Here is a 72,089-nt window from a genome sequence, read left to right as displayed (position 1 = left end):
GTTCTATGTCCTTGGGGCTGTTTTCACCCCAAAGGGAAGCCTTTTTCAGCTTTGGCTCTGTTAACAATTTGTTGCTCTGCTTCAGCTTAACACAAGCCTTGCTTCAGCAGTTTCCACCCCACCCCCAGCCGCAGTTTTCATGGTTTCAGTACCTGCAGTCGACCTCAGTCCAATAATATGAAGTGGAAAATTACAGAAATAAACAACTCATAAATTCTAAATCCTGCACCATTGTGAGTATTGTGATGAAATCTTGCGCCTTCCGTTCTGCTCTGTCCTGCTGGGGATGTGAATCATCTCTTGTTCAGGGCATCCCAGCCGTCACTCACTCGGTAGCCTTCTAAGTCGTTGTCAAGGTATCACAGGGTTTGTGTTCAAGTGGCTGTTATTTGACTTAATAATAGCCCCCAAGCATGAGAGTAGCAATGCTGGCAATTCAGATATGCCCAAGAGAAGCTGTACAGAGCTTCCTATAAGTGAAAAGGGGAAAGTTATGTTTTCATAAGGAAAGAAAAAATAATCATATGCTGAGGTTGCTAAGACCTGAAGTAAGAAATTATGATGAAGGAAAAAGAAATTTGTGCTAGTTTTGCTGGCACACCTCAAACTGCAAAAGTGCTGCCACAGTGCATGGTAAGCACTTAGTTCTGATGGAAAAGGCATTAAATTTGTACAATAGATATTTGGAGAGAAGAGAGAGAGGCCATATTCACATAACTTTTATTACAGTGTATTTTTATAATCATAATTCTATGTTATTAGTTATTGTGAAGCTTATTGTGCCTAATTTATAAATTAAACTTTATAATTATAGATACATATGTAGAAAAAACATTATATATATAGAGAGAGAGAGGGGAGAGGGTATATATATATATATATATATATATATATATACACTCACACACATACATACACACTCCACACACACACACACACACACACACATATATAGGGTTTAGTACTATCTGCAGTTTCAAGTATCCACTGGGGGTCTTGGACTATATCCCCATGGATAAGGGGGAGTTATTGTCTAAGAAATATGGGATAATGAAGAGACAAAAATGACTGAGTTGTTCTTCTCTCTCTCTCTCTTTTTTTTTTTTTTTTTGTCTTTTTAGGGCCACATCCATGGCATATGGAGGTTCCCAGGCTAGGGGCTGAATCAGAGATACAGCTGCCAGCCTACACCATATGTCATGGCAATGCCTGATCCTTAATCCACTGAGCAAGGCCAGGGATCGAACCCAAGTCCTGATGGATACTAGTTGGGTTTGTTAACCACTAAGCCATTAAGGGAACTCCAAAAAATTTATGTTTACCCAGAATCTCAGAATGTGACCTGATTTGGAAAAAGGATAATGAGATGAGGTGGGCCCTAAATCCAAAGACAGGGGTCCTCAGAAGAAGAGGGGACGACACACACAGATTCGAGGAGAAGGCCATGTGAAGGTGGCCGTGGAGGGCTGAGTGCGGCGGCTACAAGCCAAGGACAGGCAAGGACTACAGGCAACAACGAGAAGCAAGGACAGAGGGACACAGAGATTCTCCCTCAGAACCTTCAGGAAGAACCACCTCTGACAGCACCTTGATTTCAGACTTCGGGCTGCCAGGACTGTGAGAGAACACATTTCTATTGTTTTAAGCCATTAAGTTTCCAGTAATTTATGGCTACTGTCATAAATTAGGAAACTAATACAGACCACAATAACCTGTAGTTTATTTAGAGCTTACTGTGCCAGGTAAGGTTGAACCACAGGAAACTGTCAATATCTGACGTTCAACCAAATTTCTTTACATATCTCATTTATGAAATTTTCTCTGTCACACACATGCAAATACTTTTCGTGGCGATGTTTGCAACAGTCATTTGAAGCATCATTATCTTTATTTTGCAGATGAGGAAATCGAGGTTCTGAGTGGCTAAGGAATTTGCTCATGGTCTCATAGCCAATAAATTAGAGAAGTGGAAACAAACTCAAAATTGTCGGGCCCTAAAATCCACATAGTCTAATTCAGTGCTTCTCAAACTTCAACATATAGAAAAATTACCTAAGGATCTTGTTAAGATGTAGGTCAAGGAATTCCCGTCGTGGTGCAGTGGAAACGAATCTGACTAGGAACCATGAGATTGCGGGTTTGATCCCTGGCCTTGCTCAGTGGGTTAAGGATCTGGCGTTGCCGTGAGCTGTGGTGTAGGTTGCAGACGCAGCTCAGATCTGGAGTTGCTGTGGCTGTGGTGTAGGCCGGCAGCTGTGGCTTCAATTTGACCCCTAGCCTGGGAACCTCCACATGCTGCAGGTGCAGCCCTAAAAAGACAAAAGACAAAAAATAAAATAAAATAAAATGTAGGTCATGATTTGGTGGGTTTGGAGTGGGGCCTAAGATTCTGCATTTCTCAGAAACTCCAACACTGCTGATGATCAGATAACACTGAGTATTGAGTGCAAGCATCCTTCCTTCTTGATACGAGACACTTGATAATGTGATTTCTTTTGGAGTCATGATTATGAGTCCCTGACATATCCAGGTACAGCCCATATATGGTTGAAAATATAGGGCTGAACTATTGTGGAGAAATGAGTGTAGGGGCATAGCTTTGGAGTCATCGGCAAAGGTAGATGTGGTGGAGAACATGTGAATGGATGAGCTAAATTTCTTTCACAGTTCATTCCTTTTTGATGAAACTGATAAAAACAGGAAGGAAAAGCCAAGGTATTCTTTGCATAAAAAATTTAAATTATTTTCTATTCATAATGTATATTCTCAGAGTGGTACTTTAAAATATCTTAACTGGATAGGTTAAGTGCTATAAATTAATGTTGCCTCATGGTGAATTCATGATGACCCACATGTCTAATTAATGAAATTCTTATGACCAGAGTTTAAGTGGATGCTTTAGGAGGAGTTCTTTCACAATCGAGTTTTGGTTTAATGGAGCAACTAAAGGAACTGGGAAAAGGTTAAGGATACTCACATTTTCTATGGCCAAGAAGGAATCTGAGGAATTCCCTTTGCGGCTCAGTGGTAACGAACCCAACTAGTATCCATGAGGACTTGGGTTTGATCCCTGGCCTCACTCAGTAGGAGAAGGATCTGGTGTTGCTGTGAGCTGTGGTATAGGATGCAGATGAGGCTTAGATCCCGAGTTGCTGTGGCTGTGGTATAGGCCAACAGCTGTAGCTCCAATTCGACCTCTAGCCTGAGAACTTCCATATGCCACTGGTGCAGCTCTAAAAAGCAAAAAAAAAAAAAAAAGGGAATCTGAGCTCAAAAGTTCCCAAATATCTGGGATACCCCTAAGGTGCAGCAGCGATGCCACATACCAAGAAACAAGAAAGTGGAGGAGGAAATATCTTTAAATTTTTAAAGAAATATTTCCTTGGAGTTAACATCGTGGCATAGCAGAAACAAATCCAACTAGGCACCATAAGGTTGCGGGTTTGATTCCTGGCCTTGCTTGGTGGGTTAAGGATCTGGCGTCGCTGTGGGTGTGGTGTAGGCCAGCAGCTACATCTCCTATTGGACCCCTAACCTGGGAACCTCCATATGCCGTGGGTGCAGCCCTAAAAAGCAAAAAAAAAAAAAAAAAAAAAAGAGAGAAAGAAAGAAAAGAAAAAAAAAGAAATATTTTCTTAAAGACTTGCATAGAATTCTGGAATTGGTCCGTCTTTGTGAATCAGTAATGAAATTCACATCAGACTCAGATCTACTATAAAGGGTTTCTTTACTTCATTTGCAATATTTTAAGAGCTAATTTGCAACATCTGCCAAGTAAACAGAACTTACTTGAAAAGTAGAGAAGCAAAACCATGTGTCTGAAAAATTGCACACAAGTACTTGATAAACTAAATCAAACCCAGATGGACATGTGGCCCTGCAGAATCTCAGGAGTTTTCTTGCACCTCATTTGACAAAGGCCACACTATTAAATTCAAGTAGAATCTTCAAGGCTAAGGAATCCCCAGCATTGAATAGATGATTAAGAAAATAATAGATGGATTCCACTGCACTGGCTAAGACCTACTGTAGAGACATTTTCTCTGAGTCCCATGGCTCAGAGGTTCCCTGGAAGGAACTAGCTAGAGCAGCCTGTCTTCTGGCTGACTTAGAATATTGTTGCTGTAGAAAGGCTTGCAGCGTTCATTTGTGAGTAGTTTTTCTCAGTGATCTCATGCAAGTATCACACATCTGAGACCTTTTCAGATCCTGAGAAATATTACTACCCATTATGACTTGATAGAATTATTTATCTTTAAGTAATATGTAATTATAACTATAGATATTTTTATAGAATATGTATGTATATTCTGTTCAGTCAGAAGAGGAAACAAACCTGGGGAATCAAGATGAGAGTAATTTCTTCATTACGAATTCTGGGGGAAATCCTTCAAGGTGATTTAATTGCTCAGTCCAAAGGGATCTTGACAGTGGCTATATAAGACTGATCAAAGTAAGAGTTCCCATCATGGCTCGGTGGTAATGAACCCGACTAACATCCATGACGACGGTTTGATCCCTGGCCTTGCTCAGTGGGTTAAATGATCCAGTGTTGCCGTGAGCTGTGGTGTAGGTCATAGATGTGGCTCAGATCTGGCATTGCTGTGACTGTCGTAGGCCGGCAGCTACAGCCCTGATTGGCCCTTAGCCTGGGAACTTCCATATGCCACAAGTGTGGCCCTAGAAAAACCAAAAAAAAAAAAAAAAAAAGCTGATCAAAGAGTGGAATTCACTTATCTCCGTCTTGGTGTGCTATATTGTAATTATTCAATGATAAAACAAGTTATTGCAAGGGATTGTGATCTATTCAGTAAGTGGATTTGAATGCTTAGGCCTGGTGATTATTCTACACATGCAAGGTGAAGCAAGTCACCCAGCTGAAGATATTCAGAAAAGCACATGGAAAGTCACAAAACTGATATTCTTCCTCTAAAGGAGACACGATGTTACTGTTTCTATATTATCTTCTTTTTTCTTTAATATATGTTCTTCTTTAATTTAGAAATTCCAATGAAGGAAAAAAGATGAAGTAGCTTATAATGATTTGAGCAGTTGCATTTCGAAGGAATAGATCAAGAGTTTTTCACATGAGGGTTTATCTAGAAGTTACAATGATTTATTGACTATCCCAAACTCAAAATACATTCCAGAATAAAGTTTTTTTCTGTTACGAGGACCATGCTGAGCACAGCCTCTTGATAAAAACTTTTTGATGATTGTTAGAAAATCTATTACACTCTTAAAATTGAGTAACCATAAAGCATTCCACACTAAGACATTTTCTTGGCTTTCTTTTATAACTCCATGAAAAATCAAATTAGTTTCCACTTTGGCTAAAGACTTCGCCATTTGTGGTTGGAAGACGCCAAACATCGTTTTCGTTCTTTTCATTTAGGGATTAAAAGATAAATTGACCTTCTGTGAATGCACTTATTCTACACAGTATGGTTTTATTTCAATATTTCAGGTTTGCATGCTAACTAAGGGGGACAAGAAGACGACCAAGACCCTGGGGAGTGGTCTTGATTTGAGTCTTCACTCCCACTTTATCCTGCCCAGTGGCTCCGCCAACTTAGCTATGCTGAGCTGACCCTGTGTGTTTTGCATACCATGCTGAATAGAAATCATATGCTATGTGTCTGTTTCCCATACGAGAATATAAACTCAGGTTAAGAACTGTGTAGTGGCAGATACAGAAATGCATGGCTCAGTTTCTTCAAAAAAAGCCTCACTGCATTTAGCTCCTTCAGGATCTAGCTCAGCTCTTAAGGTCACCCTTTTCTTTTTCTTTCTTTCTTTCTTTCTCTTTCTTTCTTTCTTTCTCTTTTTCTTTTTTTTTTGGTCATTTTGTCTTTTTAGGGCCATACCTGCAGCATATGGAGGTGCCCAGGCTAGGGGTCTAATCAGAGCTGTAGCCACCAGCCTATGCCACAGCAATGCCAGATCCAAGTCGCATCTGCAAACTACACCACAGCTCATGGCAACGCGGGATCCTTAACCCACTGAACAAGGCCAGGGATCGAACCTGCAACCTCATGGTTCCTAGTCGGATTTTCGTTTCCACTGTGCCACGATGGGAACTCCCAAAGTCACCTGTTTCTTGAGGTAGCTTCAGCCACTGACTGAGCAAAGCAGAGTGGCTGACCTCTCTCCTGAGGTAGCCCCTAGCTTATAACCATATTAAGAGGTGGTAAATCCGTCTGGCCACTCTCAGGACTCAGGGTAATCTTAGCTCTAGAGCTCAGACCTCCCATTGGGCTGGCAGATTTGTCACATCTTCATTGACTGTCTGATGCTCATTCTGCCTAATCTTGTTTCCATCCCTTATCTTTCACAGTTGTTCCCTTTTATAAGTTTTTTTGCTTCCCAGTCTAGCTCACATCTGTTTTCTGGAGCATCCAACCTATGCCCATTGGTGCCAGAAGTGGCCCAGGAAAGCATGCAGTGAGGTGGGATGTAGGAGACAGGTCACTCATTCCTTTGCTGGCAATGATGAACAAATTCCTGGTGGCAATTGGTGTATAGACAACGCTTAGAGCAAGATGGCAAGTCAATTGACAAGACTTTCCAAGGGACATCTGGGAGGTGCCTGCCTATGGAGGGAAATGCAATAGTCTAGGAGATGATTCAGGCATTTGAAATGGGGGGGGGGGAGTAGGGATGAGAAATGACCATGAAATTGGGTGATGGTTTTTAAATCGCACTGAAGCTCTATAGGTTGATATAGAAAATCTGAGAACAATTAACGAACTGAAAACTAAGTGTTAAAGCCAGAGGATCTTTTTGGTAGCTTTCAGAAGTCCTCATTTTATGCAGTGGACTCACAGAAAAAACTGAAGATCATTCCCAGGATTTGGTTTTCAGATTGGCTAAACTTCAACAGTGGTTGAGAGCTCAATCAAGGTATTCATGACTCTGGCTGGGAAAATGTGAGTCCCTGACATATGAGATGAGGACATCTAGAAGGATGCTTCAATAGAGTTTGACTCCCCAGGCTATTCTGAACCTTATGAATATACAGAAGTGGCCGTCCTTCCTTGTTATGAGGTGGCACACAAGTGTTGGAACCGTTTCCTGAAGGGGCAGCTGAAGTGCCAACTCCTGGCCACACTCTGGCCCTACTTCTCCTGCCTCCCCCTCCCACTATCATTACATCACTTTCTTTGGCTAAAATGATGAGATTTTGTTTTACATGGTTTATATTGTTTTCTAGAGAGCCAAATCATATGCTTATATATTTTCTTTTATAATCTAATCTCATTTTTTCCTGGAGTTGCTACCTAGCTCTTTACAGACGTACACACACACACACACACACACACACACTCACCATGGTGAGTATACACTATAAAGATTACCCCAATCTTTCTCTAGAAACCTACAACTATTTACTTGAGAAATGTATAGGGAAAAGGGATTAACCAGACATTATGGGGTCTTGTTGGACATAAGCTCAAAGCCAGTGTTGGTGTCCAGAGATGCAAAGCATCATCAGAGCCCCTTCCCAAAAGTTAGAGAGGTACATGGGAGAAAGTTAGGTTACAGAAGAAGGTCTGGCCAAAGTGTGGCTTACACTGAGGGTCCAGAGACCCACCAAGTGGTCATTTCTTTGGTCCCAAAGTGTATAACTGGGACCAAGTGCACTTCTTGGATTCCTTATGCATGACACACTTTCATTAAAACAATTCTATAAATCTAGTTCACTAATTTTGATCCAGCATAAGAATACCCTTAGAAGGGACACTTCTTTTAAAAGAGTTTGTGTTTCTTAGCAGCTGCAATGATGGTGGTGAGGTATTGGAAATTCTGAGATCAAGAAGAACACTTTCCTTTCGCTAATAATAGTTTCTTGAATTCATCTGTTGCCCCTGAATACCTATTTGAAATAAGAGAAGAGTTGACAACTCTACTTAGGTTTTTCTCTTCTGCCAGGATAGGCTCTGTATTTCTCTCTTTTTAGCATAAGACCAATGGTTTTTAATTTTATTTATATCACTTCATCAATAAGATGGTCATGTCAAAGAAAGGAGCTTCAGTCAAGATAATATAATACTCTTGCAAAGTATACATGCTCTATGTGTAATTTTGAGTTCAATGGCAGAGTCACAGTGCAGTTTCCTCCTCAGTAACTTTGGAGATTAAGGCTCTGGGACATTACTTCTAATATGGACAGCTATTAAGAAATACATAACAAAAAATGTTCCTATGTGTATCAGAGAGTATTGAATAGATTTTCGCCTGAGCTATATAGTAGTTCCTTGTTAATGATCGGTTTTGCATACTGCAGTGCATATATGCTAATCCCAATCTCCAATCCATCCCTCCCCCTCAACATGTCCCCTTTGGTAACCATAAGTTTAGTTTTGAAATCTTTGAGTTTCTGTTTCTTATCCTGTTTGCTTTGTGGATAAGTTCTTCTATATCATTTTTAATTGGATTCCACATATTAGTGATCTCATATGATATTTTTCTTTCACTGTCTGACTTACTTCACTTAGGCTGATAATCTCTAGAGCCATCCATGTTGCTGCAAATGGCATTATTTTATTCTCTATTATGGCTGAGTAATATTCCCTTGTATATATGTACCACATCTTCTTTATCCATTCTGTTGTTGATGGATATTTAGGTTGCTTCCATGTCTTGGCTATTGTAAATAGTGCTGCAATGAACATTGGGTGCATGTATCCTCATGAATTATGGTTTTCTCTGGGTATATACCCAGGTGTAGGATCATTTCTATGTTTAGTTTTTTAAGGAACCTCCACACTGCTCTCCAGAGGGGTTGCACCAATCTACATACCCACCAGCAGTGCAGGAGGGGTCCCTTTTCTCCACACCCTCTCCAGCATTGTTTGTAGACTTTTTGATGATGGCCATTCTGACTGGTGTGAGGTGATACCTCACTGCAGTTTGATTTGCATTTCTCTAATAATTAGTGATTATGAACATCTTTTTATGTGTTTTTTAGAGGCCAGCGATCTTGATTATCATACAGTGCTGCATTCTGGGGGTAACTCTGATGTCCCAGAGTTTGGGACACTCTGTTATATTCCATCATATGTGGCACTGGATGGTAATTATTTGTATTTTAGTCTTCCTCCTCCACTAGACTTGTGAGCTCCTTATACACATATAGGTCTCATGCTTTTTTTGTTCATTTTAATGTAATACCTACCACAGAATAATGCATACTAAATGAATATTGCCTCCTATTTTCAAACATTAGGAAGAAGAGCTATCTGAAACAATATAGTTTTGTGGGAATGGGAAATAAAAGGACTTCTTGACTTTATTTTAGGACTTATGGGAAAGGGAACAGGAGAATTTTACTCTGAGCTTGTGAAGAAATTTATTCTTAACTTAGGGTATTCTTAACTGGTACCTTAAAAAAAAAATCTTCAAAGTCTGGCTGAGTATCAAGAGAGTCTTGCTATAACTAGCCATGAACCATGACCAAAAAGGACAGCTCTATATTTAAAAATTGTGGGATGGGTAAAGGAGGAGGAGATGGAGGAAATGAACTTTACAGTTTTGTAAATTACAGCCTGTGAAAGGACCAGGATGCCTTACCAATGGTAGCCGGAGGGCAAGTCAGCCAAAGGATGGTTGCGCACACTTGTATAATTAAGGTTGCCTTTTGGTGTGATAAAAAGGCTTACATTTTTTTCTTCTTAAACAGTTTAACCTATGTAGCCCTCATTTTCAAATATTTTAAATGCTCTAAAAATGCCTTTGAAAGGCATTCTTTTTTTTTTTTTTTTTTACCCCTGCAATCCTTTTTTTTTTTTTTTTTAACTGAAGTATAGCTGATTCACAATGTTGGGTTAGTTTTTGGTGTACAGCAAAGTGATTCGGTTATGCATATATTCATATATATATATATATATATATATATATATATATATTTCAGGGCTGCACCTGCACCATATGAAAGGCTGGGGGTCAAATCAGAGTAGGAGCTGCTGGCCTTTGCCATAGCCACAGCAACACCAGGTCTGAGCCATGTCTGTGACCTACACTGCAGCTCATGGTAATGCCAGATCCTTAACCCACTGAGCAGGGCCAGGGGTTGAACCTGCAACCTCATTGATACTAGTAGGGTTCGTTACCGCTGAGCCACAATGGGAACTCCTGATATATTCCTTAGATTTATTATATACATTCTTTTATTCAGTTTATATGTATATATTATATATATTCTTTTTCAGATTCCTTTTCATTATAATTTGTTATAAGATATTGAGCACAGTTCCCTGTGCTAAACAGTAGGACCTTATTGTTTATCTATTTTATATATAGTAGTTTATACGTTAATTCCAAACTCAAATTTATCTCTCCCCTAAAAAGGCTTTGGTCCAAATTTCCTTTATTAACAGTTATGCTAATAAGCAATTTATTGCAGAGGGCAACTGCCCAGACAGCCCCTGTCATGAGACGACCATGACCCAACTCTAAAGATGGGGGGTAAAAAAGCAAAAATTACAGTGGAAGATCAAAAGCTTCTGAGAAGAGAGAAATCCAGAGCTAAACACTGAGGTACAAGACCTTGTACCTTTACCTTCGCCATTCAGAATTATTTACCTGTCAACAGCAAAATTCAGGGGAGATGTCAAGAAATCTCTGATATTTTGAACACAGGGCCAAAATAAACTGTAAGACTGCCTGCTCCAGAAACTTTTAAAGAAGACTTAGTTGTCAGGTAGGGAGCAGAAAACACATGGATTTTTTTCTAAGATGTGTTCCTATGAAAAAGCTGATATATATATATTATATATATATAATATTTTTTATATATTTCTTGATATAAATCTGCTGGTATATATCTATATATAAGCTAATATCTCTTTCATCAAGGAACATGGTTTAGTGGATATATATATATCCACTACGTGTGTGTGTATACACACACACACACACATACATATATATCTACACCTTTATATAACTTTCATTTGGGACCATGGTTATTGATTGATTGGTCAGTGGTAGCCTCTGGTGAGCAGCAATTAGACCTACAGAAATTTCTCTGCAAATTCCTTGATGGTAGGGCCCGTATTGCCACTGATCTAAGTCCATTTAGTCTTACACATTTCTTAGGCTCTTTGTGGAAGGTAACAGAGGCCACTGAAGAAACTGAGGGGGAGGAGGGCTAGTTACTCCTTATTCTTGCAGTAGCAAGATTGACCTACTAAGGTCACAATGAAAGCAGGTCTCAAACCAAATTCTGCCACACTTACATTTATTAGCCAAACGTTGATCAGCAAGCAGCTTTAAAACTGTTTGTGCTGTTCTGTAAGTTTAAAAAAGTTCCAGCTTGCTGTCATCTTAGGTGCTCTGAAAACTACCTTGCTTACTTAGAGGCTGACACAGCTCCAGAGTCAGGAATCTTTTCGTCTTGGGCCACAGAAGTCCTCAAAACCAACAGCTAGACACAAGACTACTTAGACCTCAAACATTGAGCTTGACCTCTAGGGGGAAAGACTGTCTTCATTTGCTTCTCACACCCTAGTCAGGCAAGAGTGGAGAAAGTCTCTAATATGTGTTACCAATTCACGTGCTGCGAATACTTTTAATTTCACCAGGGATATCTGATATCTAACACTGAATATTCATCATGCCAATCAACACTTAAAAGCCAGAGACGAATTTCTGACATTTAGTATGCTGATTAGCAGGGTGTGGACTGTTGATCTCCAGATACAGAAAACAGAATGAACTGTAGTTGCCCCCTCTGCTAAACATCCCTGGGCTGACTCATTATCAAGATGCTGCAGCTAAACCTAAGAATATTTAACCTAAGTATATGACAGACCATTTGAACACTGTCTTGTCCATCAAGCAAGCGCCTGGCCTAGAGGAACCATTCAAAGTTGGCTGTATCGAATAGGATAGTTTGAAGGGCTTATAAGTTGGAAGACAAGTAGTTACTTATTCACAAGGAGTTAGGGTAAGATGATTACAACTCAGGGTTTATTTTTATTTTCCAGTTCTTTTGGGGGCATTCTGGCGAAAACCCTTGGTTGGCTTCAGGCCCCTGAGGGGAACTTGATAAAATGTTGTCGTGATTCCAATGGGGAGGTCTCAGCCTCAGAAGACCATTTATTGTAGAGTTTGTGAAAAATTGCTTTGAAGTGAGGGTTTAAATTGTATGTTAGCAAGAATTGCTCATGTATTTGTAGATACTATGATTTTTTTTTTTTTTTGTCTTTTTAGGGCCACATCCACAACATGTGGAAGTTCCCAGACTAGAGGTTGAATCAGAGTTACAGCTGCTGGCCTTCACCACAGCCATAGCCACAAAGGATCCAAGCCACGTCTGTGACCTACACCACAGCTCAGGACAACGCCAGATCCTTAACCCCCCAAGCAAGGCCAGGGATCAAACCTGTGTCCTCAAGGAGGCTAGTCAAATTTGTTTCTGCTGAACCATGATGGGAATTGCTTTATTTATTTTTAAAATTTTTGTTTCCTTTTAGGGCTGCACTTGAAACATATGTAGGTTCCCAGGCTAGGGGTCAAGTCGGAGATACAGCTGCCGGCCTGCACCACAGCCACGGCAACACCAGATTCTTAATCCACTGAATGAGGCCAGGGATCAAACCCGCATGCTCATGGATACTAGTTGGTTCTTAACCTGCTGAGTCGCCACAGAAACTCCGGTAATATGTTTAGTTGTTTATAAAACAGTGAGACTCTTTTTTTGGCTAGGGGCAATATCCACCTACCCCTGAGACGTAGGCCAAACCACCCCTACTCCATTGTCTTCCTCTGAGTTGCTTTGGGAATCCAGAGGCAGGAGCTGTAAAGCTAATAAATGGTCCTAGTGCCTTGTGGTCACCTGCACATGCCCTTTTCTGGACAGTATTAGGTGAAAGAGTTGCAAGAGAGGCATCTCTCACCTCCCACCACAGCCCGAAGCTGATCCATAGACCTTACACAGGGAACTCTCAACCACAATGAAGTGAAGCCCCTCACTTCTCATTTCTGGCTCTCAAGCTGCAGTTTGGAGTAATGGAAAAGGATAAAGCCATCTAGTTCTTCTTTTCAAACTATCTTCATGTTAAATTGCTTTCAAAATTGCACAAATTCACAGCTTATCTGCCAGCCATCTCTGCTTTCCGAATGTGCTTTAGGTTGAAAACCTCCCTCTCCGGATGGACGGTAATGTCTCTTTAATTAAACAGGCTGTTTCTGATAAATATCAACTCCATTTGCCTCCTCCTCACACTGGAACACATATTTTTCTTCCCACACCCCTGTCCCTGGAGAAAAAAATCTGTGACTGCACCTGTACTGATATGTATCAGGTGTTCCCAAACCGAATGGATGTTTGGTTTACCAGTTTGGAAAGTCCCCTTGCTTTTTTGCCCCCTCGTTGAAGAGAAAACATGCACTTCTGTGGCTGTGCTTTGATTTCATGCTGTCTGTGGTTTACTGGAATATCATATGTGCTTGCTCAATGTCTTTATTTTGCCAGCAAGACACCCACAGTCTCAATGATATTTTCAACCCCTTGTATCGTGTCCTGATGTCTATTTATATTGACAGCCAGACATTTTAGTTTCACCACTGGCACAGAAATGACATTTTTGTGCCTAATTATTACTGTGATAATGTAATGCAATCTCTCTCCAGACAAAAGCCCTTACTGCCAGCCACGGCTCAAAATTTTCCCTTATGAAAGATTTTTCTGATAATTGTCTTTGGCTTCAAAGAAACCATCCACTTAATATTGGGTGATTTCGGGAGCATTGGAAGAGCAGGAACCAACCATTCCTCTCTATCGCTCGGTGTTTACACCAGCTACCAGAAGATGTGAGTTATTAATCACAGGATAAACACACTTGACATATATTCCTGGCCCTACTATTATTCGTTTATCATGGGATCATATATATTACTGTAGAATATGGAAGGAGAGAAATTCTACAATGACTTTTAAACTATTTGCCTCTGCTCTTAGTTGGGAGCTTAGGATATGGGGGGGGGAACCCCTTCCCCCAAGCATATGCAGGGCTATTAGTACAACCCCATGATAACACACCCTAGGATAACACAAAGTTACCTATAATCCAATTAGCTCCCGTCCTCTGTCCGGTGCCAATTTCCAAATGCAAGTGGGTTCCATTTCTCAGGTTCCAGGAAGCAGGCTGAAACCATCTTGGACCGGGACAAGAAGTTTGATGGGGAAACAGCAGATAATCCCAGGTGGGTAGCAGGATATTTGAACATAGGTCTACAGGATTCTATCGATTCAGTCTTTCCGGTTAGGTTGACAGAACCCTTCTCCACAGAGCAGCTGATTGCCAGAGTTGCTCTTACTGTCCTCGAAGTCCCAGCCAACAGGAGATCCAGAATTATCCCCATGGACACATGGCTAGTGAGGGGATGGGGGCAGGAAGTCCTCCCACCAAGTGGCTCTAAAATGCCACAGGGATCTGGAGGATTTGGGTTGCACAAGATCTCCTGAGGACAGCTCCTGGCTGGCATATTTTAGCCTCTGGCAGTGGGGTCTATGTCAATAGCTTGTGCTTTTTGATATATATATATATAGCAACAACATGTGTGTTGTAAAAAAGCTATCCTTTTTACTGACTGAAGCAAAGGCATAGGTGCATTTAGTTTTGTACTTAATACGCAGAATTAAGAATCTAACACACAGGATGCAAGTGAGAAGTAAACAACAAAGCATCTGTTATGGGTACCCTATCAAACTGATGACCCACTTATAATTAAATTGGGGCGTTTCAATTTTTTTCTGCCATTTTCAAAGGCAGAAGTTGGCAGCTGGTTCGGTGTAAAATGAATGTAGGGCAGAAAATGCAGTGAAGCAGGTCATTGTTCTCTGGGCAAGAATCCCCTACGTGGTTTCCTCACTCACATAAGTATGGTGTGAATAGGCTCCATTGTCCTGGTGGGCAGTTTCACTTTGAGAAGATTGTCCTTGTTCTGGGAAGAGTCACTTAAGTGGCCTTACTGAGTCACTTAAGTGTAGGGTGAGCTGGCTGTTATTCTGGGAGAGGAATCTAGCCAGAACTTTGATGTTTTAAGTGTCTTTTAAAAGTTGTGAGGTCATCACTGCAGAAAAAGGTGGGAACTTCCATGGCTAAGCTCTCCTGGGGCCGTGTTACATTCTGAGAAATGACTCTGAGGATGCATGGAAAGAGATCTTTGGAATCGGGAATCAAATGGCACAGGACAAGATGCTGGGGGTGGCTTTTTTCCATAAAGAACTTCTGGGGAAACCCTTGACTTTGAACGAGCACTAGTGGCAGGAATAGAGAATAGCGCCTTCTCCAGTGAGCACTAGCATCAGCCCTGGAAATAAGGCTGTGAGTATCTCTTCATCTCTGTGTGTCCCAGAGGACGCAGCACAAGTGCTCTAAGACACCTCTCCCCAGATCTGTCTTTAATGCACTGCTTCTCTGGAGCCAGAATCTGTGAAGCCTCAACTCCAGCAAGCAACGGAGCAGTACCAAGGGTTTGAGCAGGCAGGTCCTGGCTAGCTTGATAGAAAGCCCCTCTATCATGAACAACACTAACCCACAGGGCTAGAGCTTCCAGGCTCCTTGGCTACTGCAAGAATCAGATGCTTCTCCCAGCTCTGCCTTTTGGCCGTGACTCTCAAAGACGAGCTTCCACTCAGCAGTCAAGATCCCTGTGCTCCAGACCTTGGTGCCACTTCAACTTGACCCTCCTCCTCAAGTCACTTCGGTGCACTGTGGGGCCTCTAAAAGCCTAAAGAGGAGGTGTGTTTGAAGAGAAAGGATAGATCTCTGGACTTGCAATCATGAGAAGGCTCAGGGGCTACACTTAGAGACTAAACTAGAATAAGTTCATGGTACCGGACTGAGGTCACCCCAATTGCACATAAGGGGCAGATGTGACATGCAGAGAAAAGTCATTATTCCCTGCTTTTGAATGGAAAGAGCAGGCACCTAAAACACACTAAGGTGCGTGCACGCACGCATGCATGCACGCACACCCACAGAATATATGCTATTTATGTATATATGCTATTCCTGGTTACATAGATCTAGGAAAGTAAGCAATGCAGACCCAGTGAAATTACGACCGGAATAAAGAAAAGGCCGAAGAATAATTTTGTTGGGGAAGCAGACCCAGAGCAGAGTAAAGCAGCTGGAAGTCCAAGCCTGTACACGAGATCTCTGTTGATGGCAGAAAGAGACACTTTCACATTGGCCAAGCCATTGGGGTTTCCCTGAGTCATACTTGACTTTGTCATTAGAAGAGGTCAGTTTAAGTTAAGGTAATGGAAAATCTACGACCTTGTTTTAACATTAGAGAATCAGCCTCTAGTCAGAAAATGGTCGACTCATTTCTCCGTGATTCATTACCTAGGAGCCTCGGGTTTCCTGGAATTCTTTAAAAATTCCATTTTTTTTTTTTCAGAAATAACTATTAAACACCGCAATTTTGGATAACACATTTCTCTTGCAGAGGATGGAATTAATCCTCTCCATATTAAAATAAAGCTATTTGTCTTTTGTGTCCCCTGCCCCAAATAGAAATGATCCAGGTTATTTCTGAATTGCATAAAAATGTAATAATTATGTTATTCTTTTTCTTTTCGCAGTTTGGGGTGTTTTTTTGTTTGTTCGTTCATTTGTGTTTGTTTTGTTTTGTTTTTGTCTTTTTGCCTTTTATAGGGCCACTCCTGCGACATACAGAGGTTCCCAGGCTAGGGGTCTAATCAGAGCTGTAGCCGCCGGCCTACACCAGAGCCACAGCAATGAGGGATCTGAGCTGCGTCTGCGACCTACACCACAGTTCACGGCAATGCGGGATCCTTAACCCCCTGAGCAAGGCCAGGGATTGAACTCACGACCTCATGGTTCCTAGTCGGATTCGTTAACCACTGCGCCACGACGGGAACTCCCTGCAAAGTTTTATATATTACTATTGTTGATATAGCTACCATTCACTCATAGGTATTTATTAAATATTTACTATATGCTGAACATTATTCTAGGGACTAACCCCGATTGTCACAAAACAAGAAGCCCTATAGATATATCTAATCCTTACAACGATATGGAAAAGTGGGGATTATTCTTCCCATCTAATAGAAGGGAAAACACTGGAGATTACAGAGCTTAAGCAGTTTGCCTAAAGTCACACAGCTAATAAAAGGCAAGGCACTTTCTGATTATCTGATTGTACAGCACTTTTTGCTAAACCGTAACAAATCTTAAAAACTTGTTTTCATTTTTCCTGTTAATCTATCGAAAATTTTTATTGTTACTCTTGGTTCTCACTGCTGGTATCAGCTGTTTAGCTGGTCAGTATTTAATTTCCTTCTATTTATTTCGTAAGCAGGGAAACTCTGATACCCAAGTGCTTCAACATCTCCCTTACGCTAGGAAAGTTCCAGGGAAAGTAAACTCAAACTTTGGTGGGAGAACATAAGAGAGGCCTGGGAAGCCTTGATCAAGGGCATTTGAGAAACTAAGAAGTTCTGGAATCTGCTCTTAATAAATATTCACTAGTATCTTTGAAATAAATTCAAATAGAATTTGTTACTAGAGTATCAGCTAGTTCTATCACCAAGTGCCATTCCAGAATGTATTTTGAAGTCAAATATAAGTAATTCTGAACTTGCTATTTACGGCTGCCCATAGATCTATTCTGTTTAGCACAATAACCAAGACTTGGCTATAACTAGGTCAATGTGCTTAGCTCCTTGCAACTCACTGGTGTGCTGGAAAGATAGACAAGGTGGTATTTTTGCTTTATGTTGGTTTTCACTAGTGGAGACTCAAAACTCAGCAACTATAGTTCAAGTGGGTTCAATTCTTTGTGGTCATAACTGTAGGCATGTGTCATGGTATGGAAGGTAGCAGAATATGCCATTCCAAAATGTGCCCCTTGGGCACAAGGATTATTTTAAGCCAAAGGCAAATGAGAAAAAGCATTCGAGAAAAGTTCTCTGCCCTCCATTTGCCTAAAAGCAGGACATAAATTTGCGCAGAGTCCCCCCTTTCCTCTCTATCAGAAAGACGGACGTTAATCACCAGAGATAAGTGTAGACCCCTATCAGCCCAGCACCAGAGGCATCTACATAACAATCTTTACTCACTAGACTTTATCTTCCTTAGTTCTCACAAATATTTACATTCCCGCAATTTCCCACCTAAATACATTTTCCTTTGTCTCGCCACTTCTCTAAAAATGTACTGTTCATTTGTTGAGATGGTGTATAAGCCCAAGTTCTAACCACCCCTTTGAGGTACTCGTTGCTAAGTATTCCTACGTGTATGTCAGATGCACGTGTTAATAAACCTGTTTGGTTTCCCTTGTTAATCTGCTTTTTTGTCCATCTAACTTATAGGACCCCAGGCAGAGAGCCTAGGAGGTGATAGAGAAAAAGTGTTTTCCTCCCCAAGGCCATGAATGTCACCTGGCATGTGTGCAAAAGTAGAAAAAAGGCTTCTGACCTCCTCTGGCTGTGTTTTGGTTGTGAGACTTGAGCCTGACTCTTGCTGGGAAACGGATGCTCCAAAGTAAAAGTAGTTTCAAGAAATGATGGTTAGTTGTTGGGTCCAGAAGGATATTCTTCCCAGAGGACATGGTTATCAGTCCCCTTCCAGATTCAAGGTGGATGACTTGGCAGGACATTCACATATTAACTTAAAATATTTATCAAGATATTCATGTTTACGCCAAGCAAAAACATAAAAAAAACTTTCTTGCCCTGTCTTATTTAAGAAACAAGCAGACCTTCAGGATGTAAGGTTCCACTTATTCTGGCTTTCATCTTCCATTCAGGTTATGGTATGGGTGGTATTTCACATATATCTGACACGGACATTGTACCATTATATTATTATCCTGATTTGCCACTAGATCTGAGAGGACTAAACCAAAGAATAGCTAGTGGCCTTCAGTGCAGTTTGTTTGGGAACCATAAAAACTCATGGTGGGTGAGCTCATCCAAGCCTGACAAGAATGAGGTGTTATTTATGCTTGCATTTCTAGCATACATCACAGGATCTAGAATACAGAAGCCATTCACTAATGCCGTTAAATATGAAAATACTGATAGCAGCCGTGGTATGGATGCCTTCCCTCTCTTAGAGGGGCTCATCTGCAGGATTATCCTGAGAGTTTCCCCTGGTTGCCGATGGAGAAATCTGGATTTGCTCAGCAAAACCTAGGTTCACCTCTGTAGATTCCACTCAAAGGTTTTTTTCCCTCTCTACCGTTTTCTTTGGTGGGCTGACGTTTTGAGAAGTTGTTTAGACACTCTGCCTGGGGCCAAATAAGACTATTTTTCCCTGTGAAAGAGCTTAGCTTCACCCTTGAGTTTTATCTGGCCCTGTGAGGGGGGAGGGCCATTCAGACTCTGGGTCCACTGACCACAGGGTCATCTCACCTCATTGTCTAGCAGATTCTCTTTCCGCGGAGGGTCAGAGCATACAGTCATCACCACTGTCTTTGAAGATTAAGTTGGGGGAGGTCGGGGAGATTCAGATGTCAACTTCTTGTCTTTCTGCTAAAGATAAGTCACCATAGAACTCCCAAGAAAAGAGGGGCTGCCATTTGTCCCCAGGGGCCGTTCACTTTTGGCTTTTGATAGAAGGACTCTGCTTTGGGGACTGCTGCTCCCTTACCTTCTTCAGGTCTTTGCTTGAATGTTGTCTACTCAGAGAGGCCTTACAGGGAACACAATATTTAATGTCACCACCTCCCCTCCCAGGAATCCCTGTCCCCCTCTTCTTTATTTAGCTCCATAGCAGCAGCATCTGATCTGCTATAAATGTCATTTCCTTACCTTCTTTCTTGTTTCTCTTTCCATGAGACAATACACATCCGATGAAGGCAGGAATTATTCACCCTGTCGTCACAGTCACTAAAACCGTCTCTGGTCCAACACGACTTGTGGACAGAGGGAAGGAAGGAAGGGAGGAGGGCGGAGGGGGAGAAGGGGGGAGAGAAAATGGGGAGAGAAAGAGAAAGGAGGGAGGGAAGGGCTGGGAATTAGGGAAGGAGAGTTTAGAGCAAGGAGCTGAGCGCCTCAAGAGAAGCACTAAGGGGGAAAGGCTTATTGTTTTGACCTTCCCTAAAGGTGTGAGTCTACGTTTAGATAGACACTAATTGACATGTGGAGAAGAACCTAGGAGTTTCTAGGACAAATCAGATTATCAGAACTTCAAAAGAGCCACAGAAACTGTTGTTATACATACATGCTCATGCACACACTTAATCTTTGTATAACACACATATTTGTGCTTGTGTCCTTTCATATATGTTTCCTCATGGAAAGGTTTGGCAATGTATTTATGCAAAGAGATTTGTTAGAATATGATATTGATGAGGTCATGACCGCAGGTTCAAGCCTCAGATGGACCAATTATATTGATCTCGTCTAACTGCCCAGCATGTACCTCCAAGTCCAACCATTGTTTCAAAAATGCGTTGAAATTACTTGTTTAGCGCAATGGTGATGAGGCAAATGTATGGGACTATTGAAGGATGGAAGCAAATCCATTACTGCGCCTGGAGAAGCAGCTCAAAATTCCAGACCCACTGCATTTGGGTCAAGAGATCTGTAGGTGTTTACTCGCAGAGGCTGGCACACAATTCCCAGCTTTCTTTCCAGATTCAGAAATGCAACTTGGTTTTTGAAACAGCTTCCCGAGTACAGAAGTCAATTCAGGAATAAATGATAAAAATCTTTGCTTCTTTCGCATAAGGACGAAACTTCTGATTATCAGATCATTTTCTTCTAATATTGAGAGGCAAAGAGGCAAAAAAAAAAAAAAGCTCAGTGTGGATAGCTCCCATTGCTTGTACACCACTGGCTAAAAACCAACAACCTTGAGATACCAAGGGCTTAGTTTTTCTTATTAATATTATTCACTTAATTCATAAAATTTTTGATAACTTGCTACTTGTAAGGTATGGAACTAGTCTTGCAAGATGTCGAAAACGAGTCAGGTATTTCCTTAAGAACTTATGACCAATAGGAGAAATAAGACAGTAAAGTCTTGTTGGCATCCTGTGGTTTTGCCATAGTTATGATGTGATCAAAAGCAATAAGACCAGTTATGAATGATTCAGTCTTTGCTTTCTCACTCAACATGCACAAATATGAAAATATGCATTTTGAACAAAGAAAAACTGGGAGCATGCCCACCCAAACTACTGTGAGTTTCCCCAATCAAATTCATACACCTCTATGCAACAGGCTCAAAAATCTAAAATCTTGCAGCAGTTGCACTGCGGTCAAAACTGCGAGGTTCACAGAGATCATCCAAGAAGCCAGGATGAGGCCTTGCAAGGAGGAATCCCAGCACTTAATCTCAATCCAAGTTTTTGAAATTTAAGATAAACTTTAGCATACCTGATGCGCAAAGGAGTGGAAAGCCACGCTGAATGGAGTGAGCTGAGTCTCCTGCAGAATTTCTATCCAATTATCAGCTGGGAGAGTCAGTGGTAGGAGACATAAAAGGTGGGGTTGCTTTTTTTTGTAAAAGTCTCAGAAGTTACTGTTATAAAGTAACAACCCTTGGAGTTCCCTGGCGTGGTACATCGGAAACGAATCTGACTAGGAACCTCAAGGTTGTGGGTTCGATCCCTGGCCTTGCTCAGTGGGTTAAGGATCCAGCACTGCCATGACCTGTGGTGTAGGTCACAGACATGGCTTGGATCTGGCATTGCTATGGCTGTGTTTTAGGCCAGCAGCTATAGCTCCAATTAGACCCCTAGCTGGGAACCTCCGTATGCTGTTCAGGCGGCCCTAAAAAGACAAAAGACAAAAAAAAAAAAAAGTAGCAACACTTACTGCAGTAATGGACATGGCTACTCAGGCAAAAATAGATCCCCTGGTGGAGCTTCTCCTGAGGGCTCCTGCAAGCATGGTGGAGATACCTAGCCCCCTTGTTTTACATTTTTTATACAATTTTTTAGAAGTTGCTTTCCATTTACAGTTATTACAAAAATACTGGCTATATTCCTCATGTTGTCCACGGGGAATCAACATCCTTGAGCCTGCCTTACACCCGATAGTTCGTACCTCCCACTCTCCTACCCTATGTTACCTTGCTCACTGGTAACCACTAGTTTGCTCTCTCTGAGTCTCTTTTTTTGTTATAGTCATTAGCTGTAATTTTTTAGATTCCTCATAAAAGTGATATCATATAGTATTGGACTTTCTCTGACTTGTGTCACTTAGCATCATGTCCTCCAGGTCTAACCATGTTGTTACAAATGGCAGGATTTCCTGCTTTCTTATGACCGAATAATATTCCAGATGGGGTTATATACACGGTGGCTTGAGCATCTGCTTTACATATATATTGTTTATCCATTCATCTATTGAATAGTCTTTATTCTTTATATACATGTTCTCTATCCATTCATCTATTGAGGGACTTGGGTTGCTTCCATACCTTGGCAATTATAAATAGTGCTGCTATGACCACTGAGTCCCCCTTATTTTAGACCAATGCTCCCTCCTGAAGTGTGGAGTTGGGTGTTACAAGTGCTTCCAAACACTAATTGGCAATTGGAGAAATGGTGAGTGGCAAAGATTCTGGGAGTCAGGAGAGCATCTGCTCTGCTATCTCTGCCACCAACACACACACACACACACACACACGATGTAGAAAAAGTGCCTCAAGGTCTGTAAAATTCATCAGGAGTCTCAGGCGCCCTTGACCCTGGTAGTCCTGGTTGCAGAGCCCCTGGAAGGCAGGAGCCAGTGGCTTTCAGATTAGAGAGGGAGCGTCAGGAGGGGCAGTAGCAAGGGCAGCCCCCGGCCCCATGGGAGGCAGCGGCCTCCTACCCACCTTTCCGTCTGGCTTTCACTTTCAGCTCTCCTGACCTTTTCCCGGCATCCTGGGTCCAAATGATCAGGGCACAAAGACAATTATTTTGCTCAGCATTTCTGGAAAGAAAATTCCCTTCCCATCAGAACCCCTAAGGTTTGTTCTCGATGTTTCCACTGTAACTGAATATGGTAGGAGCTTTTTGGCATTGCTGTGGTGTCTTTTGCTTAATTGAAATACTCAAGTGTTTGGTTTTTTGAATGACCTGAAGTTGCTATCAGAAAAATTGATAATGGTGTCTTGGAAGCCATGAATAAGGTGACTATCAATATGACTGAGGAAAGTAATTACTGACAGACAACTTGTCAGATGAGTCAGCTTAGCAGATTACAGTGTTCAGATTCTTCTGAAGATAATAACCTTTCTTTTGTATGCACATGTATGTGTAAATGTAAACTCTCTCTGGTCTTTCCTCTTCAACCCAAGACACAGACATCTGTTTTTCAAGTTCTTCTTCTTCTTCTTTTTTTTCTTTTTTCTTTTTTTAAGAGTCTACTGTGTCACTCCCAAGCTTTTGTTTTGTTTCATTTTCCTTTTCAGGGCCACACTCATGGCATATGGGGGTTCTCAGGCTAGGGGTCGAATCAGAGCTATAGCTGCCGGCCTACACCACAGCCACAGCAACGGCAGATCCGAGCAGCATCTGCGACCTACACCACTGCTCATGGCAACGCCGGATCCTTAACCTGCTGAGTGAGGCAGGGATTGAACCCGCATCCTGATGGATCCTAGTCAGGTTTGTTAACCGCTGCACCATGAAGGGAACTCCTTGTTTTTCAAGTTCTTAAAACTAGTCAATTCAACAGAATTTATTGTCAAAAACTGGGGATCAAGAAGACCAAGGCAGGAGTTCCTGTCGTGGCTCAGCAGTAATGAATCCAACTATTATCCATGAGGATGTGGGTTTGATCCCCAGCCTCGCTCAGTGGATTAAGGATCCGGTGTGGCTGTGAGCTGTAGTGGACGTTGCAGACATGGCTCGGATCTGGCATTGCTGTGGCTGTGGTGTAGGCTGGCAGCTGCAGCTCCGATTCGACTCCTGGCCTGGAAACTTCCCTATGCCGTGGGTGCGGCCCTAAAAAGATAACGACAGAAAAAAGAAGACTAAGGCATATTTACTCCCAAACCTCATGCCTTGATATTCACGCCTGGTCCTCCGAAGTTTGCGAAATACCATCCAGTGTTTCACATTTCCACACGTCTTTTCTTGTGGTTTCCCTGAAAGAATTCCTTTCCTGCTGACCCCGTATCACTATTTTGAAGTGCTCCGCAGGCAGGGAACATCCTTCCTCCCCCTCTTGCATAGTGGGCCCTATCGGCCTTGTAGAGGCTGGCCAATGTAACACCTTGTCGTCTTGCACACCTAGGAGAGCTCACTGTGAAAACTACACAACACAGAGGCACAGCAACACTCAGCCCCTCCACCCCTCTAGAACTTTAGTCTCGCTTGGCCAAACCTATCTCTTCTACTCAAAGGAAAAGAAGGGAGAGAACTCTTATAATTCCCCAGTGAGCACAGGCCAGGCTATATAAGAAGCATTCAATAAAAATATGTGTTTAGTGCCAGAAGCTCACGGTCAATAATTCACTTAGCTACTCGTGGGTATTGATATCTTATCTTCTACCTGTCCTGACTAAGACACTGGTGAGAAGAAATGGAGGGCCAAGCCCATTTGGGTGTAAACCTGGGTAATTAAAGACATCACCTTCACTAAGACTTGACATTCCAAAAAAAAAAAAAAGACCTTCTTAAGAAAAAATAATGCATACTATGTACTGCATATGTGTGCAATACATATACTATTTTTTATTGGGGTAAAAATCACATAATAGAATATTTGCCATCTTCACTGTTTCTAAGTGCACGGTTCAGTGGTATTAGTGTATGCACATCACTGTGCAACAATGTCCAGAACATTTTCATCTTGCAAAACTGAAACTCTACCCATTAAACAACAACTTCCATCTCCCCCTCCACCTAGGACCCCGCAGCCACCATCCTACTTCCCATTTCTATAAATTGACTACTCTAGATACCTGGTAGAGTAGAATCATACAGCATTTGTATTTTTGTTCCTGGCTTATTTCACTTGGTATAATATTCTCAAGGTTCCGCCATGTTCCAGCATGTGTCAGAGTCTTCCTCCTTTTTGAGGCTGAATAATAGTCCATTGTGTGTATATACCATGCTTGTGTATCATTCATCTGCCGACGAACACGTGGGTTGCTTCACCTCTTCGCTACTATAAATAGTGCTGTTATAAATATGAGTGTGAAAATGTCCCTTTGAGATCCAGAAGTAGAATTGCTGGAGCATATGGCAATTCTAATTTTGTTTTTTAGGTGTTTGGTTTTTTTTTTTTTTTTTTTTTTTTTTGCTTTTTAGGGCCCCACCCATGATATATGGAAGTTCCCAGACTAGGAGTCGAACTGGAGCTACAGCTGATGGCCTACACCACAGCCACAGCAACCAAGGATCTAGCCGTGTCTACAATCTACACCACAGCTCACGGCAAAAGCAGATCCTTAACCGAGATAGGCCAGGGATCAAACCCACATCTTCATGGATCCTAGTCGGGGTCGTTAGTGCTGAGCCACAATGGGAACTCCCTATTTTTAGTTTTTTAAGGCACCTTTGTACTGCTTTCCATAGCAGCTGCCTCATTTTACATTCCCGTCAATAGTGACAAGTGTTCTCGACACCCTTGCCAGCAGTTGATATGTTCTGTTTCTTTGATGGTAGCCATCCTACTGCGTGTAAGGTGGTATATCTCACTGTGGTTTTTATTTGCATTTCCCCAGTAATTAACAATGTTGAGAATTTTTAATATGCTTGTGGTTTGTATATCATCTTTGGGGAAATGTGCATTCAAGTCCTTTTCCTATTTTAAAAGTTGGGTTACTTTTTGGTGGTTGTTGTTGAGCTTTAGGAGTTTTTCAAAGATATATTCTGGGAATTCTCTTGTGGTGCAGTTGCTTAAGGATTCAGCATTGTCACTGCAGTGGCTTGGATTGCTGCTGTGGCATGGGTTCAGCCCCTGGCCTGGGACCTTCTATATCCTGCAGGCACAGCCAAATATATGGGGGTGTGTGTGTGTGTGTGTACACACACTCATAGATTTTATATATATATATATATATATATTCTGGATGTTAATCCCTCATCAGGCATATGATTTGCAAATACTTTTTTTCCATTCCATAGCTTGCCTTTTTACTCTGTTGATTGTGTCAAATATTAAACTTGAATATGATTACAATAAAAATCTCTAGGGCTAGGATTTTAAATTTCCTGAAGATTATAGAAAACAGATTCATTCCTCATACAAACAAGACTATTTCTGAATTTCTAAAAACTACGGAACGTCAAGATTAGAAGACTATATACCATGGGTGCACCGCCCCTCCCCAAAAAAGGAGTTCCTGCCATGGCGCAGTGGAAATGAATCCGACTAGGAACCATGAGGTTGCAGGTCTGATCTCTGGCCTCGCTCAGTGGGTTAAGGATCCGGCGTTGCCATGAGCTGTGATGTAGGTCTCAGACACGGCTCAGATCTGGCGTTGCTGTGGTACAGGCTGGCGGCTACAGCTCCAACTGGATCCTTAGCCTGGGAGCCTCCATATGCCGTGGGTGTGCCCCCTCCCCCCCAAAAAAAGGATTAGGAGACTAGACATCAGGGTATGGAAATTTTCAACATATGTGAAGCATAACAAGCATGGCTTGACTGATAAAAGAGAAGTGGTATGTGAAAGATGGAAGATAAGCAAGCAGGTGCAGACCCTGAGGCAGGTGGGCACCTAAAGTAATGAAGGGAATGCAGAACCACCCTCCAAAATCAGGATTCTGGTCTGGAAACTGAAGGTGAAAAGAGAGGACCCTCATCACCTGGTGCAAAAATCATGAAATAAAAGGACAAGAGAACAGCAGCAACATAAACTCACTCATGATTTAAGTTTGTTCAAGAATCCGGCTTCCAGGACACAAGGAGGAAAATCAGGGATGTTTAGAGTACAGTCCCATTAAGACCAACAGGAAAACAATAGGCTCCTGCATGACCACTCTGTGGCTCTAAGGGAACTGATGACAGCAAATATCACGGAGAAAAAGGAACAACAAAATTGATTTCATATTTTTAAATCTCACCCCATAAAACAAAGCTTTACTTAAAAATTCAAAACCTAAGCGCACTAGGAACTGGACTCCTTCTTGGCTCTTGACTGCCAGGCCCAGCCCAAGTTCATTGGCAAGGAATTCTATCCAGAATCCTCTGTGCTTCCAGCTGGAGAGGCAGTGTGAAGCCTCAGGTGACCCTGGCTGGACAGCACGAAGATGGAAAGCTCAGAATAGTCTAACCCCGCTGCCACATTTGAGGCTGACCTAAGTCAACGGGCAGGTGCCAGAGCAAATAGAGACATTAGATATTGATTTTGGAAAGTTATCTCAGAAAACTGACCTGGGCCAGAGAGAGCTTAGCAGTCTGGATGTGAATGAGGAGGGCAGCAGCCTGTCAGAGGACCGCCGACTTCTGTCCACTCAGCAGCTCGCGCCAGGGAGACCTGAAGAGAGAGGCTTCCCAAGTGGCAGAACCAGGCCCAGCATGCCCGGTGGACAATGGACGTGATGATTAATGATCCTAAGGCACATGCAGACACTGACTTAAAGTTCTATTAATTTTGTACTAATAAAAAAGCCAGCTTAAACAAATAAAACAGAGTACCTCCTTCAGGCTGTGCTGTGTGGGAGCATCAAGGAAGTACAGGTCACCTAATTTTCTGCTGCAAAGCATTCCTAGAAACACAGGCAAAAACAGATCATTATACAGCAGGCTGTGCTTTCCTGTAAGGATGAGACTGTCATTTGAGGTCGATGTCCTGATCTAGGATATGACCAGCAATAAGTTATAAGGCAAAGCTCCATGTATAAATTTTTATACTCTTTTTTTTTTTAATCTTTTTAGGGCTGCACCTGTGGCATATGGAAGTTCCCAGGCTAGGGGTCCAGTCGGAGCTGAAGCTGCTGGCCTACGCCGCAGCCACAGCCACACCAGGTCCAAGCCATGTCTGTGACCTATGCCACAGCTCACAGCAATGCTGGATCCTTAATCCACTGAGTGAGGCCAGGGATTGAATCTGCGTCTTCATGGATACTAGCTGGGTTCACTACCACTGAGCCATGATGGGAACTCCTAAATTTTTATACTTTTAAAATAAGAAAAGTGTTCTTCAAGTTTCTATAAAATGTACTTTACATGTTGATTATATAGAATCCCTATCAACTATAAACTATCTATAAGGTACATAAAGATGCAACTCTGTCATTTCAAAATTTATTTTTCTTTTAAAAATTTTTTTACTAAACTATAGTTGATTTAGTTTAATAAATGTTCCTTCAATATCTGCTGTACAGCAAAGTGACCCAGACACACATACACACACATTCTTTTTTCCATACTATCTTCCATCTGCATCAAAGCAGCACATTTAAAAATTTGTTTATTTTTTGAATATACCTCTCTGATACAGATAACAGCACTCGCCTGCATTTATTGAGCACTTACTGAATGTCACTGCATGCCAAGAGCTTTACCTGCATTATGTTATTTAATCCTCTCAACAAATCTATAGGCAACTAAGGCTTAAAAGGGTAACATCACTTTGTCTAAAGACAATTATTTAATAAGTGATTAAACTGGGATTTCAATGCAAGCCATCTCCTTTCAGAACTGGGGTTCTTAACGCTGTGCTTTACAACCGAAAACAGTACAATTTAAACATTTCACCCATCCACGGAATTTGAGAGCTGGACAAGGCACCAGATAGCATTTATGTTGTAAATAATGACCAGTAAGATCAAGAGAGGTGAAATTACTTATAAGGGTTTCTTAGTGACAGGGCCAGGGCCGGAATTTCATTAATTTCTAGATCCAAATTCTTTCCACCTCACTCAACTGACCCGAGACAGTCTCTTCTCCTTTTAGTCAAACAATTTTAAGACAGGGTATGATTTCCATATACAAAATGAATACTCAAGTTCCCTGAAGAATACCAGTTACGATTTGCTTACCTAACCTATTAATTACCTATTACCTTAAAACTTGGTGGTTTTGAAACAACAAATTCACTGTCTCATATTTTTGTGGGAAGGAATTCAAGAGGGTGGGCTGGGTTGTCCTGGCTCAGGATCTCTCATTTCTTTGCCAGTAGGCTGTTGGTGGGGGCTGCAGACATCCGAAGGCTTGCCTGGGGCTGGGGGATCCACAACCAGGATGGTACCCTCAAACACCTATTGGCAGGAGGCCTTGGTTCTTCACCATGTGGGCTTTCCCACTGGCTGTCGGGTGGCATGGCGCTCAAGTGGAGGGGAATCGGGTCCACATTCTTGAAAGACAAGAGTCAAAAACCACATCTACCTACTAGAACTCCTCCTCCTCTTCCTTCTTCCTGCTTTCCTCCCTCCCTCCATCCCTCCCTCCTTCCTTCCTCTCTCCCTCCCTTTCTCCTTCTTTGGTCCTTCTCTCCCTCCCATTCTCTTTTTCTCCCCTCTCTTTCTTTCCCTTTGGCTAACAGAGCCTTTGTTTTGTCTGTGTCCTTCCCTCCTCCAATGTGACTCAGAGACAAATCCTGATTAGTCTGAGTCAACCATAGCAATCACATTCCCCTTAACAGTGACTGGTTTTCAAAGGAACATATGACCCAATCATGGCGAGAATACTTCGGGGGAAGTCTGTTGGAGACTCTATGAGAAAGATTTCCTTCCTCTTAAAAATAGCCACAGATGAAGAGATGTTATCTACTGTTGTGGGACCTTTTCATGTGTTGATGGGACAACTGGAGCTGCTGCAACCCTTTTGCAACCATCAGGAGAGCAAGTCTGCGGACATGGGTAACATATTCAGGGAACAGCAGGAGGAAAATTAAAGACAACCTAGGTCCTGATGATGCTGTCAGGTTACTGCATTAACCAACCCTGGAGAATAGTCCCTACCCCTTCAATTCTTATTGTGAGAGATAATACAGGAGTTCCCATCATGGCTCCGCAGAAATGAATATGACTAGTATCCATGAGGATACAGGTTCCAGCCCTAGCCTGGCTCAGCAGGTTAAGGATCCGGTGTTCCTGCAAACTGTGGTGTAGGTTGCAGACACAGCTCAGATCTGGCATTGCTGTGGATCTGGTGTAAGCCAGCAGCTACAGCTCCGATTCGACCCCTAGCCTGGAACCTCCATGTGCCTCAAGTTTGGCCCTAAAAAGCAAAAAAAAAAAAAAAAAAAGAGAGAGAGAGAGAGGTAATACATATTCTTTATTGTTTAGGCCATTTTGAGTTATATTTTCTGTTATTTTCAAAGGCCAGACCACCTGACATCCTGTACAGGATGAATTTTTGTTCCAAAAGGTGGAGGTAGTGCTTTCTTTTGACATAATCCCAGGCCAGAGTCACAAAGCACTGAGTAATTCAGAATCTGCAATGAGTCACGCAGACTCATAAGGACTTTCCAGGCTACAGGAACAACAACAATAAAACGCTTTTCCCCAGTCAGGACAATACATCCCACCAATTATTTCCAACTATTTTCCATTATTTTCTGATCATCCTTGGAAACTGAGAGTTGGTGAAAGGGAAAGAAGGAAAGGAAGAATAAGAGCCTGACCTCCTTGCTTACGCTGGACCTGTCACCTGAACCATCCTCTCCCCTCCCATCGCCTCTAACCAGCTAAATCTTACTTCCTTTTCAGGCTTTTCTTTCCTTTCTCTCTCTCGCTTTCTCCCTCCTTGCTTTCTCTTTCCTCCTCCCTCCCTCCTGCCTTTCTCTCTCACCCTCTTCCTCCCTCTTTCTTCCTTTTTTTTTTTTTTTTGGTCTTTTTGCCTTTTCTAGGGCTGCTCCCCTGACATATGGAGGTTCCTAGGCTAGGGGTCCGCTGGCCTACGCCAGAGCCACAGCAACGCAGGATCTGAGCTGCGTCTGCAACCTACACCACAGCTCACGGTGACACCGGATTGTTAACCCACTGAGCAAGGCCAGGGATCGGAACCCCCAAAATCATGGTTCCTAGTCTGATTCATTAACCACTGAGCCACGATAGGAACTCCCCTCCCTCTTTCTTTCTCTCTCTTCCTTCTTTCTTTCTCTCTCTTCCTTCTTTCTTTCTCTTTCTTTCTTTCTTTCTTTCTTTTTCTTTCTCCTCCCTCCCTCCCTTCCTTCTTTTATTTTATGGCCACACTAGTGGCATATGAAAGTTCCCTGGCCAGGGACTGAGTCTGACCTGCAGTCGTGACCAACCCAAGCCACTGCAGTCAGATTCTTAAGCCCCTGCACCACAGTGGGAACTTCAGAGCTTCTCAAGTCACATCTTGTCCAAGAAATCTGAGAGCACTGCAGTTCATTTCGCTTTGATCTGTAATTCCTCTGGAGTCAGAGTAAGGCATTTGCTAACCACCTGGAGACATCTCTTGGGTTATGTATTCCACATTGCTTTTTCTCTAGTTTATTTCCTTCCTTCTCTAGGATATTCTACATGTCCATGAGCTCAGAGACTCTATTTCATTTTTAGAGGCTCATATGGTATCTACCTGCACATGGTGAATGTTGATAACTAGGTTTTAATGTGCTGATTTAAAGATAAGTGAAAATACAGGGGTAGAAAGAAGAGAGAATGGGAAAACGTAGGAATGTTGTAATCTTGATTTGGCCTATCTTAGAATTTACAAAGTAGTGCTCCAGGGGCAGTGTGATCTGGATGGCTTAGGGCTCCTAACATAAACATGCTATTTTCTCCATCTCCCCTGCACCTGGGTACCAGATAGGGAAGCTGATTGGTTCATGGATGTACATTTGCCAGGCTCTCAAAAGAGCCCATGTTCTCTAGGACTCTGTAGTCCCTGAGGCTTTTAGTCATGGCCTGCTTCACTCAAATGTGTTGTCAGCCAGGCCCCTTTAAGCACTTGTGTTTCCAACTACTGCTCCTCAGGGTATGAAATAACAGTAAAAGCAACTGATACCACTGTAATTTTTGTTAAGGAATTTTTAAGTAGGTTCCAAATGGACCTGATGAATTCCCATAATAGAACACAAGGTAATTTCCAGGGACAGCAGCCTCTGCTGGCACTTCCTTCAGCCCTAAAAAAGTGCCATTTATCCACAGGGCCCTGCCAAATGCTGCATTGCTCCCTGGAGCAATGTAAATTTACCTTTAGGGTTGTAGCCAGAGCTGTAAATTCCATGTTTGCAGTCACTTATTTTCAGCAGATCTAGAAAGGAAATGTCTCAAAAGAAATATCTTTAGTGTATCAGGGGACTCCTTTCTCAAATTTTTCCTTTGTGACCCAGACTTTCAATTTAAGCCATCAGATATACAGGATGCAGGAAGACACTGATAATTCAATCAGATATCTTAGGATTGCTTCCTTGTATTCTAAGAAAAAAAATGGATGGAACCCTTTAATTAAAACAAAGCCTAGCCACGGCAATCAAAGAAGACAAAGAAATAAAAGGAATCCAAATCAGAAAGGAAGAAGGAAAACAACCTCTGTCTGCAGGTGACATGAAACTGTACCTGGAAAATCCTAAAGACGCTACCAGAAAAACTGTTAGAGCATCAATAACTTTGGTAAAATTGCGGGATACAAAATTAATACACAGAAATCAACTGCATTTCTATACACTAACAACGAAAGATTGGAAAGAGAAATTAGGGAAAGAATCCCAAATACCACTGCATCAAAAGAATAAAATATCTAGGAATAAACCTACCTAAAGAGACAAAAGCCCTCTACTCTGAAAAGTATAAGATGCTGATGCAAGAAATCAGAGATGACAGGAGTTCCCGTCATGGCACAGTGGTTAATGAATCTGACTAGGAACCATGAGGTTGCGGGTTGGATCCCTGGCCTTGCTCAGTGGGTTAAGAATCCAGTGTTGCCATGAGCTATGGTGTGGGTTGCAGATGCACCTAAGATCCCACGTTGCTGTGGCTCTGGCATAGGCAGGTGGCTACAGCTCCAATTTGACCCCTAGCCTGGGAACATCCATATGCCACAGGAGCAGCTCAAGAAAAAAGGCAAAAAGACCAAAAAAAAAAAAGAAGAAGAAGAAGAAATCAGAGATGACAGAAACAGATGGAAAGATCTACCATGCTCTTGGATTGGAAGAATCAATACTGTCAAAATGACTATACTACCCAAGGCAATCTATAGATTCATTGTGATCCCTATCAAATTACCAATGGCATTTTTCACAGAACTAGCACAAAATATTTAAAAATTTGTTTGGAAACACAAAAGACCCCGAATAGCCAAAGAAATCCTGAAAGAGGAAAACAGAGCTAGAGAAATCAGGCTCCCTGACTTCAGACTGTACTACAAAGCTACAGACATCAAAATAGTATGGTACTGGCACAAACAATAGAAACATAGGGGAGTTCCCGTCATGGCGCAGTGGTTAGCGAATCCGACTAGGAACCATGAGGTTGCAGGCTCGATCCCTGCCCTTGCTCAGTGGATTAATGATCCGGCGTTGCTGTAAGCTGTGGTGTAGGTCACAGACGTGGCTCGGATCCCGAGTTGCTGTGGCTGTGGCGTGGGCTGGCAGCTACAGCTCCGATTGGACCCCTAGCCTGGGAACTTCTATACGCCACGGGAGTGGTCCAAGAGATGGTAAAAAAGACAGGAAAAAAAAAAAAAAGAAAGAAACACAGATCAGGGGAACAGGATAGAAAACCCAGAAATAAACCCAAGCACCTATGGTCAATTAATCTATAACAAAGGAGGCAAGAATATACAACAGAGAAAAGACAGTCTCTTCAATAAGTGTTGCTGGGAAAACTGGAAAGCTATATGCAAAAGAATAAAATCAGAACATACTCTAACACCAAACACAAAAATAAACTCAAAATGGATTAGAGATCTATATATAAGACCAGATACTATAAAACTCTTAGAGGAAAACATAGGCCAAACACTTTCTGACATAAACCATAGCAATATCTTAGATCCACCTCTTGGAGTAATGGCAATAAAAACAAAAATAAACAAATGAGACCTAATTAAACTTAAAAGTTTTTGCACAGCAAAGGAAACCATAAACAAAACAAGAAGACAACACGCAGACCTGGGAGAAAATATTTGAAAATGCAGCATATGGCAAGGGATTAATCGCCAAAATATACAAATACTCACTGCAGCTCAACAACAACAACAACAACAAAACAAACAATCCAATAAAAAAAAATGGGCAGAAGATTGAAATGGACATATCTCCACAGAAGACATACAGATGGCCACAAAACACATGAAAAGATGCTCAACATCACTAATTAATAGAGAAATGCAGATCAAAACTTCTGTGAGGTACCACCTTACACCAGCCAGAATGGCCTTCATCTAAAAGTTTACAAACAATTAATGCTGGAGAGGGTGTGGAGAAAAGGGAATCCTCTTACACTGTTGTTGGGAATGTATGTTGGTGCAACCACTATGGAAAATAGTATGGAGGTTCCTCAAAAAACTAAAAATAGAATTACCCCATGATCCAACAATACCACTCAGGCATCTATCCAGAGAAAACCATAATTTGAAAAGATACATGCACCCCAATGTTCACTGCAGCACTATTTACAATAGCCAAGGCATTTGGAAGCTACATAAATGTCCACCAACAGAGGAATGGATAAAGATATGTGGTACATATATTCAATGGAATATTACTCAGCCATAAAAAGAATGAAATGATGCCATTTGCAGACACACGAATAGACTTAGAGATTATCATGCTAAGGTAGGTAGTAAAAGACAAACATCATATGATATCACCTATATGTGGAATCTAAAAAAAAAAGATGCAAATGAACTTATTTGCAAAACAGAAATAGACTCACAGACTTTGAAAAACTTATGGTTTCCAAAGGAGACAGGTAAGGGGGTGGAAAAGATGGACTGGGGGGTTGGGACTGACATGTGCACACTGAGATATTTGGAATGACTGGCTGACAAGGACCTGCTGTATAGCACAGCGAACTCTACCCAGTATTCTGTAATAACCTGTGTGGGAAAAGAATCTGAAAGAGAATGGAGATGTGTATATATATGACTGGGTCACTCGGTTGTACAACAGAAATTATCACAGCCTTGTAAATTATACTATAATAAAACTTCAAAACAACAACAACAGAATCATCATTCTTTCTGGACAACAGCTGGTAGTGTTGTATCTAAAAAATAAAAATCTCCAAGCAACCAGGTTTTCTTCTTTGTTCTTTCTTTTTCCTATTCTTTATCCTCCTTTGTCTTTCTCACTTTGTACTTTTTCTTCAACTCCTTTAAAAAAATACGGTCTCTGCTCCTCATTCTGTCCCTTACTTTATCAGTAATATATCACTCTCCATTAATGACCCAATGATGAAGAGATGTGTACACAAGTACATGCCCCTTGTTTCAGCTTTTCTACCTCAGCCAGGCACTGAACTCCCTTTAGACATCATGACTGTAAGAGCACATGCAATTTGTGATGTTTCTTGAGAACATTGTGTGAGGACCACAGATTTCATTATGTTTTTTCATGAACCCTCAAATTCTCCCAAATGACTTCTGTGGTGAATGAGTCTTTGGGCCTCACTGTCTCTCATGGCCAGCCCTGTTTATTTATGATATTAGTTCTGGCTGGGAGATGGGAGGTGGCCTTTATTTAGCTCACAGTGAAGAACAGACGGGACATTTTTGCCCCACGCCTTTGATTTGGTTAATGTACAAACAGGAATGACACTAAATGGGCCTGGCTGCTGTGTTGAGGGTCATTTTCCTGGGTCCACCTCTCTGAACCCTGGGGAAATGGGATCCCATCACAACCAGTGTCTACTGCTGCTTGATCACAATCCTGATTGGCCCTCCTCACAGGCTAAAAGCATCTCCATTCTTTTGAATGGTGTGACTATAAACCCATGTAAAACTAGACTCTAAATCTAAGTCAAGAACAGCCATCATTTCATAAGTAAAAATGACTGCTTCCTAACTCTCAGCAGTGACTCAGATTTTAGTGTGTTTTGGAATCATCTGAGGATGCCTGGTACCACGCAAATGCTGGTGCCCCACCTCAGACAACTGAAACAGCCTGGGAAAGTGATTTCCAGGAATCTGTCATCTCAATAAGCATCCCCGGGTCATCACAGTGAAGGAGACATGCTAAACGAGGCTGTGAAACAGTGTCCTAGAGGATACATTTTCCTGGTTCTAATGATAGGAAAAATATGCTTATTTTAACAACGATTCATTGGGTGATCTTATTCATCTAATAAACTCTATGCTTGCATTGCGCTCTGTACTGAATACCATTTTCATAAACATAAAAATCTTTACTCTTGATTTTCATTTAGTTCATCTCACAGGCATTAGAACAAGTGCCTATGGAATAATGCCAGAAGATAGTAAATGCCTCATCTTCATCATCATTATCAGTATTATAATGAGTTGTCCGTACTTTCGTATTCATTACATCCTTTTTGGTACAGGTTTTTAACAAGGCAATAATCCATTTTTTATTTTTTTAATCTTTTTGTCTTTTAGGGCCACAGCCGTGGCATATGAAGGTTCCCAGGCTAGGGGTCCAATTGGGACTGTAGCCGCCAGACTACAAAACAGCCACGGCAATGCTGGATCCAAGCCACGTCTGCAACCTACACCACAGCTCATGGCGATGCCAGATCCTTAACCCAGTGAGTGAGGCCAGGGATTAAACCCATGTCCTCATGGATGCTGGTTGGATTTGCTAACTACTGAGCCACTCCTGGAACTCCAATAATCCATTTTAAATTCTTTCACCTGTTGATGACACATTCCATAATTAATATTGAATTGCAGATTTAAAACATGTTTGTGATCACTTTGGTTAAATGGATTTTAAAATATTCAGTGCAAATTGGAAATGTTTTCATGCAAATTGCTCACATCTAATTTGGATTTCTTTGGATTTTTTTTTTTCAGGAGATAGGGCCAATTATAATCTGTTTAACATACACCCTCTTAAATACATGTGTTAGTCCACATATTCTGAAAGGGGACACCAAGACAGTTCTCAAACATGTTTTTTATTTTTTATTTACTTATTTTTTTGTATTTTTAGGGCCACACCCATGACATATGGAGGTTCCCAGGCTAAGGGGTTGAATCAGAGCCATGGCTGCCAGCCTACGCCACAGCCAGGCAGTGCTGGATCTGAGCTGTGGCTGCGACCTATACCACAGCTCACGGCAACACCGGATCCTTAACCCACTGAACGAGGCCAAGGATCCAACTCGCATCCGCATGGATACTAGTCAGATTCGTTTCCATTGAGCCACAATGGGAACTCCCAAATGTGCTTTTTTAGGGAAAATGCCTGAATAAGAGAAAATGGGGAGAGGCTGGGAGAGGCATCAGAATGCAATGCATGGCGCCCCAAGTGAAGGCTGGAGGGAGTTGGTCCATGGGAGGGTCTTGGGCTCGCAGTCCCGGGGGGGGGGCTCCCCAGGCAAAACCAGCTGTCAGAGGAGCCCCAGGCTGCCTAGCTCAGGTCTGCTTTCATCTGTGGTTGACTGGGAGCCACCATGGCAGCAAGGCCTCTGTAGACAAGCAGTGGGTGAGCCCAGGGAGCAGCAGCAGAGTTCAAGGTCAGCCAGGCACAGGCTCACTGCTGCATGCTGCCTCCACGAGGCCTCAGGGGAGAGGCCCTCATCTGGCCTTAAAGTGTGAGATGTCCCATCAGAAGGGTTTTTGTTGTCAATGAAGACGGTTAAACACCCACAGCCTGAGTTGTGGGAATCATTAATCCTCAGGCCGCAGAAGCAGGGACATGGCCCCTGGGAGTCAGGGTCCAGTTTCCATCAGAAGCTGAGTGGGACCCTGCGCCTGGGAAGGAGGATGGAATCCTTTCCTACCGCATCCAGAACAGACTCACTGCGGGTAAACCCCTCTGCTTTGGAAGCATGTTCTTCTGCAGACGGTTTCATGGATTCTCTCTAAAGCCTTTGGGAGAGGGGTTTCTTGCGGCCACATTCCAGAAAGTTCCCCAAAAGGATGTGCTATGCCTGGGTCTCAGGGAAACAAGCAGGGAAGTTCCAGGGATGGCTCCTGGCTGGGCAGGTGCTACAAACACACTGGCCTTCACTCTTCCCTTCTTGTATTTTCCTCTAATTTTAATAATTGATTTTCCTAATCAGGCCAACAAATGCTCTCCCACAAATTAAAGTGGGGCAGACCCAGGCCTTTATTTTGTTGAAACCCGAGGATGGCCGGCCTCATTTGCTCACTCTGGCCACTGTCCTGCATGTGCCCCTGAGGGCCGGGTCAGGTACCACTTCGTCTACCTCCTGAGCTCTGGCTCCAGCTTAGGTGGTGCACACAGGGCACCCAATTGTGCCTTGTGAGTGTGCCTACACACATATACCCACCTATACGTTTAGAAATACATAACGTGCGCGCACGTGTGTGTGTGTGTATATATATGAAACTGCCACAACTGAAGATAGAGCCCCCTTCTCCCTGGCAGATGTGGGACCACCAGGCAATTCATCTGTCCTTCCCAGCCCTTGACCTCCTGACCTCTCTGTGGCTTGCCTGGTGGCCACCCTCAGACCCCAGAACATCACTCCTGCTTTCCTCTCTCCTCCCACCCACCCATGCAGATTGGAGAAGGGTGGAGAGATGGGGCCTTGTGCAAACAGAACAACCCCTACGTGTGCCTGACAGGAACATGGAGGAACAGAAAGGAACTCAAGAGAAGCTGGGTTCTGGGCCCTCGGATGCCAGAGACAGACCGCACCAACTTCCCACCTGAGCTGAAGGTGAGCTGGCATGCTGAGGAGGTATTCTGCTGAAGGGAAATGAGGCAGAAGACCAGCCAGAACGCTAACCGAGGCTTTCAAGCCTTTAAATGCAACAGTTTGACAGAGTTCCATTCTTGAAAGAGGAGTTGTTGTACCAAAATTTGTTCTTAAGAAGTTTTGTTTATTTAAGGGCAGTAATATTTTTACTATTATCTCGAAAGCAGCATTTAATTTGACTACTTCCAATGGACTAAAAACTCTTTTCTCAGGCCTATCGATGTCCTTTGCAAAGGGTAAATTAAGAAACAGCATTTTAAAGAGCAGAGATTTCACAATATTTAAGGCTTCTGTAAAGCAGGGCTGAAACTGCCGAATACTGCGTGCAAGAATAAATTTCCATCCTCCACCAACACCTCACATGCATCAGGATTGCGTGCATGGGGGCAGACGTGGAGGGGGAAGGTTAGGGCCTGGGGAGGGAGAGTTGAAGGACCATGAGGTCTAATAGCTAGAAATACCCACAGCAACAAGCCAAGGTCAAGCCACTGCTGGGAGAGCCGCAGGATTCCAGGTTGAAGGGCAGACCTCAGAATCCTTGGCGTTTCTGTTCAGACCTGCTCTGTTCCTCCTTCTCTCCCTCCCCCGCCTCAATCTTAGGCAGCAAGTACACCCTTCCAAGCACTTTCAGTTGGGAAAGCGCAAGAAATTCCACTAGTTTGTGGTTTGGACCAGGTTAGCAATTACAGGAAACAAAGAAAAAGAAGAGTCTTACTGAACGCAGAGCTTGAGAGCGGCCGACTAGAACCGCATGTGGAGGGATGGCACTTAGCTCTTACCCAGGACTTTTCATCTTCCAAAGACATGATCAGTGTGAATTGATTAAGTTCCACAGCAATGCTGTCAAGAAGACGGGTCAATTGTTTCACCTTCATCTTATGGCTGGAGGAGCCAAGAAGGAAGAACAAGGCGCCACAGCACGGAGGCCAAAAAGGTGGTTTGCAAGATGGCGTCCATGGTCTTTACTGGGTGCAGTTGGTCTGGCCTTGCCTCTAGCTTTTTACTCTGTCACCTGGACCTTACTGTCAGCTTAACATTCTTAGGAACTTGGAGTTTAACGGCACCAGGAGGCTCTGAAGTGTATCTGCTCGCCATATGGGAGGGAGGCAGCTCTTTGCAGCAGATGAGAAGATAGGCTAGAGAAGGAGACAGGCCTGGTTGAGGATCCCAGCTCTCTCATCAGCTCTGTGACCTTGGCTAAGGCTTAGTTTCCTCATCTGTTATGTGGTGAGCCACAGAAACTTCCTTTTTCTCTAGCCACTAAAACTAGGGACTTCCCTTCCCTATTTCATCCAATCCCCAAACTTTCCATGACCCTGCCTCCTCTGTTCCCCTTCTTTGCTCACCCCAAATCCTATTATTCATTGGAAGAGAGGCAGTGGAGGTTATGATTGGTTCCAAAACTGGGCTGTGCACTAGAATGCGTGAGGAAGTTTGGAGATTCTAACATACCTTGGAGGTTCTAATCCATTAGGGCCCTAGCACTGGTTTTTGGTTTTGTTTGTTTTTTAATGTCTGGTTAATCTGATGTAGCCCAGACTAGACCTGCACTCTCAGCTCCCTGGCTAAGGAACTGCCAGGAGGGTTTCCAGTCTTCTCACCTCTACCCTTTCTCACTCCTTTGGGCACCCCTCATGCCATCTTGAGCTTGGTGAGAGTTGGAGTCTAGTTTTCTTCTGGCATATGGAAGTGACCCTGGTCATCTGTGAAGCCCGAGTGCTCTCTGCCACACAACTCAGTATTTAACTGATAAAATAGCCAATTGTGTGGTGGCCTGGGGACCCACCGCCACACATGACATCTCTGTGCATGTGAATTCTCTCCTTCAAACAAATTTATGAATGATCCTTTGGTAGATAAATCCATTCACCATGGATGAATGCAGGAACTCTCAAAACTATGAAGGCAGGTTCATTACTTTAGGGGTCCCATTTGGGATTTTTGACACCTTCTTATTTTACTAAAATTGATTCATTCAGCTGGTTCCTAGTCAGTTGTTTCTTGAGTGATAACAACCTATGTGTCAAACTCAGCTCGGTTCAATAACATCGTAGTGAAGTCTGCCATTTGCCAGATACTCAGATGAACAGAACAAGATGTGGTTTTCTCAAAGGAACTCTTCAACTCCCAGCCCCAACTCCATTCCCAACCACCAGTGAAAAACATCTCTCCCCTTTCCACCTGTCCTTCTCTTAATCACAGAGTACCTCTTGGCTCGCCACCACTTTTTTTTTTTTTTATTGTCATACTTGCTGCTTTTGTGGTACATTATTACATCTGAGTCCTTCTCAACCAGAGGTCAGGGCACCAAACCGGGGCACCTCACTTCTCATTCACTCCTAGAACCTTGGAGAGTAGAGCCAAGCACAGTGACAACATCAATCTGAAGGAGGAACAGGAAGGGACAGAGAACAGGGGCATTGCTCTGGCAAGAGGAAGGAGGCTCCGTGTCCTGTTTAAAGGACTCGCATGTCCTTCAGTACTAACCTTGACTTCTTTATGGTTCATATTGTTGAATTTTTTTTTCATTTGGCAAATAATATTTGAGCAAGAATGAATGAGACAGTGCCTGTCCTCTGGGGACTCCTCGCCTAGAAGGGGAGACAGAGAGGAAATGCAGACTGAAACATGATCTGAAAAAAGTATATAAAAAAGGAACACAGAGGAAGGAACAATCACAGAAAGGAAATAGAGAACTAATGATAGATAAGATGTCACTTTGATCAGAGAATTGAAAGCTAAATTCATTAGGGAGAGAGAAGCAAATGCACCAGAGGGAAAGTGTAAACAAAAGCCCTGCAGCAGGAAAATGCAGAGAGCTCGGACATCCAGCCTAAATAGTTAGCCCAACCAAGGGGGCGTCTAGGCTCTGCTACTTGAGGAGGAGATGCAGAGTCATGAGAATGTACTCATGGTTTGTTTGTTTGCTTGCTTGCTTGTTTTTTGTCTTTTTGCCATTTCTTGGGCCACTCCCGAAGCATATGGAGGTTCCCAGGCTAGGGGTCTAATCGGAGCTGTAGCCGCCGGCCTACGCCAGAGCCACAGCAATGTGGAATCCAAGCCGCGTCTGCAACCTACACCACAGCTCACGGCAACGCCGGATCCTTAACCCACTGAGCAAGGCCAGGGATTGAACACTCAACCTCATGGTTCCTAGTCGGATTCATTAACCACTGAGCCATGATGGGAACTCCAGAATATACTCATCTTTAACTAACTTTTCCCCCCAAACTTTAAGGTTTTCAAAATGATTTTCAGCATCACATTGAAATTTTAGAGAAACTAGTATTTCCATTTAAAGTTCTGCTTTAGTAATAGTTATTAAGGGGTTACATAGTTGAGCGATTAATCATTTGCTGTAACTCTCCATCTTTTATGAAATACTTTGCTGCTATTTGGGTTGGCTATTGTTTATACTCTTCTTAGAGGCTAGGGTTGTCATTGGATTTTTTTTTTTTTAACTTTATGGCTACACCCACAGCATATGGAAGTTCCTGGGCCAGGGAGTGAATCCAAGCCACAGCCGCAACCTATGCCACACCTGAAGCAATACTGAATCCTTTAACCCAATGTGCCAGGCTAAGTATCAAACATGCATCTCTGCAACAACCCAAGCCGCTAGAGTCAGATTCTTAACCCACTGCACCACAGCAGGAACTTCTCATTGGCTTTTTTAAGTAGATGAATAAACCAGCATGAAAACTTTTGGAGACTTTTCTAAGTTTACAAAATAAGTATTATATAAGAATCAAATTAGAATTATTTGACAATATATCCTGTTTAAGTGTACAAAAATCCATTGAATAAGTAGTAAATTAACAGTAAGAAAGTTGGCTTTTGGTTTTATTACTACTATAATCTCACTGAAGAAATTCTTTTAAACTTCTTAAACCTTATTTTTATCACATGTAAGATGAAACTAATAACACAGGCCCTTCATCTTCTTCACATAGACCCTTTAAAGGTAAATGATATAACATCAGTGTGATGCTTTGCATGCAGAAGCAAAGCACAACATAAAGGCACATTACTTTTATCATGAGCAATGTATTAACAGAACTAGACCAGGACATCAAAAGAGTATCATGGCCAATTTAAGAAAAATAGAGGCAGATATGCTTTCACATGTAAATAACAAGAGGTAGGAAATTATTTTAAGAGAACAAGTGATTTTACCTATTAAAAAGGGAGAAATAAAAAAATTAAACATAGGAGTTCCCATCGTGGCACAGTGGAAATGAAGCCAACTAGGAACCATGAAGTTGTGAGTTCAATCCCTGGCCTCACTCAGTGGGTTAAGGATCCAGCATTGCCTTGAGCTGTGGTGTAGTTCACAGATGTGGCTTGGATCTGGCGTTGCTGTGGCTGTGATGCAGGCCAGCAGCTGTAGCTCCGACTAGACCCCTAGCTTGGGAACCTCCATATGCCACGGGTGTGGCCCTAAAAAGCAAACAAACAAACAAAAAAAAACCTTAAAATACAATTATCATATGACCCAATAATTCTTCTTCTGAGAATATACCCAAAAGAAGTGGAAGCAAAAATTTGAGCATGCATGTGTATACTAATGTTTACAGCATCATCATTCACAGTAGCCAAAAGGTAGAAACAACTCGAGTGTCCACTGACAGATGAATGGATAAAGAAGATGTCTATACACACAGTGGGATATTATTCAGCATTAATGACAAATGGTACAACATGGGTGAAGCTTGAAGATATTAAGCTAAGTAAAATAAGCCAGTCACAAAAGGACAAATTGCATGATTCCACTTATATGGGGTACCTAGAGTAGTCAGATTCATGGAGGTGGAAAGGAGAATGGTGGTTGCCAGGGGCTGGAGGAGGAGGGGAGTTAGTGTTTAACAGGTTAGAATTTTAGTTGGGAAAGACAAACAGTTCCTGGAGATGGATGATAGTGATAATTGTACAACAGGAGGGTCCTCAACACCACTGAACCGTACCCTCAAAAATGGTTACAATGGAGTTCCTGTCGTGGCACAGTGGTTAACGAATCTGACTAGGAACCATGAGGTTGCGGGTTCGATCCCTGGCCTCGCTCAGTGGGTTAAGGATCCGGTGTTGCCATGAGCTGTGGTGTAGGTCGCAGATGAGGCTCGGATCCCGTGTTGCTGTGGCTCTGGCGTAGGCCAGCGGCTACAGCTCCGATTGGACCCCTAGCCCAGGAACCTCCATGTGCCACGAGTGCGGCCCTAGAAAAGGCAAAAAGACAAATAAATAAATAAATAAAAATAAAATAAAATAATGGTTACAATGGTAAGTTTTATGTTCTACATATTTTATACAGTAAAAAAACCTGTCCCTCTCCCCTCAAAAAGGAAGAAAATAAAGGCCTGTACTGAATTTGGAACTCAGGGATCTAAACTGGGTTCCAGCTCAACTTCTAAGGGTTATTTGATCTTGGGGAAGAGACATAGTTTCTCCTCAGTTTTCATTCTTATTCTATAAAGATAATATTGCTGTCCTTACATGTGGTAAGGCTTACATCTCTACGAGAATATTCTAAAAACCTTAAATCCTGTAAAAGGGAAACTATTGTATTCTACCTCACAATAAGTTTCGGTCGCCAGTGATTTTAGAGGCAAAGACACTGAGGCCCAAAGCAGCTGGGAGGGGAGATGCCAACTAGACTGAGGGCAACCCAGTCCGCCTGACTGTGTCTGCTCCTCTGCGGTCAGGAATGCAAGACAAAGTGAAGCCATCCTCCAGCGGGTCATGGCACCAACTCACCGGTCCTTCCTCAAGTTCTTCTCAGGTTGGCAGTGCCGGGAATTTGGTGATAGAAAACTGAGAAGAAGAGAGACCATTTTGTGGGGGCTCTTGGCAGCAACCATTCTCTTGTTTACCTGGATCTTCTTCTATGCCACAGAGGACATCTTTCATCCATCCCAGGTGACCTACCTCAAGTCACCTAATTTCTCATCCTGAAGAACGGTCTTGCTGCCTTGGCTCCTAAGGACAAAAGCCTCCTGAGGGGAAAGAGGTGAAGCTTCTGCAGTGCCCAGGATAGAAGGAGGGCAGGACTAAGGTGACTGCGTGGCTACCACGGTCTCTGGACAGTCAGCAGAGGGGCCGAGACTCAGGTGCAGCAGGGCGCCTGCACTGGCCTCCTTGTCCCCGAGCAAGCCAAGCCAAGCCAAGCCAAGCCATGTTCCGACTCCAGGAGCCGCTTTGCATTTCCAAGCAGAGCGGGACCTTTGGCACAACTGAGAGAGACAGCTGTGTTTGTGAGGTGCCCTTCTACCCCTGAACAGCTGCCACAAGGAGCTGCTGAAAATCTTAGAGAACCAGGCTGAAAAGTCTTTTCAAACAAACCCAGAATCCGTTTTGTGGACTCTCTGACTGAACCCCCACAAAGGACGTAACTTGATTTTCTCAGTGCCGAGTCGGCGTGGTCGAAGGCCCCAGCCGGTCTGCTTGGAGACACTGGAGATAGAAAGCTCGGCCCGGGGAGCCAGCCAAACCCGCTGGAAGCTGGCCCCGCCACAAATGGAGCCTGGGGTTGGATTATGCTCGCTGGAATTTTCTCTTTCTGAGAGATTGGAATGCTGTGAGGATACCAAGTCCTGGAGAAGCCAGGTCCCCCATAACCTATGTTACGATTGCACATTAATCACCATTTTCGTCATCCCCATGGCAAAATTGTCAGTGGAGAGATGAGTAGCCGTAATGACTAGACATTTACCAGGGGATGCTGCCAACTCACAAAGTCAACAGTCAACAACAACAACAACAAAATAGATTCTTCCTTTACTGAGATGTCGGCATCCTGTCAAGTTTATTTTTGTTTGTAGTATGTGGTATGTGCACGTGGTGCTCGGGAGCAAAACACGGCATTTAGCTTTCATCCCTGTGGCCTCATAAATACGCGGTGCAGTATCAGTTGCACCCTGGACAACGAATGCTAAGCCAGGATAAAACCAAAAGCTTAAAGAGCCGAGTGCAGTTTCTCCTTCTTTAGGACATCCGATTCAGGTACCTACTTAAGGAGAATCTGAATAGACAATATTTCAAAAGACTGTTTACAGGGTTGTGTAGACAGATGTATATAGTATGTCAAGTCTGAAAATGTATTTTAATATTGCAGGCAATGGATTAGCAATGAGATCCTGCTGTGTAGCACTGGGAACTATGTCTGGTCACTTATGATGGAGCATGATAATGTGAGAAAATAGAATGTGTACATGTATGTGTAACTGGGTCACCATGCTGTACAGTAGAAGAAAAAAATTGTTTTGGGGAAATAACAATAACATTTTTTTAAAAAAAATATTGCAGGCAATGGAAGTTAAGAGCATCCTAAATCTTGATACTCTTTATCTAGTCTTGTTTCAGCTTTCATTTTACCTCATTAATTTTGTAGGTACACTTTGAAACTATTTTAATTTTTTTCTGACATTTGAGTTGGTGGCTCATGGAGAACATTCTACGTGGTCATATGCAACCCACAAAGGACACATATTTTGCACTATACAAAAATCAAAAATGCAACATCAAACTTTGCAGTATGCAGTGAAAGTAATAATTAGAGGGAAAGGTGTAGCATTGAATGCATATATTAGAAAAAAAGATCTAAAATCAATAATCTAAACTTCCACCTAAGGAAACTAGGAGAAAAAAGAACAATTTAAGCTAAAGCAAGAAAAAGGGGAAAAATACAATTATTAAAGCAGGAATAGATAAAATTAAAAACAGAAAATCAGTGGAGAAATCAAAATCCAGTTCTTTGAAAAGACCACTAGACTTGATAAACTTCTAGTAAGGCTAACCAAGGAGAAAAAAGACACAAATGCATAATATCTGCAATGAAAGAGGAATCATTACTGCTGATCCCATGGACATTAAAATGATAACTAAGGAATATTATTAATAATTCTATGCCCACCACTTTGATGATTTAAATAACCTGTACTAACTCCTTGAAAGACACCAACTACCAAAATCAATACAAGGGGAAACAGGTCTTCTGAATAAGCTCACACATCATTTTCCAAGAGAAACAGAACCAAGGAGAAGAGAGCCAGAGCATCGGCTCACATGATTATGGGGGCTGGCACATTCAAACCTAGAGGGAGGACCAGACTGGAGACCCAGAAGGGTTAATGTTCCAATTCCAGTCCAAAGGCTGTTGGTGATAGAACCAGAAGAAGCCCATGTTGTAGATAAGATCTGAAGGCTGTCCCCTGGAGAATTTTCTCTTGCCCGGGGAAAGCCTGGTCGTCTTGCTCTGTTCAGGCCTCCAGCTAATTGGGTAAGTCCCATTCATGTTATAAAGGGCGGTCTACTCAGTGTCCACAAATTAAAGTGTTAAACGCATTCAGAAACACCAAGAATGACGTTTGACCAGATATCTGGGCACTCCAAAGCCCAGTCAAAGCAACACATATAATTAACTACCACAGTCTGTAATTGCCGAAGAAGCTAAATCGATAACTAAAAATCTTGAAAAAAGAAAACACCAGCCCCAGATAATTTCTCGAGTGACTTCTGCCCAGCATTTAAAGAACTAAGATCAACTTTATGATTGCTTCTAGAAAAGAGAAATGAAGGAAAACCTCCCAAGCTGATTCTAGAATAAAGCTAGCATTATCCTAATACCAAAGTATTTAAGACAGTACAAGGAAGACTATGGACCAACATCTCTCATGAACATATTACAAAATCCTCAGCAAAATATTAGCAGATCATGTAGGGGGCTGGGGAAGAAGGGAATATGGGAATTCTAACACTCCAAGACTATGATTTTTAGCAGTTACAGCTAAGAAAGTTAAAAATATTTGTAACATTGATGTCTCATACAATAGTAGCACTTTTTTTTTTTTTTCCTTTTTAGGGCCACACTGATGGCATACGGAGGTTCCCAGGCTAGGGGTCGAATCAGAGCTGCAGCTGCCAGGCTACACCACAGCAACGCGAGATCCAAGCTGCATCTTCGACTTATACCACAGCTCATGGCGACACCAGATCCTTAACCCACTGAGCGAGGCCAGGGACCGAACCCGCGTCCTCATGGATACCAGTCAGGCTCATTTCTGCTGCACCAAGATGGGAACTCCAATAGTAGCATGTTCTACGGCAATATTTTCCAAGATGCTAACCATCTTTATCTGCAGAAATGAAGACAACGAAAAAGACTTTAAACTCAGCTTCCACGTACACAAAGAACACCACGCTTGCATGAGCTACATCAGATATACTCAGTTTTGCCGTGGCAAGTATCTACTTTCCAGGCTCTTTAGTTTGATGTGATTTTGTATAATTTGGAGTCCTCTGGGGCTCCTAGGAAATATACTGGTTGTTTTGCAAAGGTGGAAACTAAGTCCAGCCAATTTGTAAATCTGCTTCAGGCTGTTGCCCATGGTTGGGCTTTGCAGGACTCTGAAAAGAGAGAAGAAAAACAAAACAAAACACTCAAAAACCTTCCACCCTTTGCAGAATTTCCATACTCATTAGTGAAGGGACTATGGTGACCCATTTAATACCCATGTTTTACAGGTGTGCAAGCTAAGGCTCAGGAAGTACATAGACTCGCAGAGCCAAGTAGGAGTGTAATCATAAGTCTTGGGTCATGAAAGAGGGCCACTATTTCTGACACCGAGCCCAAAGGGCTCTTTTCCATTTCTACACTGTCTCCAACTGCCTGCATTCAGAATAGGCTTTAACCAACTTCTGTAGACTTCCCTGTGCTGACACTCACAAGCAGGGACTCTATACAGAATCTATACGATACACTGATAGTAGCGAAAACATCATGGTTCCAACTCACACGGTCCAGTTTGTCTGTGAGGTAATTCCCATTTCTTTTTTTTTCCCCCCCTTTCTTTTTAGGGCTGCACTCACAGCATGTGGAAGTTCCCAGGCTAGGGGTTGAGTCAGATGTGTAGCCACTGGCCTATACCCCAGCCACAGCAATGCTGGATCCTTAACCCACTGACCGAGGCCAGGGATTGAACCTGCATCCTCATGGATGCTAGTCAGAGTCATTTCCACTAAGCCACACAGGAACTCCCTAATTCCCATTTCTAAAACCAAGGGGCCATTATCAGGGGTAATGACATCCTACTTCTTGGGGAAATGTGAACAGAAGATGGAATCGACCCATGACTCAATTTATCAATGTGTCGCCAGTGTTAGAAAGTTGGTTACTAAAGCATGGGATGAAACAGCACAGAGAAGTAAACCTTTCACTCTCTTAAAAGAGAGAAGCTGGTCCCTGTAAAACGTGTGGAATAACGGGTTTTTTCAGCAAAATTCAAAAAGACTCTGCGCACAAGATTCTGCATGACCTATAGACTGCATTCCGAGTTCCTAGCGTGCTGTGTTGGATAAGCCCATTTGTCCTCCAGATCTACTTTCCATCCTTCTCCCCCCTGCTCTGTACCCTGGGAGTCTGATTTCCATGATCCTGGGCTTCACCTGGGCTCCCTTGTTCTCCAGCTTCTCGTGGGGTTCGGCCAATGGGAGACACAAATACGAGATAAGAGGGTAAGAGAAATGAGCAGTGTTTATTCCCACAGTGACTGCCTTCCTCTAGTTAAATCCATAGCTCCTTTGAGGCAGCCCCTCCCCATGCTGGGTTCCCATAAATCAGTGGTTCTCAATGGGGAACGATTTCGAGAACGTGAGCATCGTGGGACTGTATCAACTGAGTAAAGACCAGAAGAGGGGGAGCAACATCTCTGAGAACTGCTCCATTTTACGAACATGGAAATTGAGGCTGAGTGTGTGACTTGAGGTCACAGAGCTAGCACGTGGTGCAGCTTAGTGGTACCGATCTTCTGACTCTGCTCCATGTCCTTGCCACTGCACCCCCCCCACACACACACACCAGCCAGAGAACAGAACCTGTCACTTTGCCAATTCCGCAAGTGAGCTTTCTTGCCCACCATAAGGTGAAGACGTCCAAACATCAACTATGAGCCCAGAGAATGTCAGAAGATAGAGGAAAGTGTACCTTCTCTGTACAAAAGGCAGGGAGATATTTTTCCTGAATCCAAAGAGAAGAAATAACTAGATTTTTATCATATGCCTTTATGCAGATTCTGTATTTATTATAGTAAGGCCTAGAATGAATCTTCCTTCCATTTCTTAGAAAATGCACCTAATGTGTGTTATTTTTGGCTATTCTAAACAAACTGAAGATCATAAGCCAAAATATGTGAAGTGCTAACACTTTATTTTCTCTCGCCAAGCATCTGGTTTGAGTGTCTCTGTCTTCAAGTTTCAGATCTACTAGCCATGAGCATAGAATGGGCACCCAAGAGTATCTTTAGACACATTTTTTCCTTAAACACTGCCCTAAAATATAAAGAATGATTGGAGTTTCTAAAATCTTTTGAATTTGCTTGACTGTGAATGAGTTAAAATTGTGGCCCTAGATTCCAGTCCAGGACCTGAGAGAAATCAGTCCAAATAAAAATGCATTTAGGCAGCAGATAAGAAAACATATTAGAGAGTTCCTGTCATGGCTTAGCGGAAATGTATCCAACTAGGAACCATGAGGTTGCGGGTTCCATCCCCAGCCTCGCTCGGTGGGTTAAGGATCCAGCGTTGCTGTGAGCTGTGGTGTAGGTTGCAGATGCAGCTGGGATCTGGCACTGCTGTGGCTGTGGCGTAGGCGGGCAGCTGTAGCTCCGATTCAACCCCTATCCTGGGAACCTCCATATGCCTCAAGGACAGCCCTCAAAAGACCAAAAGAAAAAAGAAAAAAAAAAGAAAACATGTTAACAAAAACTGGTACTCTTGATGCTGAATTTTACTGCTGTTAGCCAGAGTCTAGGTCAAACTGTGTCAACAAGCATAGCTGCTTTGTACCTTTAATGTGTGGGCTGAATTGGTGGGAACTCTGTAGACTAGTGAGTTATTCATAGGAGTTTAGATTATTTTAATGTATCAGCAAACTCTACCTTATTTTGAAACAATGAAATATTAATTAATAGTTCACAATTCTATCCAATGTTTTCTCAAGGATATTTCCAACACTTGAAAAATAAATTGTCTGGGCTTCGAGTATTGTAAGATGCAGCACTGACTGCTGGCTTTCAACAAATATGAACAAGGAAGCAAAAAGACTGGCCAGGGTCAAAGAGAGAATGTGTGTGGCATGGAAATTAAAGTCCTGGACCCACATCTGGGTGTCACGTTACCAAATAAGAGGAGATAAAGATGGATACTCTATCCAGGCTGAGCTAGAAGGTGCCATTCCAATGATTTGGGAAGAAATTGAGTTTGCAAAAATGAAAGTAACATAAGAGGCAAGAAACAAGATAGAGGAAACTCAATTTTCATCATGCAAAGATGAGAACATCTTGGAGGTCGTTTGGTGTTCTTATAATATACCTAAGGAAGCATTTTCTTTTTTATATATATGGTTTTTATTTTTTCCATTATATTCGATTTACAGTGTTTCATCAATATCTACTGTAGAGCAAAGTGACCCAGTCATACATACATATATTCTCTTTCTCACATTATCCTCCATCATGTTCCATCACGAGTGACTAGATACAGTTCCCTGTGCTATACAGAAGGATCTCATTGCTTATCCACTCCAAATGCAATAGTTGGCATCTATTAACCCCAGAGGAGGCAACATTTTCAATAAGGCCGTCAAAACTATGAAAAGCTAGGTCTCTATTTGAGAAGCCCGTATGAGAAGAAAAGATAGGTCAGAATTCTTAGTTAGAAATCAGAAATTCATCTTGGTCAGGCAGACTGGATTTGGATTCCAAATCTGCCATTGGCCAGCTGTGTGACTGTAGGCAGATTTCTTAACCTTTCTAAAACTCGGTTGCTAAGAGGACCAAATGAGGTAATGCAGAGAAAGCACTTATCATTCTGCTTGGCACATAGCATGCAATTCAATAAACAGTAGCTGCTGCAGCTGCTACCACACCATCATGATTATTCCTTTTCATATCAGTGTGTCCCGACTCATCAGCTCATATTTTCATCCTTTGCATTTTGTTCACCTACATTACAATCTAGATGGGGAATAACGAAGTCAGCAAACTGACACATCCAATCAATCCTCTGGTCAGAAAGTTCAATTGCTTCAAAACCTGGAGTCTGCATTTTTTCATGATGCAACTCTTATGAAAAAATGGTTTCACTGGAAATGACCTCACCTCCCACTTTTCTAAAATGATGGAGCTCATGTGAGCATCTGGTGTGAATTCTAACTATCCCTTAACATGGATTTATTTTCTAAATCTCTACAATTATCTTTTTATCCTTTTATCTCAGAAAAAAAGCATTTTTCCTTCTCCTCTGAAGTCACCTTTCCCCAAATTTCTAGTATTCTTGAGGAAATTACTCCCACATTTTCTCTATTTTTCTATTTACCTTTAAAAAAAGCACAAGATATCTTTAACATTTTTATGAAAAGTGATACATACAGATACCCAATTAGAAAAAAAAGTAAAAAGTCACCCAAAATCCTACCACGTGGAATCACTATCATTAACATATGTGACCATTATTTTAGACATCTCTTTATATTTACACATAGAAAGAACGAGATATAATTCCTAGAAAATCAAACTACTTTTAAATTGAAAATATTAAGTGTAGTTCTGCTTGAAACCCACAAGTTATATAAAATGATACTGAAGGAATTGAGAAACTTTAAATATTTCCTCACTAGCATATATACTATTTCCTAAGAAAATCTAGACTTTTGAAGAGAAAAGAGAATTGAGACTTCTGCTTCTAGATCTTATGCAATAACAGGGACTAGATTTATTCTCCTGCCTTGAAGAAGTGACACTGAATGAAGCCTGAGGTTTTAGGCACTGGACAGCAAGCAGCAGCACAGAAGAGTGATTTCCGGGAGAAGGAAAAGGAAAACAAGCCCCGGGATTGTCTTGGCTCACTTCCCAGAGAGTATAGGTTTCAGAACAGTGAGGATGCACCCAACAGAGACTGGTAGCTTCTCTGAGACCAGAAGTCCAAGCGCTCAGTTCATGGAGGCCAAGGCGCTTAGAATTCATGAGACAGAATCACAGGGAAGGGAAATCTTCAGAAGGAGCTCTGGAGGTCCACACAGGGCCTCCCTTGCATCGTCACCTGAGTAAATGACTGGTGCTTGTGTTGAGGAAACCAGCGTGGCTGGAGAAGTACCACCAGTAAGGAGCATGTGGAACAATTCTTGGCAATCACACAGATTTGGGAAGAGTGTATCTTTGCACCAGCCAGAGTGGAAAGACTTTCCCTTTATCCTTGAAGTACATTTTATCAAATAAAAAACTGGAGGGTAGGGGGAAGTTCTTGTTGTGGATCAGTGGTAACGAACCCAACTAGTATTCTTGAGGATGCAGGTTCGATCCCTAGCCTCTCTCAATGCGATAAGGATCAGGGGTTGTTGTGAGCTGTGGTGTAGGTTGTAGATGAGGCTGGGATCTGGCATTGCTGAGGCTGTGGTGTAGACTGGCAGCTGCAGCTATGATTAAACCTCTAGCCTGGGAACTTCCATATGCTGCAAGTGCAGCCCTAAAAAAAAAGACAAAAAATTCTGGGGTGGGGTGGGGTGTTCCCTCGTGGCCTAGTGGCTAGTATTCAGGCATCTTCATTGCTATGGCCTGGGTTCAATCCCTGGTATGGGAACTGAGATCCCACATCAAGCCACTGTATGCCATAGCCAAAAGAAAAAAAAAAAAAAAAAAACCAAAAACCAAAAACAAAAAAAACCCTGGATTGAAGGCTCTTTTCTTTCAGCACTTGAAAAATGGTATTGAGTGTATAGACCCTAGTACCTAAGATGATCTTTCACTAGTCAGATAGTGGATTAAAAGTCTGGTAAGTCTAAAAATCATTTCTATCAGATTATTTTGATTTAATTTTTCATAAAACCACATAAACAAGGTGAGGACGGCAGAACAGAAATAAGTACTTTCGCAGGAACTTCTCTGAATCCAAGTAATATATTACCATTTGTCTAAATATTTAGTGTTCTGAAATTATTGCTAAAATATATTCACAAGGAAATACGGATAAGTGGGAAGAATTTGACTTGTTGGTGTAGATATGCTTGTGCTTGACTTTTTTCTTACTTTCATTTAGAATTCCATTAATAGCAGTATAATTTTTTAGAAGAAAAAAATCAAAAACATCAAAAAGCAAAATATATTTATAGTTTTATTTTTAAGTTGGAGTCAAAAAGCCTGGGAATGTTTTCTTCTATAAATGGATACAGAAATGTTTGCAACATAAATATTGTCTGATGTCATCTAGATTATCATCCAATAAAGTGGCAGTGATCAATCTCTCTCTTTTTTTTTTTTTTAAGGAAAGACACTTTAAGTTAAGCCTTAAAATCGACTCCCAAAGAAGATTCAAGTTCTTTCACATTTCCTCTCCCATGAGTTCTTCCCCAGTCAACCAAAAATTGAGGAGCATAACCTGGCTGTCTTAATGCTGTGGTGTTTTTAGGGGAGCAGTGTCACTTAAAACTGGGTGGAACCCTGTCTGCTTGAAGCCTCATCTTCTCCTACTCTCTCTCCTTCCTCATATTACAGCCGTATTGTCCTTTAAGTTCTTCATGTTTCCTTCCCACCTCAGAGAAGCCACATGCATTTTCTGATTTCTAGAATGTTCCCGCACCTGCCTCTACTCTTATCTACTTTATTCCCACGCATCCCTCATATCTTAATTGAAATGTTAAGTCCTGTTAGATGCTTAGAGATGGAAAGTCAAGAGAGGATTGCTCCCTTTTCCTAAAAGAAATCATTCCAGGAGTTCCCGTTGTGGCTCAGCGGAAACGAATCTAACTAGGAACCATGAGGTTGCAGGTTCCATCCCTGGCCTCACTCAGTGGGTTAAGGATCCTGTGTTGCCGTGAGCTGTCGTGTAGGTCGCAGACGCAGCTCGGATCCTGCGTTGCTGTGGCTCTGGTGAAGGCCAGCAGCTACAGCTCCGATTCGACCCCTGGCCTGGGAACCTCCATATGCTGTGGGTGCAAACCTAAAAAAAAAAAAGAAAAAGAAAAAAAAAGAAGAAATCATTCAAAAATAAGGAGGAAAAAAAACCCCAAGAAATATGAACTTCCTCTTACACAAATCTAGTAGATACAGGTAACTCTGAAGTGAGGAAAAGATGCCAGATAAAGGAAAATAAAAATGGAAGTATGAACAATACTGAGAGATAACCTTTTAAAAGGTATTATTTACCACATTGTTACAGTGTCTGGTCACCATCACTTTTCATGTATTAATTCAAGTATTAGCTCTCATAGCATTCAATGAGATAAAAGCTATTATTATTCTTATTATTACCTCTTTTCTGCAGAACTAAAATCAAGCAGCTATTTAGGGCAAAGCTATAATTTGAAATCAAAGCTGTACTATATCACCTCTGTGCTGTGAGCAACCTGCAAGTATCCAGTTCCTGAAGAATCTTCCTTCACAGGCAAATAGTAGCCACAAAAGAACCACACGGAATCTACAGAATGATACTTTTTAAAAATGTTGAAGGAACGGGAAAAGCAAATGGCAGATAAAGGACACACCCCAGAAGAATTTTGCTCTGAACCAGATGAGAAGTACTGCCAAATATATTGCCATGAATTAAAAATATTTAATGAGGGAAATGCCTATATAAAATAAGACCTCAAAGAAGAGCTGTGAGAATTTGGAGAAATAAGTGCTGAGAAGACAGGGGATTAAAAAATGAAAGATGAGCGGAAGATAAAAGTATAATCTTATTGGAAGTGAGGGTCACATTAGAATAAAGAAGAATCATCACACCTAAAAGTATGGGAGAGGGAGGAGAGGATTGAGAAAATGAAACTGATTAATAAAAACAACAGGTGGGGAGATAAACATTAAATATGCATAATTGGTATCCCTGAAGAAAAGAAACAAGCAACTGAACATAAACATAATTTAAGAAAAGTTCCCAGAAATAAAATAAGACAAAAATCAAAAGATGGAAAAGGCACACCGTGCCTTAGGAAAAACTGACAAAGATGAGCATTGACAATTATATCTCAGCAAAGATTTCCTATCTAGAAAAATATTTTCTTTTTTTTTGCTTTTTTTTTTTTAGGGCCAAACTCATGGCACATGGAGGTTCCCAGGCTAGGGGTCTAACCGGAACTGTAGCCATCAGCCTACGCCACAGCCACAGCAGTGCCAGATCCAAGCTGCATCTGCAACCTACACCACAGCTCACGGCAACGCCGGATCCTTACCCTACTGATCGAGGCCAGGGATCGAACCCGCAACCTCATGATTCCTAGTCAGATTCATTTCTGCTGCACCATAACGGGAACTGCCTAGAAAAAGAATTCTTGATTTCCAGATTAAAGTGTTGGATGACTTATCAGGCCAGGTTCTCCAAAAAGCAGACATCAAGACATAATGTACAAGAAATTTGGGGTGGTGTGGGGACACAGAAACACCTTTGAGAGCTAAGGAGGAGGAAGCCAAAGGAGGCTGGGTGACCCGTGAAGGTGAGAGGGCAGGAAAGTTAGCAAGTCAGGTCTTAAGACTCTATGGCACTTAGAGGAGTTTGGCAGGGCTGGTGAGGGGCCAGCCATCAGCCCACACTGTCCTTGAGAGGAGCCTCACCTCTCCCTGGAAAGAGCCTCCTGCAGCATCCTTGCCACCATCCATCACTGACTGCGAGCAGCTAGAGAGGAAGCCTGGCCTCCTTCACACTGTACTGGATTTCAGAGCATCACAGCTGGGCCTCCAGTCAGTTATGCTCCCTGCAGTAGGGCAGCTGTCAAGTGCATTTTCATGGCTGCCGTAGATGGAATTATGCATTTATCTCCATGTCCTCTCAAAACTTCATTGAAAGGATGGTGAATAAATAAAAAGGCAAAACCTCACAAAAGAGAGAGAGAGAGGGAGAGAGAGGGAGAATGGGAGGAGAGGATGATTTATGTCAATAGCAATTTGGAGCTGGAAAGCAGGTGGTAACTGACCTAGCAGATCAAAGAAAGCTGAGATGTGGGTTGATGTGTGCATCACGCTCACAAGAAACAGGAGTTCCCGTTGTGGCTCAGTGGGTTAAGGACCTGACATAGTGTCTGTGAGGATGCCGGTTCAATCCCAGGCCTCATTCAGAGGATCCAGTGCTGCTGTGGCTGTGGTGTAAGCCAGCAGCCGCAGCTCTGATTCTATCCCTAGGCAGGGAACTTCCATATGCTGCAGATGTGGCCATAAAAAGGAAAAAAAGAAAAACAAAAAAAGGAATTGCTTTCATGGACACTCAGATATTGGAAATAACAGGTAGCTCTGAAAACTGAAGGGTAGGGGGCATTGAAAACAGAAAAAAACATTTATAAATGTTTAAAAAGAGAAGCTAAACCTCACCCCCTCTGTCTCTTCCTGACCCCAAACAGCCATGGGGCCCCTTCTCATGAGCCTCCGCAGAAGGCTACAGATGATTTTGCCAGGGAACTTGAACCAGACAGACTGACTCTGGACTTGGGGACACTGGAAACACATTAAGTGTAGGGATGACACAAATCTACTTACCAAGAGGTGACAATCACCCTCCAACTTTTTTCCTCGGGTCTGGGAATTCTAGCTACCATGCTTAGCCCTGGCCAAATCCCTATTTGCAACTGGGGAATTTCTTTTGGATGAAAGCCACTGGTTACAAGAGAAACCCCCCCTCCCCGCCCCACGCCAAAAAAAGGACCAGGTCTCTCCTAGTTACTCTCCACTGAGCCTCCCCAATTTCCAAGCTTCATTAATGCAACTGAGTTCCAATCCACTTTTCAGCACTTCACTCTTGAATGTGAACTGACAGCAAAGCATCATTACACATTTGGAGAAAATTTCTTTCTTTCTTTTTTTTTTTGTCTTTTTGCCATTTCTTGGGCCACTCCCACAGCATATGGGAGGTTCCCAGGCTAGGGGTCGAATCGGAGCTGTAGCTGCCAGCCTAGGCCAGAGCCACAGCAACGCTGCATCCAAGCCACGTCTGCGACCTACACCACAGCTCACGGCAACACCGGATCATTAACTCAGTGAGCAAGGGCAGGGATTGAACCCACAACCTCATGGTTCCTAGTCAGATTCGTTAACCACTGCACCACGACGGGAACTCCCTGGAGAAAATTTCTAATACAGAAAAACAGAAGAAACTAAAACAACCATGGAAGTAAAAAATGAAACGAGCAGAAGGAAACTTTAATAAAATTAGTACATTCCAAGAAATAAGAGAAGTAGTAAATTCACATCCTTGAAATAAGAACAATACATAGATATTTATACATGGAACATTCAGAGAACAAAAAGGAACTCCTTCAAATTAATCATAAGATAGCAGAAACTAACATTTCCAAAAGGAGTAAAAAAGAATAAGAAAAAATTCCCAGATAAAAGGAGGGGTGGAAAAAGAAATGAATCATGGGAAAGAAAATTAAGAGATTGTTAGGAATTCCCATGCAAATATTTGTGTTTTCAGGAAAAGAAAATGAAAGGGAGGAGATTATTAAATAAATAATTTTCAAAAACCTTTCTTGGAGTTCCCATTGTGGCTTAGCAGTAACGAACCCAACTAGTATCCATGAGGATGCGGGTTCAATCCCTGGCCTCGCTCAGTGGGTGAAGGATCCAGCATTGCCGTGAGCTGTTGTGTAGGTCGCAGACATGGCTCGGATCTGGCGTTGCTGTGGCTGTCGTGCAGGCTGGCAGCTACAGCTCTGATTTGATCTCTTGCCTGGGAACTTCCATATGCTGCAGGTACGGACCTAAACAAACAAAACAAAAACAAACAAACAAAAACTTTTCTCATTTTACACGATTTTCCAGACTGAAAGAGCCCAGCGAATGCCAGCACACTAAATGGAAACATGCCTTCCCCTGATAGATGGTTGCAAATTTCCAGAGCATCGGGGATAAAAAAAGGATTTCTAAAAGTGTACAGAGGGAACGTACAAATGTTTGAGGATCAGATTGGCAAAAGAATGAATAATATGAGCTCTAGATGACAAGGAAGCAATTTCTTTAAAATTTTTATGAATTATTTCCCACTTATAATTCCATATCCTGTCAAATGATAAACTGTGAGGGTGTAACAGATCATTTGAGAATGCAAGGTGTCAAGAATGGTCCCTTCAAGCACACTTTCCCCGAAGGCTAACAGAAGATGCGACCTGACAAAATAGGACATAATCAAGAATGAAGAAGTCATGTAGTTCATAAGGGCTCCAGACAGGAAAGGAATTTCCAGGATGATGATGAAGGCAAGTCCTAGGCTGAGAACTGGCCAGAGCCTGGGATGCACACAGTCCAGGCTGAAACAGGACACAGGAACATGAGAGAGATTTTCAAGAAGAAAAGGAAAATGTACAGACTACTTGATATGCTTGAATATCTTTTAAGGATGTTTTCAGGTCTCATAAGGGTTTGGAACTGCTACATGAGAAATTACACAAAAAGGAAGAAATTTTGGAGTTCCCATTGTGGCTCAGCAGGTTAAGGACCTGATGTTGTTTCTGTGAGAATGCAGGTTCAATCCCTGACCTCACTCAGGGGGTTAAGGATCCAGTGTTGCCACAAGCCACAGCATAGGTTGCAGATGAAGCTTGGATTCGATGTTGATGCGGCTGTCCCATAGGTCGCAGCTGCAGCTCCAATCTGACCCCCTAGCCTGGGAACACCCATATGCTACAGGTATGGCCATAAAAAGGGGAAAAAAAGAGGCAATTTTTAACTCCAGAAAACCAAACAGAAGAGAAAACAACAACAAAAATTTGTTCAAAAAAGGAAATGTAATCCCTGTTTATACCACATAGCTGGGCTGTGAACAATTGTTACACAGTCGTAACATGACCACTGGATATTGATTTAGCTCCAAATGGTGAGGAAGAGGAAAGGAGAAGAAGCGTATAGTTGTGTGTATTTACGTGAGCGTGGATGATAAGAGTTGGGGTTGGGTTGTTCAAGAGCTAAGCCCTCTGTTGTAGGAAATCAATGCATAATATCTGTATCTGAAAATTATGATAGAGCATCACTTATTAGTAGAGAGATACATCCCAAAAGAAATAGCTGAGGACCTTGAAAGTTGCCGTCTCAGAGGAATGGGACTTGGGATGCTGGGGCGAGCAAGTATTCACTCGGTTTCTAAGTCACTTGAAAGGAGGAGCCAAGCAAACCTCTCTGTATCAACATTAAAAACTAGAAGGAAGTGGAGCAGTGCTTACCAAATGTTCAAGAAATTGTGATCCCCAAATTTGATTTCCTGTCTTTCAAGTCTAAAGGCAGCAGACAAACATTTTGGAACATATAAAAACTCAAGGAATAAAGATCTCACGATCTCCTTGAAGAGGTCAAACTCCAGCCAATCAAATGGTAAGTGCAAACATTATAGTCAAACAATTCATTCAATTCACGTAACTGATAAAACTAAAGCAAATTGTGAGGATAATGATCCGAGAGCAGACGGTGAATGTTACCAACCATGACAACATATGAATGAAATCACTACACAAGTTGAAGGGATGGAAGAGATAAGATGAACAGACATATATACACATTTTCCCATCTTTTATGACCAGGGCTAAAAAGATAAACATTAATCAAGTCATTCAGGTATAATTTTGCTTTAAGGGGTAACAATAAACACTAAGGAAAATTAACATAATCAACTAAACTAGATGGTTGGGGGGTAGTAACAAAACCTCTCTCCTTTGACCAAACTTGACTCAGGCTTCTCTGTGTCCTCTCTCTGACGAATCCCTGAATTTGGACTCTGTCCGTGGCCCATTTAGTCCAGTTTCATCAAGAATCCTGCTAGGTCATGTTAGGAAAACTCCCAATTCTTGATGTCTGATCAAATTATTCATCCCCCACACTTAGTATCTTACCAATTGGCCTGCCTTCAGCAAAGATCCTGTTGGTCCAGAAAGAACCCCCCAGCCTCTGAGTTCCTGCTGTGGTGCAGCCGGTTAAGGACCTGGCATTGCCTCAGCTAAGGCATAGGCTGCAGCTGCGGCTTCCCACCCTGCTCCTTGGCTATAAATTCTCACTCTTTCTCATTGAATTTGGAATTGAGCCCAATCTCTCTCCCTCACTACAAAACCCATTGTAGTAGCTCCCCTGGATAAAGCTGGTCTAGTCTTTAGCAAGTGTCATAAATAATTTTTTCATTAATGGTAGGAGATAAGGAGGTAGAAAAAGGAAACAAGTTAATTTTGCCATTACTCAGAGTGGTTTCAGGCTGATTTTCTAAAGGTCATTCAACAAACCGGCTTTAGAGCAAATTGACTTTTGGTGATGTGGGCAGCTCCTAGAAGGTAAAATAACTGATTTCCTTCCTAGAGCCTCTGGAAATAAAGTCCTTGTGAAACCACAGTCCTTGGGAAACCCAATGAGACCCGTTTCAGACTTTTGACCTCCAGAACTGAGCTATGATACATTTGTGTTGTTTAAGCCACTATATTTATGGCAATCTGTTACAGTAGCAAAAGGAAACTAATACCAGAACTACTTAAATAAGTTAAGGTAATCCATACAGTGGAATATCATGTAGGCTTTAAGAGGAATGAGGAAACTGTCAAGGAACTATCTCTGGAACATAAACTAAGTAAAAAAGCAAGAAATGGAGCAGTACATATAATATTGCCAACTGTTGTAAGGATGTTTTAAAATAAAGACATTCAAGGAATGAGGAGGAGTGGCAACTTCCAAGCAGAGAAACCAAGAGCCTGGGACAGAGATGGCAGCAGAAAAAGTTTTCACTACACGTCCTTCAGTAATTATTTATTTACAAATAAAGAAATGTGATTTTACCAAGGAGGCTGACCTTGACCCCTCAAAAACAGTCAGGATTTTGTGGGATACACTGAGAACTTTTTGTACTTCTCCTTATTGTTATTATTTGTCTTTTTAGGGCTGCACCCATGGTGTATGGTAATTCGCAGGCTAGGGGTCCAATCGGAGCTGCAGCTGCCAGCCTACACCACAGCCACTGCAACACCAGACCCTTAACCCACTGAGCAAGGCCAGGAATTGAACCTGCACTCTCATGGATACTAGTTAGGTTCATTACAGCTGAGCCATCAAGGGAACTCCTGAGCCATGACAGGAACTCCTAATTATTCTAACCTTAACCTGGTACTTCATAACCATAGAATACTAAAACAAATAATTCCTGGTCCCAGAGTATTTGTTCATTGTCGGTGTTACTCACCAGACTGTAAGTTCTACAAGAGCCGGGATCAGTTTCCCTTTGAATAATGCCTAGCTCAGTCCTTAGCACTTAATAGGATTTAATAAGTAGTTATTGAATGCATGGATGAATTAATTAATGAATGCAGCCAGGTAAAAAGAGGAAAAAAGTTCCCAAGCCAATCACTTATGATTTCCAAAATGAAACAGATCACTAATCCTAAAATGCAAAATTAAAAAATAAAACATACTAAAAAGTATATTAACCAAAGATATATAAATGTCTAGCTATAATTATCCTTCTCATCTTGAACTCTACTCACACACAGTTAAATCTAGTTCTCCAGCTTGCTTTATCCAGAGAAAGAAGTTTCAAATATTTTTCAACTCATGGTGTTAAGATCCCTGGACCATGTTCACAGATTGAAGCCATTTAACACAGGGTTTGCCTTTTTACAGCTGTCCGTGGCCTCAGCTGTCAATCGAGAGGCTTTGACCTCACAGGCTTTCCCTGTTTGCGCTCTCTACCTCACTGTGTCTGTTTCTTTAAGCGTCTGCTTCTGGCTGCAGCCTTCGGCTTCCTTTTATTTCTTGAACAAAGCATAGAAACTGAGAGACGCACAGAAAGGGATCGCTTTTCTAATAGGCCTGGTGACCCCATGAATTGCCCATAATCAGGAAAATTATACCACATGAACCATTGCTCAGAGAGAATGCTATTTGTTCACCACCATCATTTTTTCCCTCCCTGGCACACAGGGAGGTTGTATTTTCCAGGATCTTTGCGGTGAGGTGGAGCCATTTAACTGAGTTCTGGCCAATGGAACACAGGTCAATCATGGGTCTAGTGGCTGGATGCAGAGACTGATGAACTGTGAGACCCTGGATGGAGGAGAGTGAAGCTCTAGGCCAGGAGCAGCCCAGGCTCCTGAATTGCCATGTGGAAGAAAGCTCTGTGGGAAATCCATCCAACCATGCACACCTGTGTTGGGCTATTTCGGGTCAAAAATATTGTTTTATTATTTTAAACCACTAGAACGTTGGTGCCTTTATTACCATTCAGAAACTAGTACCTTGGAGTGGGATGCTGCCATCGCATAAGCCGAAAATATGTGAGGTGGTGACGGCTAAGAAAACTGATGGCTGGAATGATGAATACCACGCTGGAAAGTGGCGAGGCACTTTGAAAAAGAGTTGCCTGCAGAAACTTGGAAGAAGACGGTGCGCTTCCTGAAACAGAGCACATGGGGAAGTGGTTGGAAGGAGGTGAGTGCGCATGTGTGTCGGCGGCGACCACTTGCTGCCTTTGGTAATGTTTTATAGGGGGGAAAAACGAGCTCAGGAAAGAATTGGCTGGCTTGCAGGCTGAAATGAAAGGGAATACAAAGTAAAGAAAGCTGTGGTACTGAAATGTATCATAGCTGATGCATTTAGATTCCCAAACATCAGGGGATGAGGCCTTGGCTATTCAAGGCCATTGCTACTTCTCAGTTAAAGAGGAGACAGCCCCGGGGCACAGATCCGATTAGGACTGTGGCCCTCTGTATAGCATTGTAGTTATTTATTTATTTGTTTTTGCTGGTTTATTTATTAAGTTTTTTCCATTCTAGTTGATCTACAGTGTTCTGACCCATATATTCTGTCAGTTGAACAGAGAGTCGAGGCCATTGAATTGAGGGAGAATGGCTTCGGAGGAGGAAACAAAGAAATAAATCTGACAATTTGTGTGTAAGTAAAATTTGGAGCGTTTTCAGTGGTGTAAGAAACTGGCTGGAAGCTTACGAAGTTTTTTCAGGGAATTTCTTTAGTAACGATATCATGAGCATCTTTCAAATATTTTGAAATGTGAAAACAACTTTTATGCCCAAAAGTCAATCCCACAGGAAGCAACCTACAAAACCGTGAAGGTGTCAGGAAGGTCACTTCAGATGTGGCCCAAGAAGATGATGGACAAGATGGAACCTCTAAGAGGGGAGAGACAGAGGTGGGAGAACAATGGACAGCAGAGCTTCCAACAGAGAGCTGAACCAGGTTGCAGACAAACACGGTAGAGAGCTTCCAGAAGGTCTGTACAATGTGATTTTATAAGGGCGTGGACCAGGGCCTGCTATGTGTTTTCTGATCTCATCCCTTCCAAATAGAAGGGTGGTTCTGTTTGTTTGTGGATTTACCATCCCTGTCTCATAATTGCTCATTAGGGAGGAGAAAGGGACAGCCATGATGAGCCACCTGGACCTGATGGAGAGGGCTTGCATCACCAGGAGGCCCTGAGCCGGATGCAGACACTGACTGGGATTTTGGATTACTTCTTTGGGAGAACGTTGAGTGTGCCCTGTGTATGGGAAGAAGTTAGGGGATTTGCAGTGAGTTGAAGACTGGAGCTAAGATAGTGCTAAGAGATCACTAAACCTAGTTTGTTGTTCCTCCTGGACACACAGCTAAACTGCTCTTCCCAGAGCCCTTCACTCCAAGGCCAGTGAGGCTATCACTTGTAAGCCTGGCTCCCAACCATCTCCCGTATGATTACCCACACTCTCTCTTCCTTTGCTGGCCAGAAGCAGAGATCCAAGGAAGGTCTCTGATGCCCTAGAGCCTCTGAGCTTCTCTATGGCCACTTTCATGCTACAGAGTTGAGGAGTTGTGACACTTGAAAGACTACAAAGCCTAGAGTATTTACTAGATGGTCCTTTATAGAAGACCATGTTCTAAGGAATAGCCAATCTCTGCTCTACAGAGTTACTAAACCACCAGAGAGAAGGAGCCCGACGCCTCAATCACAGCCGCCCCTTGGCAGAGGTCCAATAGACCAGGAACCCCCATGTTGAACTGTTGCCTCTGCTAGAGATAAGCCCTTGCTGTAGGCAGCCACTGAGGTCTGAGAGGAATAACATTTTCACCGACCCTACACACAGTCATGAAGACCTAAGTGCATCTTGCCCTGGAGAGCTCAGAGCTTCTCACTGCAGTGCTCTGGAACATGGCTTCTGATGTGATTCCCTATGCCTCCTGGCATCCATCCAGGTCATCCAGCCCCAAGCATTTCTTGAGTGTTTATTATGTGTCAGGTACTCTGCTTAGGATATACTGATGAATAAAAACACACTTGAACTCTGCACCCATAGAACTGAGGGTCTAATGCAGGAGAACAGTGGGAAGAAAGGGGGAGCTGCTACCCTCTTTAGACGAGACATGAGTTTTCCCTGTTCATCGACCCATGATGGGCCTGATTTGAGCCTGCTTCACTGATTTACCTGCCTGGCTCCCATAACATTTCAATCCCTACATCAGCATAGGTGAAAGGACAGGGTGGCTGAAGTATGATTGAATGAGAAATAACAAATAACGAATTCACTCAGTGAATATTTAAGGAGCCTGGCAAGACAACCAACTCAGAGCAGAGTTGTGTCTTCAGATCTTAATTAATGGTCTGCTCGCGTTCTACCCAATCGTCTGGCTCCTCATGTTTCTGGGACAGGGTGGCTGAAGTATGATTGAATGAGAAATAACAAATAACGAATTCACTCAGTAAATATTTAAGGAGCCTGGCAAGACAACCAACTCAGAGCAGAGTTGTGTCTTCAGATCTTAATTAATGGTCTGCTCGCGTTCTACCCAATCGTCTGGCTCCTCATGTTTCTGTGTTCAAGGAGGGACCAGTGGAGAGGAAGTGTGACAGCCCTGGGTTCAAACCCTGGCTTTCTTTGTTAGCTATATGGTTTTGGAAAAGCAACTTTTCTCACACTTACTGAGGAGTTTTGTTTTTGTTTGTTTCTAATTTCCCCATGCCTTTGCTCATCACACTTGAACTAAGACCTAGCAATATCTTGCCCTCCCCTACCCTAATTGACTGCCCAGATCTTGGACTTGCCTACCAACCTACCAAAACCCATGGAAAGTCTCAGTAATCCAACCTCCCTAAGCATTGTCATGTAAGTCTTCACAGATATTCTCGACTTTGTCTACTAACTTGAATCTGTGGCATCTACTTTTCTCTACCATTTAAGGTAAAGTCTACCAAGGTTTGGCTATGACATTTTTCTTCCTAGACCTCCAGATCCCCTATATTTTTTTATATAGTTTTTCATCTCTTCCTACCTCCACTCCCATTTTTTTCCTGTACATGAAAAAAATGGGAGCAAGGGAGAGAGGTTTCAGGGAGGTCAAATGGAGATGATGGTGGCTGGGAGTGGAGGTAGGAAGAGTCTTTGTACAACTTCCTTTGGCTCTGGGATAAAGTGCACACTTTCTCACATGGCCTTCAGGACTCTTAGGGTATTAGCAGTTCACTTAGAGAAGTAGCATATCCTAGATATTTCAAGATTTTTAAAAATTTTCTTGAAAGTTTTAAACACTGAAAAAGTTGATTTTTAAGTGTATTATTTTTTTATCAATGCACAAGGAATGTAGTAATATTAGAAATACAAATAAGCATATATATATATATATAAAACTAAAGCCAAGCAAAAAGCCAAAACCCCCCTGGGGTGAGGGGGAGGAATCACTCTTTAATATTTTGGTGCATATTCTTTCAGATTTCTACCCAAGGAAACATGTATATTTTTCAAAATTAGACTATAAACCATATTCTTTGATATCTAATACATTAATGAAAATTTAATATGTTATGAAAATTCATCAGCATCAATAAGTATAGAAGTACCATATCATTTTGAATGCCCATATATATTCCATTTTATGGATATACTATAATTTAACCCTCTACTGTTGTGTATTTGAAATGTTTCCATCTGTTGCTATGGTTAATTCCATGGGTAGACTTGACTGAGCCATGAGGTGCCCAAATTAAACACTGCTTCTGAATGTGTCTACAGGAGTGTTTCCAGAGGAGAATAGCATTTGAATCGGTTAACTCTGAGTTAAGTAGATGGTCCTCTCCAATGTGGGTGGGCATTATTTAATTTATCAAGGGCCTGAATAGAGCAAAAAGCAGAGGGTGGAGGAATTTGCCCCCTTTTCTACCTGCCTGCTGGACCTGAGACATCTTATCTCATTTCATCTCACCTTCTCTTGCCCTTAGACTGGGATTTATGCTATCAGCTCCTCTGGTTCTTATGCCTTTGGATTCTGACTAAATTACAGCAACAGTTTTCATGAGTCTCCAGCTTAGAGGGCAGACTCTGGGACTTAGTCTCTGTAATCACATGAGCCAATTTCTCATAACAGATTAGATAGATAGATAGGTTGGTAGACAGACAGACAGACAGACAGACAGATGTCTTCTGGAGAAACCCTGACAATATTGCTAATACTACTATTTTAAACAGATAAATTGTCTGGTACATAAATTTCTTCCCAACTTGTCTGACTGTTGCCTTTCAATGGATTCCTAGGTCTTAGGATTCCTTGGTCAAGGGGTTTGAGCATTTTTAAAATTTGCTACATATTGCCTAACTGAACTCCAAGACAGTTACAAAAAAAGAAACAAAACAAACCCCCCCCCCTTTTTTTTTGTCTTTTTAGGGCCACATCCACGGCATATGGAGATACCCAGGCTAGGGGTCCAACTGGAGCTGTAACCGCCAGCCACAGCCACAGCCACAGGCACGCCAGATCGGAGCCATGTCTGTGACCTACACCACAGCTCATGGCAAGGCCGGATCCTTAACCTACTGAGCAAGGCCAGGGATCGAAACTGCATCCTCATGGATACTAGTCAGATTCGTTTCTGCTGAGCCACAATAGGAACTCCAAAAATGAAACAACCCTTAAGCAGATATATAAAAGCAACATCTAAACTTCTGGCCAATGTTTCTTGAGCTCAATTTCTTATCCAACTGTTTGGTTTTCTCCAACATGTGATTTCTTGGAATGGACACCTTGCCCAGCCGGGGCTCCATTACAGAAAAGTGCTTCTTCTACCAGTCTTTCAGCTTTCCAATCAGGGAACAGCCCTACTTAAACACTAATATCGCCAGGGCTCTTGCAGTATTCCCAGCACTGTTTTGATGAGTCAGCTAGTTCCGTGAAATGGTATGAAGTCAAAGCTGGGCTCCCAGGCTGATAGCACAATGATACTGTAAAATCACCAAAGCTTAGACTCTGGAAGCTGAAAAAGAATCTAAGAAATCATTTGGTCCAGTTCTCTGGCTTCAGGCAGATAAAGATGCTCCATTAGCAGAAGGGTTTTAAAAGATCTAGATGGCTTTTGGCAAGGAATGGTGTCTCTCTGGTCATTATGTTAAGATAAAACAGAAAACACAATAGGAGGAAAACAAATTGCAATTAAAATTAAAATGTTATGCCTGTGAAGGAATGGCACACAGAGCAGTAACCATATCTATACAAGACTTTTCCGAATTTATTACCTGTTTTTAATCAGCCTCCAGTGCCACATCTTTTCCCCATAAACTAGGATAGCAACTGTGACCAATTCATTTAGCATGGACTGCCTATCTACTCCCAAGGTGTTAAACTTTTTTTTTTTCATTTTCTTTTTTTCTGTAAAGAATGTTTAACAACCACTATGGAAAACAGTATGGTGGTACCTCAGAAAACTAAATACAGAACTACCATATGATCCAGCAATCCCACTCCTGGGCATATATCCAGACAACACTTTCCTTGAAAAAGATACATGCACCCATATGTTCATTGCAGTACTATTCATAATAGCCAAGACATGGAAACAACCTAAATGTCCATTGATAGATGAGTGGATTAAGAAGATGTGGTACATATACATGATGGAATATTACTCAGCCATAAAAACGAACAAAGTAATGCCATTTGCAGCAACATGGATGGAACTAGAGACTCTCATACTAAGTGACGTAAGTCAGAAAGAGAAAGACAAATGCCATATGACATTTGGAATCTAATATACAGCACAAATGAACCTTTCCACAGAAAAGAAACAAACTCATGGACTTGGAGGACAGACTTGTGGTTGCCGAGGGGGAGGGAGGGGGAGGGAGTGGGATGGACTGGGAATCTGGGGTTAGATGCAAACTATTGCATTTGGAATGGGCAAGCAACGAGATCCTGTTGCATGGCACTGGGAACTATGTCTAGTCACTTGTGATGGAGTATGATGGAGGATAATGTGAGAAAAAGAATGTATATATGTATGTGTGACTGGGTCACTTTGCTGTATAGTAGAAAATGGACACAACACAATGTCAACTATAATGGAAAAAATAAAAATCATTAAAAAAAATTTTTTTGAAATCCAAAAAAAAAGTTTAAAAAGTAAGAGAAAGTCATCATTCTAACACCATTTTAACTTATACTCTACCATTTAAAAACAACTCTTTTATCTTGGTGCATTTAGGTCTTTTGCGACTACATCCCCTCAAAATTTGGTATTCATCATACTATATAGTTCTTCAGGTTGTTTTTTTTCTCTTAATATTGTTTCATAACAATTTTCATGTGATTAATGAAACTATAAAACTACAATTTTTTAATGACTGCAGAATACCATAATTTACCCAGCCTTCCTAATTTTTAATTATAAAGAATATGGTGGTAAAGATGGAATATGCATGGAATATTCTCCATAGTTTGGATTATTTTAATTGGATAGTTTCTGGAAATTAAATGTTCAGTGAATATGTATGGTTAAGTAGTCTACAATGAGGATACCTACTTCACCTAATGTGGGGATTTCTCCAAATCGATTTATTTTAGGAAATTAAAAGGTATGTAAGTGGACTGGGACTGTAAAACTTGTAAAGAGAGGAACAGATCAACTGTCAGAGTGAGATTTCTTACCTGTAAATGTAGTCACAGATTTTTCTTAACTTTTGTAGCCTTGGGAGCCAACTTAGCCCCTTTCCATCACTCTCAGTTGATGGAAGGGAGATGTGGACAGGTACCACCACTATTCCTGCTGAATCCTTCTTTTTCGGGTTATGTGACATATATAACACAGTGCCTGGTACTTAGTAAGTGTTTAATAAAGCTCCGTCAAATGGGTGAATGAAGGAATGTATATGGAAAAATTTGAGTAACTATGTTGTATACCTGAAATTAACATTATGTTGTAAATCAACTATACATCAATTTTAAGAAAAAGAAAAGGGGAGTTCCTGTCCTCACACAGCGGAAATGAATCCGACTAGGAACCATGAGGTGGCGGGTTTGATCCCTGGCCTCGCTCAGTGGGTTAAGGATCCGGTGTTGCCATGAGCTCTGGTGTAGGTCACAGACGAGGCTTGGATCTGGCTGTGGTGTAAGCCAGCGGCTACAGCTCTGATTGGACCCCCAGCCTGGGAACCTCCATATGCTGTGGGTGCGGCCCTGAAAAGACAAAAAGAAAGGAAAGGAAAGGAAAGGAAAGGAAAGGAAAGGAAAGGAAAGGAAAGGAAAGGAAAGGAAAGGAAAGGAAAGGAAAGGAAAGGAAAGGAAAGGAAAGGAAAGGAAAGGAAAGGAAAGAAAAAGGCACATGGGCTTTGAACCTGAGCAGAGAGTAGTTCAAATCCTACCATTTGCTAGCTGTGGTACTTTTTAAACAGATAAACTGCTATGGAACACAATAAAGGCTGTGTTCTGGATAAATTCCAAAAGTCAGTGCCAAATCCTTTTATAGGTTTCTCATGTGAAACCTTACATTAAATTCTTAAGTAGAAAAAGCAATGCCCAAAACATATCTCAACATGAAATCTAAAGGCTCTGGTGTGATACAATAAGAGATTCTTTAGGGTAGGAAATCACTGGGGCTAAGATGATTTTTGAAAATCCGCTTTTATTTCCTTTCATTGTTGCCAACTCGTATAACTGCTGAACCCTACATGCCAAATTGCTTAATGACCTCATCTACTGAGAGGGGCAGTAGGAACTGTGAAATGGACACCATCCTTGGTTTTTGATAAGATGAAATACCTTGGCTCAGGAAATCACCTGTGGTACTTCTAAGATTTCTATAGCATCAGCACCTTCAGGCACCCTACACATGTAGCAAACAAAGGCAACATTTTTGATCCAACTCCACTGCAATAAGGTGTGTTTTAATGGGCTGTGTTGTAAGGCGCAGGTTTAGGAAACCACAAATGACAAGTTATTTCTGGATTCTAGAGTTGTTATTAACAGGCCAGTGAAATAGGGCTCTGAAGGTTATTTCACCCGCTATAGGGAAGATTTTCAAAGGGAATAAATTTTATAGATCTCTTTTGGTCTTCAACCAGAAAAAAATGCAGTTTTGATTTTAAAAAATTAATCTTAGGAACTAGAAGGGGAGTGGAGTCAGAGTGGGGCTAAGGCAGAAAGAGTATACACTTCAGGGTCCCAAATAGTGAAATCATGGTCTCATGGTCCACTGGTGGACTGTTTGACCCATCCTCCCCGACAAGGTTCTGCAGATGAAGGATGCAGGGAAGGACATTTAGAAGCTGGGACACAGCATGGGGATGGCACTAAAGTCAGGGTCAGATGGCATCGCTGGGAGTCTTGTTAGAAGTAAATGGAGTCTATTTGTCCTTCAACCTATGAACCTCTGTTGCTTGACTACAACAGGGAGCTCAGGTCATCTTGCGTCCCAGTGCTCTCCCTCAAAGGCAGGGACGTGAGGCCCATGGATGTGGCCTCTTCTCCCTCCTAAGTATCATTCCCCCATCTGCCCTCTCTGCTCCTTCCCTCCCTCTTGTTGCAATAGGAAGAGAGAAGTTTGTTAAGACAGTGTATCATTCAGGCTTCTCCAGAGAAACAGAACCAGTAGGATGTAATGGTACATGTAAATATACCATTACATGTAAATATACATGTAAATATAAAGGAATATTATTTATGCAAATATACAATATTATTGAGAGAAACTGATTTCAAGGAGTTGGTTTACACAATTGTGGAGGAGCTGACAAGTCTGAAAACTTGTAGGGCAGGCTGGCAGCAAGTCTCTGCCATATGAGGAGCTGATGCTGCAGTCTTGGAGCAGAATTTCTACTTTTTCAGAGAAATCTTGGTTTTGCTCTTAAGGTCTTTCAACTGATTGGATAAGGCTCACCCAGATCATCAAAGCTAATCCCCTTCATTTAAAGTTAACTGATGGGGGGGATAAATGAGGAGTTTGGGATTAACAGATACATGCTACCATATATAGAATAGATAAACAAGGACCAACTGTATATCACAGGGACTGTATATCACAAGGACCAACTGCATATCACAACTTATGATAACCTATAATGGAAAAGAATCTGAAAAATAATAGATATATGTGTATATATAACTGAATCACTTAGCTGTACCTCAAAAATTAACATGACATTGTAAATCAACTAT

The sequence above is a fragment of the Phacochoerus africanus genome, chromosome 10, assembly GCF_016906955.1.
Source record: "Phacochoerus africanus isolate WHEZ1 chromosome 10, ROS_Pafr_v1, whole genome shotgun sequence".
Classification (NCBI taxonomy): Eukaryota; Metazoa; Chordata; class Mammalia; order Artiodactyla; family Suidae; genus Phacochoerus; species Phacochoerus africanus.
This window is presented reverse-complemented; position numbering follows the sequence as displayed.